Raw genomic sequence first — 72,089 nt, 5'->3', positions numbered from 1 at the left:
ATGTGAATAGAAGTCTGTAGGAAGCTTGTCTAGTTTGAGTAGAAATACTAGGTCTTCCTCCCTGCGTGAGGCCAGCCCTTAGAGATATTGCAAGAACACTGGGCCCTGTGTTGTATATTCCTGGTGATGGTGCGGGTGGTTAACAAGCAAACAGTGTGTGTGTCTCATGGAACACAAAGGTAGAGACTCCTAAATCCATTGAAATTGATATGGGGGAATCAGGTAAGTTGGAGTTAGGATTGAAATTTGGTCCGTTCCCAGGTGCTTGTTTCAAATGTGGGGGATTTGGTCATATTGCTAGAAACTGCATACATGCAGGACCTAAAATTACGAAAGGCAAAGAAAAACCAATAGGTGAGGTAGGGGTATTGAAATGAGTGATGCTAGAGTGCCAAGTCACCTAGCCAAGTTATCTCACATGAGCTATCATAGCTTTGAACATTGTACCCTCCTCATATAAAAGAGGACTATTTCAAGCAATACAAAATGCAGCAAGCTCTCAAGCCTTTCTATGAGTACAAGCCTCAATCTTGTAACCTAATTGAGCTTGAGTCTTAAGCTAAATTAACTTAGTTTATTCATTATATTTGTTATTAGTATCACCCACCCTAGCTTAGCTTAGCACACTAAACACATGTTAATTAGATTAGGATTAGGATCTAATTAGATAGTTGATTGTCATTAGGGAGCTTGATCCATGAATTTCATCATGGTATCAAAGTTTGGTTTAAGCTCCCCATTAGCTTAGCTTTAACTCATATTAGTCTAATCTCTTCATTACTCACCTAATTATCTACCAACCCTAATCTTATCTAAATCTTCTATGTGTGGCCCAAAATTCAAATGCTCACCATTGCTCATTCCCTCTTCCATTAGTCAAGAAACTTTGCAAGACTCTTTCTCAACACTAGGACAAAGCACAGCCAAAGCACAGCCAAAGCTCTTCGTCAATTATGCCCTAAATCGCTTGATTTTAGCATTGAATTACAGACTGGTTTTTTCGTCCATTCGTCATTTGTGCATACAATTAGGCCAACCCCTTATATCCCAAGCTAATACATGGTACAAGACCTCTACATTCCAAATTCCACTTCAAATTCTTCAGTGTACAACCTGAGAAGTCAAAAAAACCAATCGTTTGAAGGACAGCGTGAAATCTGCGATTTGCGCCCCAAATTGACTTGATTATTTGGTTGGGCCTTTGATTACCCACTCGTGGTAAGACCCTCTCATCAAATCATTTTAATAGAATCAATAGTTTTTAAGTATAAATTTATACGAGATTAGACACTGCTAACAAAGCAAAACAAAATCTTGTTAGTAAGACCTTCTCAATATGGAACGTGTTGAAGTTGTTTCAAGGTTTAATGGTGATGGGTTTTACACATGGCAATGGTCTTCGTTCAATCAATCAAAATCCGAGTCACCACTTAATTTCACATGCCAGCGCGGTGACTGAATCGACTCTACCAAATGATCATGACAGGTAATTAATGGCACTCTAATCTTAATGAAATCGATCAAAATCCAGACCACATGCCTTGTAATTAAGTCTCGGATGCCACGGCAGTGGCACTTAAGCCCATTGGTCTTCCTTCAATCACTCAAAATCCGAGCCGCCACTTCATTTCACATGCCAACGCAGTGACTGAATTGACTCTATGGTGCCCCCCTCCAAATGATAGCCGCCACTTAATTTCATATGCCAGTGCGGTGACTGAATCGACTCTATGGTGCCCTCCAAATGATCATGACTGGTATTAGGTAATTAATGGAACTCTAATCTTAATTAAATCCAAATACTCATGTAGTCGACTGCGCCCGACTGCACCTTTGATCCAAATCCTGTTGGAATCTCGGTGGTGGTCTGAATAATCTGAGCGACTGGTCATTTACTACACTGAACTTAATCGCATGCAAGCCTGGTGGTGGTCTTCCTTCAATCAATCAAAATCTGAGCTGCCACTTAATTTCACATGCCAAATCCGAGCCGCCACTCAATCGCATGCAAGCCTGGTGGCTGGTAATTAGAAGCTCGGTGGTAGATGTCTAAATAATCATGAGCCACCTTCAATTAAGGTGAATTATATTCAATGGGCCTATCCTCAATATGCCACCGCGGTGATAAGGCCTAATTACCTTTCCCACTCTACTTAAGCATTTACTGCACTTAATCGCATGCAAGCCCGATGGTGGTCTTTCTTCAATCAATCAAAATCCAAGCCGCCACTTAATTTCACATGCCAAATCCGAGCCGCCACTCAATCACATGCAAGCTCAGTGTGGCTGGTAATTAGACGCTCAGTGGTAAATGTCCAAATAATCATGAGCCACCTTCAATCAAGGTGAATTATATTCAATGGGCCTGTCCTCAATATGCCACCTTCAATCAAGGTGAATTATATTCAATGGGTCTGTCCTCAATATGCCACCGTGGTGGCTGGCTAAAGCCTAATTACCTTCCCCACTCTACTCAAGCCTCCACTCTTCCATTTCCTTGCTCCGCACTCTTCTTGCAACTATCCCCTCTCACACTCCCTTGCACTCTTCTTGCAACTTTCTATAAGCCATCTCTCACGTTAGAAAGTAGTGTCTCTTGTGCGTGCATCTCCTGAGGTGTTGGCAGGGTTGTCACTATGAATTTTAGGGTGCAAGGTAAAGCTTCTAATGACACGAGACTTGTACTCATCTGAATGACTTGATGTTGCTACCATGAATTCTCGCACCAATCGATTGGCCACAGCTTGTGTTCTTCGCTCTGATGGCAATGTTCGAATGCGTCCATCTGCAACCGCTTCCTGCTCTACTCTGCAAGGAGTCTTATGTCTTCTCATTGTTTCTCCCTCTGCATACGTTGCAAAAGTGTCTTGCATTGCCGCTTTGAGCTTGTTTCCTCGTCCATGCCATTTCTTTCCTTGTCCTGCAATTTGCTCCTTGTGCCTTGACCAAGCTTTTTAGTGTTCCTATCTTGCCGCCTTTATCTTGCAAGCCATGAAGAGCTCCATATTGCCATTGCTATGGAGATGATCAGATAGAGATCATCTAGCTTAAGAGGCGAGCAAAGCAATGAAGATAAATACCACTAAGCTAGTGAGGCCAGCAAAGCAAAGCGATCAGATAGAGACCACCAAGCTCGTCAGGTGAGCAAAGCAAAGAAGACAACTTACCAGGGTAAAGAAGACACACACCAAATCGTGCAGCTTGTAGGGCGGGGGACGAGATGCATCTTGCCATTTCCATGGAGAAGATCAGATAAAGACCAGCTAACTGGTGAGGCGAGTAAAGAAAAGAAGTCTTACAGAGCAAAGAAAAGAAGACAAAGAAAATGAACACAATACCTTGCAACGTAGGAGGCGGAAGGTTCTGACACAGCCTAGTAGATTATGTACTTTATTCAAAACATTCGCCAAAGCGGGAGGCCTGAAAATTCAAAAGTCCACGGGGTATTGAAATTTTCACCCGCCGTGGTTTCCCCCCTCCGGCGATACACGTAAGCGAAATCTTACCCCCAAAAGCAAGTGGAATGTGGCCTAAAATACTTCAAAACACCAATAGGCCAAAGGGCATGCTATCGGATTTGATGGTGTGCAATGTGAAATGCAATGACCCTTAACATGCTTATGAGTTATATAGCAAGGAACTGCAAGGAAAAAGAAGCAATGAAAAATTGTAAATAGTGTTGGATTTATTAAAAGATTTTTGCACATGCAAAAATTGAACATTTTCAATTTCTTCCATTCCAGGGTGAGTCAAGATACCGATATCACCAACTATCAGTGTTTTAAGACCACCATGCACTAGTTCCGCTAGCGTGGATTCCATTTTTTCAATCCATTCAGGTTTTCAACAAACCAAAAAAAAGTTATGGAGCGTGCACTCCTTGAATGGGTATGCAAAATTTTAGCACAACATTGGAGGTCCCTTAAACCATACCAGATGTTCTCAATTGGATGTGTCCTATGGCTGAGGAGAAGCTCACGTAGTGTACTTTAGAATGATTACTTAGTTGCATGTATGTGCAAAACAAATTTTTGATCTTTTTGCATAAAGTGTTATAACATATGCTATTTAGAACACATGCCTCACATGCCACATCAAACTTGTAACAATTTAATGATCAGATTATAAATTTTACTTTTGTGTTTTTCTAGTCTCATATTGAAGATTGGAATGTGTACTACTGCTTGGATACCAAGTTTGTCAAATTCCATTAAGCAATGCATAAGTTATGGGTTAGGCAAGTTACCTATATACAAAAAATGCCCTGAACCTCACAAAAAATGGCTATACCCAAGCATGCATTGACCCATATACATATACCTATATATATATATATGTATGTATATATATATGTATGTATGTATGTATGTATGTATGTATGTATGTAGGTATGTACACCACCACTACTATATATATATATATATATATATATATATATATATATATATATATATATATATATGTATGTATATGTATGTATGTATGTATGTATGTATATGTATCTATAGTATATATACACACACACACACATATATATATATATATATATGTATAGATATTGTTGAGGGATGTAATCGCGGTGTTGTGTATATGTTGGAAAGCACCCTAGAGGTGCAAGATATTGTGGCAAGATAAGAATGCCACATGTAATATTGAATGGTGTGTGAGTGTTGACCAAAAGAGTGAAAAAGGGAGTGCCACATGGATGATGACATGTAAAGTGGGATAAGGCTAGAAAGCCTATATCATTGTATGGTTCGTGAATGCAATAGTGTAATAGAACTTGTGTTGAGTGTGCAATCTCTCTCTCACTTATGGAGTTCTTAGTGTGGTTTAATCTACCTTAATTATGTTGCTTAATCTATGTCTCTCACCAATCCCATTTTACGATTGTTTGACATGGTATCAGAGCTTGGGTGGACTCTTGGTCATGGTGAATATTTATGTATAGTTTTTCTTGGTTATGAGTTCTTTGATTAAGCATTATTTTTAGTTATTATGGAAACAAAATTATACACACTCATATTATCATTTGGATTTGCATTTGTGAGGATTTGAGAGAGATTTGGAGATGCCATTCTCAAGTTTGAGAGGAGATTTGCAACAAGAAGGTTGCATAGAAGCTACCCAAGAGAGTTGCAAATGGGAGTTTTGCAACATGGAAAGCCTACTCATCATTAAAGAAGCTGAAAATGGAGATTTCAACAAGTATGACGAATATGGAGTCTTCGGTGTCAAGGAAGCTGCCAAGAAGTTTGTGGAGGTAATTTGTGAATTTTTGTCTCAATGTTTTTGGTTATTGAGCATGGGAGAATGCTCTTGTGGAGATGCATGCTTGTCCCAAGATGATGGCAAGTGAGATGGTGGACTCAATCGAGTTCACATGTGTGTGCTTCAAGAAGAGGATGCACTTGTGAAATTGCTCAAACAAGGTTGAGCATGTGAATTCTTTCACTTGGAACAAAGTATGGTTGAGTGCTTCAAGAAGGGAAGCACAATGGTAGTGCACAAAAGGGTACGCAATTGGAAGCTTGGACAACAAACTTGTGAAAAGAGAGTGGACTCTCTCTAATCACTTACGGTAGTGAAGGCCATAGTGACCTTAAGCGCTTTGACACAAAGGCTATTGGAGCTTGATTCTCAACTAAGGAGAAGATCAAGAAGTTTGTAGAAAAATGAAAGGCTTTGAGAAGCCTTGGGAGCTTTTAGAGCTAAGTCCTAAATGGAGGACTTTGACGAAGGCAACCGGTTGGTTTGTAAAGGTCTCAGAAGACCTTAGAAGCTCATGGAAGAGCTTGTTTCCTAGTTGAAGGACATGGAGTACAACTAATGGCAGAGAGAGATAGCTACAAAGAAGGGCCACAAGAGAACAACATCCGGTAGAAGCTAGCAGTAGAGAGAGACAATAGCTATGGAGAGCTGTTGATGAGAAAGAAGCAAGTAGCAAAACCTGACTCAAAGTAACAAATCTGGCCGCAACAAAAGGCTTCTCAATGCCATCAGGCAGTCCAAGCATTCAGGCGCTTCATCTCCATCAGCAAGGAGGTGATTCTAGCAGGCATAGCAATCTCAAGCAATAAGCGCAACAAGCCTTCAGGAAAGGAGATGATTCTAGCATGCATAGCAACCTCAAGCAACAAGCATAGCAAGCCTCCAGACAGACATCATGTAGCCATCAACAATCAGCGAGTGCATCTTATAGCCAGCAAGTGTCAAAGCCCTATCTAGGCATGCTTAACACTATGATGGCTAAGGCTAGGGATAAAGAGAGGTGGTGAACTCGACTGCAGTAACAAGGTAGCCAGGTAGCTCAGAGAAAGAAGAAGGAAACTAGTTACACAACATAAGTAGGGAAGAGCACCAAGGAGAAGTAAAAGGAGGAGACAACTACAAGCACAACCCCAAGAAGACTACGACCTCCATCACTACAGCAGAACTAAGGTGACAACAACAGGCAGCCTTCTCACCACCATCGCCAGACGTCTCCAAGTAGATGCTACGCACTACGATAGTAAAATTTAATAGCACAAATGAGAGGATAGCATTATTGTGGTTAGGGTTTAAAACCCTAAGGTTCATTCTAGACCTTTTCTTTAAATTGGTGTAAAGTTCCCCATATAAGGGTTGATTCACACGCCTACTTCACATGGCTTGGAAGATTTTTTTTATTTCTACCACACACATACTGTTAAGAGGTCGATCACATGTCAAAATGGAATGCTATTGTGAGGATGCATTCACATGTGGGTCCCCTGCCCGGTTGCGACCAAAATGGTTTGTATAGTTTTTATTTTTCACCCACAATTGATGATGGGCAATCGTCCCCAAGCCTGTGTGCTTAAAATAAGGGAGTGCCACATGGATGATGACATGTAAAGTGGGATAAGGCTAGAAAGCCTAGATCATTGTATGGTTCATTTTGTGAATGTAATAGTGCAATAGAACTTGTGTTGAGTGTGCAATCTCTCTCTCACTTATGAAGTTCTTAGTGTGGTTTAATCCACCTTAATTATGTTGCTTAATCTATGTCTTTCACCATGATCAATCCCATTTTAAGATTGTTAACAGATATGTGTATGTATGTTCATACATACATATATATATATATATGGTATAAAGAGTATTTAAAAAGTAGTAGTATAGTGAAAAAGAAGAGACGAAAGGAGGAAGCAGCCATGTGGCATTTCTCAAATAAGATATAGAAGAAAGAAGAAGAAGAAGATAAAGAGTATTAAAAGAGTACTAATGGTATAGTGTAGAAGAAGAGAAGAAAGGAGGAGTTGCCACGTGGCACTTAGGAGCTGCTACGTGGTGGCATACATGTGTGTGTGTGTGTGTGTGTGAGAGAGAGAGAGAGAGAGAGAGATGTGTGAACCTACACACATGCATGTGCAAACACATATACACATGTGTTTATGGTAGTGTTCATCCCAACAAAACATATGCACATCTCACATGTACACATATGTATTTATAGCAGTGTTCATCCCAACATCACACACTGAGTACATTCATGCATATAGTCACTCACATTTGAATATAAGGGGGTGGTTGCAAGATGAGGTTATCTAGTTTCGTTTAGTGGGCACCCTTGGGTTTAGCCTAAAAACAAGCATTTTTTCAAGAAGAATAGCCAATCTCTCCTAGTTAGCCAAGGAGTTTCACTTCAAGGTCTTTTAATGAAACATCATATACAAAGTTGGGCACCTAAAACTATAATCTGATTGAATATCCAATAATTGCAAATACCCTTTTCTTTGGGAACCAAAATTGTATATAGGCCCTATCGGAGGTTTGGATAGGTACACTAAATGTGAGTAAATTGCCTATAACTTTTACATTATTACTCATATGATGTTCCCACTTTGCATATCACAAATTCAAATAACATAGAGCTTAACATGATTTATCGAGTAATTTTTTATGTGTTCTACTATATTCTATATGATTTAAAAGACATTAGAATTGTTAAAAAATATATTATTTTATCCACCCACCACATCTACCATTTAAAATGCTCAATATGTATGAATCTAGTGATGATTAGATTGGGTAAGCTTAGTAGAATGTGGGTCTAAGGTAAATTACAAATCTAACGGTTGGATTTTTGTAGATTTACTTTGGAAAATTTGTTATGACTGTTAGACGCCCATTAAATCAATTGTAATTTAATTCTAGAAAATCAAATATTGAATCTTTCAATATAAAAACTCTAGGGATGAATAAAATTGTTGCCATGAATTTATTTAAAAAAATTTGGCTTAATTTGAGTATGGGAAAGTCCATTTTCAATCCTCCCAAGTGAAAATTCCCATATTGTGTCCACTCTCCCCTTTTCAAGTCTAAAACTAATCCTAGTTAGGTTTGGAAATCTAGGCTTGGTAAACTTCAAAGCCTAGATATCATGCCATGTGTGAGGCTTAGATAGGCACAAATCTTATATAGGTAATGGTTATATTTCAAATTTGTTTCGTGTTTGAGCTATATTACTTATTTGATTTTTGGTGTCCTAATCATCTCTCTTGCTTACCTCACCAAGTTGCTATTATGGTCCACATTAGCTATCAACACACAGAGGCCCATGTAGATGGGATAGCGAGTACCTGCGAGGCCCGTGTCATTATTTGTTGAGAGTATCATTTCTATATAAGTGAGGATCGTTCACATGATGCACATTTTGTGCAACACTATTTTCGTCTCCATGATGCTTTTTTACGAGATTGTGGGATCACATGTGGCCAGCGATGGGTTTGGTCAGATGTTTGTGGTGCACAATTCAAGTCATCCACGATAGTTCTATTGCTCTACAGGTAGCACTTATGGTTCTCTTAGATTCGCAATTAAACTAAATTCACTAGAATATCTTAAAGAAAACAATAGCTAAGACTTTGTTTTAAGGGTTTATAGGTGGCATGTGCAGTCTAGTATCCTAGTGATTTGGTCATTCTTTGAGATCATCATCAACTGCGGTGGCAGGATGCTGAGTGGTTCAGAGATGCGGGGCCACATGGTCGAGTAGTGCTCCCAACATTTGTGTGGGAGTGCACCATCATCGTATCCCAAACGTGATGCTCGGATTGGCAAGAGATGTTTTTGGGATGTGGATGGTCGCATGATTGACCGTAGAGCCTCCCATGATTGTGACATAGTACCTGGCACCTTGGGCTTACATTCCATCAGGAGCACGTGCATGACGGTCCCCATGATTTACACACGATGGTTTGCATGCTTCTGTGGAGCATGTATGGATGGTGATTGGTCACATTGTGCCTAGACAGGATGGGCAGATGCATGGATACAGACAGTCCTCTCCCATTAGGAGAACTATGGACTCTCCATTTTCCCCCCCTTAAGGGGTTTCTCTCACTCCTCTCTCTCTAGAAAAAGATTCTAAAATAATGTTATAATATTAGCTCTTGTAGAATCCAGGAGATCTCTTTATATTGTTTTTAAAAGAGATTCACCTATTAATTTATTGTAGGATCACCTGTCCTCAAAATTCTCAAATATGAAATAATAATATTCTATTTGATCTAAAAGCATGAAGCATCTAAGATGTGACACTCTTAAATGCCCACTTGACTTTTCAGCTTCTAGATCAGCTTCTAAATCCTTCCAAATAGATTGCATTTATGTATTTCAAAATGGGAGAAGGATAAAAACGGAATAACTTGATGTAGACATCACATTTTCGAATTTCTTTTTACCCATGCCTTCCTCTATGCTCTAAGAGTGTGACTGTTAATTTTCGTCATTTTTCATTAAGTATACAAGGGTTTATGAATTTTTTCTTCATTTAGAGACTTTTCTAGATTTTTTATAATAAGAAAAGTAGGGTTTTTCAGTTTAGGATGATTTTAGTTTGCTCTTTGATGAGATATTGCTTTAGGTTTTTCACTTTTCCTCCTTTGTACAGAGAAAATTCAAATCTGTGTTTTTTTTCTTTACTAGCTATTCTCAAGAGCTTTCTTTCCCTCTCCTAAACCACATTAATGAGTTTAGATCTCAATCATGGGGTTTCTTCTCTTCTGTATAATAGAGAAATTGAAGGGTAGGTTGATTATTTGGTGCCATTTAGTTGGAACCACATATTCATCTTCCCCTTCAATCATCTTTCTGTTCATTAATCTCTGCAAAACAATCAAAGAACAAGAGAGCAATGGAGGTATGTCCATCTTGTTATTTGTTATGTTGTTTTGTTATGGTTTAATTTTGTCTGAGTTATTATGTTTCCTTTTCTATTTTGACCATCTTATTGTTCTCTAAATGTGATTTAGTCATGTGTGAAATAGAAGATAATAGTTGAGTTTAATGATGTTATTTCTATGCTATTTGAATTTTTTACTGATTTTATGAGTGCAACAAGTGTGTGAAATATAATTGTTGATTAATAGTATTAATTTAGTTTTGGAAACAAGAGCGTAAAAGAATGAAAGAACAAGAGAGTGCAATGGAGGTATGTCCATCTTGTTATCTGTAATGTTATTTTATTATGGTTTAATATTGTCTGAGTTGTTTTGTTTTCTTTTCTATTTTAACCATCTTATTATTCTAAATGTGATTTAGTCATGTGTGAAATAGAAGATAATAGTTGAGTTTAATGATGTTATTTCTGTGCTATTTGGATTGTTTATTACTAATTTTTTGAGTGCAACAAGTGTGTGAAATATAATTGTTAATTAATAGTATTGATTTAGTTTTGGAAATAAGAGAGTAAAAGAATTAAAGAACAAGAGAGCAATGGAGGTATGTCCATCTTGTTATTTGTTATGTTGTTTTGTTGTGGTTTAATATTGTCTGAGTTATTTTGTTTTCTTTTCTATTTTGACCATCTTATTGTTCTAAATGTGATTTAGTCATATAAAATAGAAGATAATAGTTCAGTTTAAGGATGCTATTTTGGTGTTATTTATATTGTTTATTAGTGATTTTATGAGTGAAACAAGTGTGTGAAATATAATTGTTGATTAATAGTTATGATTTAGCTTTAGGATATATTGAAGTCTATATGTTATGTTCAATAATATTATTTCTCATTTATGATGTTATTGCTGTGTTATTTGGGTGAAACAAGTGTGTTATTTTGATTACAAGCTATGATTTAGTTCTATATAATATTGAAGTTACATCTGGTTAAAGTTGTGTTCAATAATGTTATTTCTAGTTAAATTTTTGAGTTGTACAAATGTATACAAGCTACTTTTTTGTTAATAGTTGTATTTTGTCCAAAGCTAATTTTTGGTTAATAGCTGTGTTTTGTCCAAATGCTAATTTTAGGATGCAGGCCGGAATAAGAAGAGAGGCATTCACTTCCAATTGGAGGCCGGGTATGCACCGCTAGATAAAAGAACGACAACAAGTAAAAAGCAACCAGAGATAATTCAACAAGAAATTTGTTCTATGCATAGATCATAATGGGATGAAATTTGTTCTATGCATAGATCATGTGGCTTACATCATGAGCATGCAAGTGCATGTGCAAGCAAGTCCATGTTCATGTGCAAGTGCTATTTTATACGATAATATTTTTTTTCATAGAAAAAAATGATGCATGGTGTGCAGTGATCAGAATGGATTGAAATTTATTATGTGCATAGATCATATAGTTTACATGTCTGAGATAAAATATCAGCCCTATCAAAGGCCTGTAGGGCCCTTGTCCAAAGGCTCTCATGTAGAGGCCTTCTTTTTTTAATACCAGGTCTATACAGGTGAGCCTTCGAACAAGGGCCCTACAGACCTCTGATGGGGTTGATAATTTATCTAGGAGGTGTTCAATGATACTTATATGTACACATAAAATTAGAGTTCATTGTGATAAGGAAAACTATTTTTAAAAATTAAAAATTATCAAATTTATGTATTGAGCTAATTTAGAAAATATATAAATTTTCATCTATAAGTATGGAAGTAACCCTCATTTCGCCTCATTTATTATCTTTCATTTCTCTCTCTCACCATGCAGTTGGTGGCGACACATGCAACACTAGAGAGATCCTCTGGGCCAAGATCTTTAGTTTTATTTTTATATATCTCGCATGATTGTAATTCTCAAAAGCTATGTAAAGCTCGATGTATATCTTAAAAGAAAATTTCTCCAGACTCTAAAACCGAGCTGACATCGATGGAAGATTGATGTCAGCATCGATCATGCAATGCATGGGAGAGGATGCTTTTTTTTAATAGAATGGCCCCAAATTTGATATTTAGGGCCTCTAGGGCATGTAGACCCCACATGTATGACCCCATGCCCATCAAAGTATGGGAAGTGCACTGTCTGAAGGCTCGCGTGGGAAGCCCTAATTTTTATAGATTTTGGGCTTCCCACAACACGAGCCTTCGGATAGTACACTTCCCAGCCTCTTATGGACATAAGATCATACATGTGGGTTCTACATGCCCTAGAGGCCCTAAATATCAAATCTAGGGAGCAACTGGTAAAAGGAGATACCTTTTCTGCTTCGTCAAGCTCCTTCTACAAGGGTGCCTCAAGATCTGCTCCTGGAATGGGTCTACGAGCGCCTGACTGGACCACAAGTGTCGCATGCTGTGGTCGAGGTCCAAAGAGTTCATTCTGCAAGCGCTCGAACTCTTCATCTGTGATCTCATATTGAGGAGTTGCATCCTCAATCTACTTCTAGATGGCAATGATAGCAGAGATATCATCTACACTACTTGCATCATATCGCCCTACCTCATCAACCTGTGGTAGGGCTTCCTGGTAATCAAAGTCGAAGAAATCATCAATGGCATCTCGCACACAAGTATACTATATAGTTTCTCCTCCCTCAAGTCCAAGAGCTCCAACACATCCTGCATGAGGACCTAGGTACTCCACCCCTTCAATGGGTGGTGATGGCACTCAATAAAGCTAGTGTGGTGGGTCATGACTTTGGGTTTCATCAAGCTGGATGGATGCAAGCGCCATGAGAGAGCTCTCTACGGCCTCAACGACATGGTCTAGAGTGGTCTCCTCTAGCTCTGTGTCTATGTATTCCACGAGAGGTAGATCCTGGATGTCAACATCCTCTGGCTCTTGAACATTAGAGTTCAAGATGTAAATAGCAAAAGCAATATCCTGCTTAATAAGATCGAGTGGGATGTGCTCTTCATATAGGAGGTTGGGATAGCGATAGTGTGAAAATCTTGTCCGACATGAGCTAGAGCTCTGTTCACCGCCTTCTTGTGATTGGATGTCATCATAGTTGCTTTTTGACGGGTGTCACACCCATTATTGTGCAGTTTGGTCGTAAAATACTTGCAAAATTTTAAAATGCTCATAAAAAATTACAGTAAAACAAAAAAAAAATTGCTATATTTAAGGGTGCCCGTCAAAAATCAAGCCTGCGTGGAGGATTTAAAAATTCTAAAAATAAGAATAGTATCACAACAAACATTTGTGAGGATTTAGAAATTTAAAAAAGTAAGACCCATGTTCATGGATGATGGAGTGTGTTGTTTATGTCAACCTTGATTAAAGTGGTCCGAGGAAAGGTGAAGTGCAAAGCCAACTTACTAACTTAGCCAAGGATGGGAGACAAAAAAAAAAAAAAAGCAAAGCGATGCTTTAGCTTGTCCTAGTTCCGGTTGAACATTCAATTCAAGGGATAGATTCGGTTTTAAATTATTAGAAAAAACAAAAACAAAAACAAATTATTGGGTTTGTTTCCCCTTTTTTTCTAGAATTTGTGGGCATGAAAACAAAAGGCGCATGTTTCTTCTCAGAAAGTTTCTTGAGGGCTGCAAACAAGCTGCTTGGGAGATGGACAGTACACAATCAAAATGCGTGATCTTGAACTATCATTTCTGCATTGTTCCCAAAAGAAAAAAGGGGGGACAGAAAGACACCCACAAACTACATGCAGCGGCGCTCCACTCATCTTAGCTGTGGAACCGTACTCCTGAAGATCTGTGACGTTGGATACGAGCTACGGTTTGATGCGCTCAGGTTCATCACTCAAGATGAACATGGCCACCATCGGCGCTGCTCACACGCAGTGTGATCATACCGTCTCTTTCACGTGTACACAAGCGCAACCCTTTAAAAAAAAAAGAAAAGAATAATTGCCACCCTTTCCCCCCATTATTTAGTCGCTAATCATAAAAATTACGTTTAAAACCACTGAGCTTCCCACTAATTACTTGCCCGCTAATTGTAAATTAAACCCATCAAAACAACTCAGACAGTCAAAAGCTCACCAAACTGCAGACTACTTATGAGTTTTCATTAGGAATATACACAGGTTCTTCCAAAATTTTACAAGGCGCCTTTCCTATCTATATGGAATACTCGGGAAAACATTTACACGGGAGCTTAGCCTTAGACATGCATGAGCTTGTTTTCATCTTCTGATTTTTCGCTCCTATCTTGACAATCTCAGCAAAATCAGGCTTATTTTTGCCTTCAATATATCCTATGCTTAATTTGGCTTCGATAGCTGCTAGTCTAAATATGACTCAAAATTAAGTGATTTAAGATCCATGAATATCCTCTGGTATGTGCTCCAAAGAAGGCCTCCATGTTGGGCTCAAAGCTCCATAGCTGTCAGATTTATTGATTGAACTCTTTGGTGATAACAGAGGGGCTATCAGTTTCTCCATCAAAGCATCAGCTTGCTTTTCAGTTGTTGTCGGTGACATCAACTCAGTGAGCTGCTTCTTGGAAATCACCACCTTCAGTCTCACTACCCCATTTTGCTTATGGGATAACCCTTCATTTTGTACTGGAAGAGAGCTGTAATCCTCCTTGTTGCTATTTGGGTTCATAACCAGATCAGAAGAAGAGATTAACACAACCTCATCAGCAAATCTCACCTTCTTCGACACCTTCACTTCTTTGATTGATTCTTTGGGTCCTTGAGCAGTAGTTCTCTCTTGATCATTGACTGAAATCAAGTCCCCTGCAAGATTTAATGCAGAGTCGGAGCCCATGAGCTTGCCCAGTTCATCATCAGTACTAAGCTGATTAATTGAGGACTCTTTCCAAGGCTTAAGGTAATAAACTTCGCTCAATTTAAGCTGTGTCTCAGGGTGCAGTGGCTGCTTGACACTGGTGTAATTATGGAAAACTGCAAAGCCTTCAAAGCCATACATGAGATCCTTCACAGAGACAGGCCCTGGGTACTCAAAAAGCTCACCATCAGTAGTTCTCACTACCTTAATACTTTCGTCTTCGTCACTGGAATGGTGGATGGATTTACTAGATAAGCAAGCAGGGCAATTACCCATTTTAATTGCTTAATTAGCTTGTGAGAAAAAGAGAAAGACGGAGAGAGAGAGAGAGACAGAGAGAGAGCGAGAGGAGGTGATGAATCATGAAAGACAAGGGTCCAGCATAGTATGTATATATACACACACATGAAGGAGGTGGTGGGGGCAAAGCAGTAACTACACAGTTGGAAAGTAAGGAAACCTGACTGTGATACTTGGTAACGGTGGTGGACCACCGTGGTGCGTGGTAGAGAGAACACGGCTCATTAATTAACGCGCCAAATTGCCTCGGTTAGGTGCTAGTATTATGCACCTGGTTTACGTTAACCTACCATTAGCAAGGTGCCGGCCACGTCATCTGCCACGAAGGCAGTCCACCTCGCCACATCATCTTCAAAAAATTCCACCATCGGCCACCTGGCCTCATGTGACAGCCACATCAGCTGCCTCGTCAGCCAGCTGCGCATTTCAGGAATCAGGAAGCCCTCAAACTTGCAGACGTGTACACGTGGCATCTCCCATCGGCTCAGACGTGCTTACGGAGCTAACACGGCAGATGACCCAAGGAGTCTAAGATTCAAGTGTATACATAGAAGAAAAAATATATATTTGTGGATAGTGAAGAAGAGGATGCCTCCTCTACCTTCTCGGGGAAAGGCACATCAACTAGTGAGGGTGTTGCAATGATTATGAGGAACCATAACTATGCCATAAGCTATATGTTTAGAAAATAGCTTCTTTTTACGGTTGTATCATTTTTTAAATGGATTGAAGATGGAAATAATAAACATTGTCTCTATTTTGGCATGTTTTTCGAAAACTTATTGTTAGATTTTCAATTATAATCTCAAAAGGTAAGCAAAACGAAGTCCTTTTTTTCATGTCAATTTTTGTAAGAAACGTGTAAAGTGCCCAAAATATTATCATTTTTTGGCAGTGTTGTACGCATGCGTAGACCACTTTTTAAAAAAGAGGTTAAAAACTGAACTTTTTTTATGGAATCTTTGAAAGATGCCAAATGTTTCTCGTTTTCAGGAAATATTGCCTATTTTATCCATATAATAGTGTTACCAAGAGACTTGAAAAATCCACATTGGGTGCTAATTGCTAATCCAAACATGCTCTGATGTGACCAAACTTTGTGAGCATATGGGGGCGGGTCCCCCCACATGCTTGCAAATTTTAGTCACCATCGGAGCATGTTTGGGTACGATGGTATGGAGAAGAGCGGGATTTTCCATGGCCTTTCAAGTACCAAGAGACTTGGAAAATCCGTACTAGGCGCTAATTGCTAATCCAAACATGCTCTGATGGTGACCAAAATTTGCGAGCATGTGGGGGCAGTCCCCCCCCACATGCTTGCAAAGTTTGGTCACCCCATCGGAGCATGTTTGGGTATGACATCTGGCATGAAGACCAGGATTTTCCATGGGCTCTTAAGCACCAAGAGACTTGAACAATCCACACTAGGCGCTAATTGCTAATCCAAACATGCGTCAATGGTGGAGCATGTCTGAGAACGGTGGCATGGAGAAGAGCCGGATTTCCATGGCCTCTCAAGCACCAAGAGACTTGAAAAATCTGTGTTGGGTGCTAATTGCTAATCCAAACATGCTCCGATGGTGACCAAACTTTGCGAGCATGTGGGAGTGGGTCCCCCCCCACATGCTTGCAAAGTTTGGTCTCACCAATCGAAGCATGTTTGGGTATGATGGTATGGAGAACAACAGGATTTTCCATGGCCTCTCAATCACCAAGAGACTTGAAAAATCCACACTAGGCGCTAATTGCTAATCGAAATAAGCTCCGACGGTGACTAGACTTTGCGAGATGCTTGCAGTGTTTGGTCACCATCGGAGCATGTTTGGGTACGATGATATGGAGAAGAGCGGGATTTTCCATGGCCTGTCAAGCACCAAGAGACTTGGAAAATCCGCACTGGGCACTAATTACTAATCCAAACATGCTTCTATGGTGACCAAACTTTGCGAGCATGTGGGGGTGTGTCCCCCCCACATGCTTGCAAAGTTTGGTCACCATCAAATCCTGTTTGGGTACGATGGTATGGAGAAGCGCGGGATTTTCTATGGCCTCTGAAGCACTAAGAGACTTGAAAAATCCGCATTGGGCACTAATTGCTAATCCAATGCTTCGATGGTGACCAAACTTTTCGAGCATGTGTGGGTGGGTCCCGCTCTCATTCTTGCAAAGTTTGGTCACCATCATAGCATGTTTGGGTACGATGGTATGGAGAAAATGATTTTCCATGGCCTCTCAAGCACCAAGAGACTTGAAAAATCCACACTGGGCACTAATTGCTAGTCTAAACGTGCTACAATGGTGACCAAACTTTGCGAGCATCTGGGGGTGGGTCCCACCCACATGCTCGCAAAGTTTGATCACCATCGAAGCATGTTTGGGTATGATGGTATAGAGAACAATGGGATTTTCCATGGCCTCTCAAGCACCAAGAGACTTAAAAATCCACACTGGGCGCTAATTGCTAATCCAAACATACTCTGATGGGGGGTGACCAAACTTTGCGAGCATGGGGGGTGTGTGGGTTCCCCCCACACAATGGGCACTAATTGCTAATCGAAACAAGCTTCAATGCTGACCAAACTTTGCGCGCATGTGGAGGTGGGTCCCCCCCGCATTCTTGGAAAGTTTGGTCACCATCGGAGCATGTTTGGGTATGATGGCATGGAGAACAGCGGGATTTTCCATGGCCTCTCAAGCACCAAGAGACTTGAAAAGTCCACACTGGGCGCTAATTGCTACTTCAAACATACTCTCATTGGTGACCAAACTTTGCGAGCATGTGGATGTGGATCCCCCCACATGCTTGCAAAGTTTTCTCGTCGTCCAAGAATGTTTGGGTACGATGGTATGGAGAATAGGGGGATTTTTCATGGCCTCTCAAGCACCAAGAGACTTGAAAAATCCACACTGGGTGCTAATTGCTAATCTAAACATGCTCTGATGGTGACCAAACTTTGCAAGTATGTGGGGGTGGGTCCCCCCACATGCTCACAAAGTTTGGTCACCATCGGAGCATGTTTAGGTACGATGGTTTGGAGAACAGTGGGATTTTCCATGGCCTTTCAAGCACGAAGAGACTTGAAAAATCCACACTGGGTGCTAATTGCTAATCCAAACATCGATGGTGGCCAAACTTTCCAAGCATGTGGGGGTGAGTCTTGCCCACATGCTCGCTAAGTTTGGTATCCATCGGAGCATGTTTGGATATGATGGTATAGAGAACAACGAGATTTTCCATGGCCTCTCAAGCACCAAGAGACTTGAAAAATCCGCACTGGGCACTAATTGCTAATCCAAAAATGCTCGGATGGTGACCAAACTTTGTGATCATGTGGGGGTGGGTCCCACCCACATGCTTGCAAAGTTTGGTCACCGTCGGAGCATGTTTGGTTACGATGGTATGGAGAAGAGCGGGATTTTCCATGGCCTCTGAAAGCACCAAGAGACTTGAAAAATCTGCACTAGGTGTTAATTGCTAATCCAAAAATGCTCCGATGGTGACCAAACTTTCTGAGCATCTGGGGGAGGGTTCCTCCCACATGGTCGCAATTTTTGTTCACCATCGGAGCATGTTTGGGTATGATGGCATGGGGATTTTCAGCAAACAATATGATAGCCAAAGTGTTAAAAAAAATCCAAAAACCATGAACATCAACTAAAATGCAATGGTCCTCAATAATGACAAAACTTATAATGATATAAACATCAAATTTGTACATCAAAATGTAAGCTAAGCCAACTACTTTGGGGTCAGCCACTAACTCAATAGATCAAGGCATAATGAAATTGAGCTACCCCGGCTAGTCTGAGGTTAGTCACTGCCAATAAATCTAAGTACAATGTAAGCTAACCCAGCTAGTTTGAGTTCAGGCACTCTCAACAACGGGAACCCAATCAATATTATCATCTTTGACTGGTGGTTGACATGCATGTCGAGGCTGCTATGCACGTCGAGGAGGCTGCGCCCGGTTGTGGGGGTCGTCGAATATCTGTGGGGAGGTCTGCCTCAAAGGTAGGATCATAAGCTAGTGTTGATGTACTCCGAAGCTCACGAGACCCATAAGCTGCTACATCCCTCTTCCTCTTTCTACATCCTGCTACTGCAAGACGTCTCTGTCTATAAACCCAAAATCTGTAAATTGGCAATGGTACGTGCATTCCCCTCTGCGCGTGTAAGCTCCTCTGCTATGAGAACATGCTGCTCATGGGAAGCAGCACTGCTACCAGCACCATCACGCAAGGTGCCACTATAGGACCAGCACCACTCACACGCTCGTGTTGTGCACTCCACTCAATCTTTGGAGACACCTCACGCTCCTGATCTCTGTCATCAGCGACGTCGAGTCCTAAGTCAATAGCTGAGGTAAAATCAATTGTCTTACCAGTCCTAGCATCTACTCGAGCAAAGCTTGGGTGAAGATTGTCAATGCCGAGAACTCTATATGTCCCTAGGTCGATGCTTGCTCAGCAAGAGGGACATGCCAAGAAGCATACTAGCTCCTGGGTGATGCAAGACAAATGGAAAAAATGTCCACATCCCAGAGCATATCCACTAGTACTATCAATGTCCTCAAGGCATAGAGCGCAGCAGGCATCGCAAAGGAATGGTGGTGCATCCTGAGGGAGAAGTCGTCGAAAAACCTCTATAATAGGCCGTGGATATAGAGGCAAGTAAGGCACTGTCACATCTGAAGATCTACGGAACTCCCAAACATGCAGCATCAACTGCTTTGCCCTCTGCTATGCAATCCACTCCATAATCATGTGCTGCTCCGCCTCAGCTCTAGAACTCTATACCACAGTCCGGGCCTACTCAAAAAGTAAAGCATATAAATAATTGATTAGTCTCTCTCATTAGGTATTACTTAAAGAAATTTATAACTTTAGACCTTAATTATAACTCTTTTACGTACAAGAGAAACCTACCTGCTGGATGTTAGACTCTCTCACAACAACGGGTGCCTCTGCAGTGGTTGCCTCTGCCGTCCAGGGAGTTCACTGACGTAAACGAAAACATGTGAACATGTTAATAACATATGTTAATAACACAAAAAATCTTGTGATCACATGTTATATTCACAAAGCTTTCACAAGGGCCTAAAAAAATTATCTTTGTCGGGCATAAAAAATCTTCTTAGGTGGCCACTGACCTGCTATTATGTGAAGATGGTAACATGAGAACATGTTAATAGCTTATTCCCATGTGTAGCCAAGCTTTTAAGGGGTTCCCAAATGGCAAGTGACCTATTATTTTGTGAACGGTAACATGAGAACATGTGAATAACTTGTTCACATGTGTTATTATCAGAAAAAATCTTGTGATCACGTGAATATTAAATCCCTGCTGCCGTCTACAATGCTACTCTAAGGCATTCAATCTCCACTCTCGCCTCTATCAACTCCTGAGTGAGTCTCTCACTAGTAGGTGTGGGACCTTACGTGACACCCTTAAGAAGTAATAAATATGTGTAAATACCTCAATGTCTATCGATATCGATCGTGAAAACAAGCGCACCATATGCTGGATGCTCTCCATGGTACTCCATACGCCGATACCCACCTAGGTGCCACAAGTGCCTCGACCATCGACAAAGGCACAAACTTAGGATATGGGTTGGTGGAGGCCGCCTACCCTGGTCCTGGAGATGACCTTGACCAACCCCACCACCGAGCCGATGGCTAGTGTAATACACTTGCTTCCCTAAGATGAACTCCACATATAATTGCTTTGCGAAGTATATGGGAATCTAGCCGTTGTTTGGCATCCTCCCATATGCGGCAACATATCGACTATAGATATGTACTGCCATACGAGGATACAAGGATGCAAACACCACAAAATAGTAAGGGGCTTCCCCGCCCCAGGCCGCATCCCACGGCTATCAAGGAAAAGGTCTAAGTAGGCTCCATCCCTAATCGGACCAAGCTCACAGGCCTGACGATATGTCAGGCCATGTGACACAGGAGCTGTGCGATGGTGAGCTATCCACTCATCTACATAAACAATACGTAATGTAGACGGTGTGTCTCTAGTAGTCCTACTACGGATAGCCGTCGCTAACCCGCGGTCTATCTCCGCGATGAGGTCCACAATAGACGAGCGACCCTCCTCGAGCGTGTCACTCCATGCTAGAGCCTAAGCCTAACACAAATGGGCAAGTCAATGTGAAAGGTCCAATGCTTAGTGCTAAGTAGCACTAATGAAGATATAAAATAATACTAATGAGCCCAATAATTGCTAATCCAAATCAAGAGAGCAAGGACAGTGAAAACGACGTGTGACAATGAGGCAAAAACAAAACTTTCTGGTTTTATAACCTCGGTCAACGTTCGGTGCATGCATTTTAGGGTTTGCAAGATTAACGCCCCTCATGTAGCCGCAGTTTTAGGGTTAGTGAGACAAACAGTCAAGATATGTGTTTGATTTTAGGGTTGGTGTGGTGATTGATGACTGTAATTTGAAACACATATCTCCTTTGAGATACATGAACGGCTTAGATCTTGAGTGAGTACCATGAACAAGGTTTGTTTAATGGTCGTGATTCACTTCATACCTCAATTGAGATATGTGAACGGTTGGGATCGCATCTTGAATGGGCGCAAATGGACGGGTCGAATAATTATGTAGATGTATCTCAATCAAGGTCTTTCAACGGCTTTGATTACATCTTGTTATCTTGAACGAGATATGTGAGACAGATGAGATCACATCTGCATACCTCAAACGAGATTTCACTGTGGCATTGACATGGATCTGAGTGGCCTACATATCTAGATCGAGATAACATGGTGGCGGTGACATGTACTGGTGACATAGATGGTGACTTAAAACCTGGACGTGCTGGCATGGCATTGGCTGGTATCTCGTTCGAGATATGGGGCTTTAGGCTTGGGAGGCACGTGTCGTGTTTTAATTGATGGTGATATCACAATCGAGGTACTCCGCCCGAGTTGTGTCGATGTCCGAATTTTAGAGCCTAGAGTGTAAAACAATGAGTACCCTCATCTTGCAACCACCCAAGCTCATGTTATGGCTCACCGTAACCCCCCTTGAAACACATATAGCAAGAGATTACCTGGTGAGCCGCAATTGTCGTGAGCCGCAATTGCAGTGGCCGAGCTCGTAACCCTTGAGGTTTCCAAGCTCTACAACTCCTTGAGAAGCAATTCCAGAGCACCTCCCGCGATTGTTGTCACACCGCCACGTTATACTACGTGTACTTGTCCCTCCTCTCACCTCACATCACTCACACAAACTCACTAGCATGCATTAGAGAGAGAGATTAGCAAGAGAATTAGCAAGAGTATTGTACAATGGGAGAGTATATTGTATTATGAGAGATATTCACTTATATACATGGCCATAAGTGTTCACACTCACTCAAACTATGGTCGACCGGGCACTTTAGGCTCATAAGAGGCCTAATGCTATTACAATGACTGCTCTCATAATATATCCATGAAGTACGTCACTTAGGACTTTATCCTAACTTGCTGCTACCACACGCTCTTGAAGCGGGAATCACCTTAAGTATTCCATCGGACCATTATGGGTGCCGGTCCAAGTTGTAGATTTGGACACCATTGCTTCATATCTTGAATGTATGACCTTTTGTTGTATCTACCTTAACTCCTTGATGTAAGATAATGGTGGTAGCTCTTGCTAACCCTAGGGAATGGGTTAACGGCTCACAACTTGGTACATAGCGTAATTGAAATATGAGTTCTAGGTGATTGTTGAGTTTTGTTTCTTTGTGTGGATCCATGACTTGCATGTTATCTCTTGCTACATGCTCTCTCTTTTGCCACGTGGCAGGAGGAGAGCACAGCCTGGGGGTGCTTGTTAGCAACAGAGGGGGAGAGCTACCATGTGGAAGCACTATCTGTCTGCGGCGGCCGGCAAATGCTTGAGTACTATATGCGGGAGAATCTAATCCCATAGGTAGGTTTGAGAGCTCTTCTCTAGCCACGTGCCACACAAAAGTAATGTAGTACCGAGAGGGCAATGCGCATGCTGTAGTAGCACACGGGTCACGTACTAGTTTTTAGCAACACAACTTGAGATAGGTGCTAGTAACTTGAGGAGTTAAACCCTGAGAAGGTGTGCCAAAATTTAGGAAAGTATTTTTAACTAACCACCAACAACGATTCCTCTCCTCTGGTTCAATTCAGCCAGTAACTTGACCAAAGAAACCATATAAATTAAAAAATAACACTATTTATATAATTTAATATATACAAGAAAATTTCCTTCCTCACCTGACCCCAGAGCGGTGGTTTTTGAATTGCAATTGGCTCAAGGTAAGGGAGGCACCTCTTTCCCAATAGGTGGAAGGTGCATGCATGCGATCATAGTTGCTTTTCGACGGGTGTCACACCCATTATTGTGCAGTTTGGTCGTAAAATACTTGCAAAATTTTAAAATGCTCATAAAAGATTACAGTAAAACAAAAAAAAATTGCTATATTTAAGGGTGCCCGTCAAAAATCAAGCCTGCGTGGAGGATTTAAAAATTCTAAAAATAAGAATAGTATCACAACAAACATTTGTGAGGATTTAGAAATTTAAAAAAGTAAGACCCATGTTCATGGATGATGGAGTGTGTTGTTTATGTCAACCTTGATTAAAGTGGTCGGAGGAAAGGTGAAGTGCAAAGCCAACTTAGCCAAGGATGGGAGACCAAAAAAAAAAAAAGGCAAGCGATGCTTTAGCTTGTCCTAGTTCCGGTTGAACATTCAATTCAAGGGATAGATTCGGTTTTAAATTATTAGAAAAAACAAAAACAAAAACAAATTATTGGTTATCTCACAAAAAAGTCTGGTTTGTTTCCCCTTTTTTCTGGGCATGAAAACAAAAGGCGCATGTTTCTTCTCAGAAAGTTTCTTGAGGGCTGCAAACAAGCTGCTTGGGAGATGGACAGTACACAATCAAAATGCGTGATCTTGAACTATCATTTCTGCATTGTTCCCAAAAGAAAAAAGGGGGGAAAGAAAGACACCCACAAACTACATGCAGCGGCGCTCCACTCATCTTAGCTGTGGAACCGTACTCCTGAAGATCTGTGACGTTGGATACGAGCTACGGTTTGATGCGCCCAGGTTCATCACTCAAGATGAACATGGCCACCATCGGCGCTGCTCACACGCACTGTGATCATACCGTCTCTTTCACGTGTACACAAGCGCAACCCTTTAAAAAAAAAAAAAAAGAATAATTGCCACCCTTTCCCCCCATTATTTAGTCGCTAATCATAAAAATTACGTTTAAAACCACTGAGCTTCCCACTAATTACTTGCCCGCTAATTGTAAATTAAACCCATCAAAACAACTCAGACAGTCAAAAGCTCACCAAACTGCAGACTACTTATGAGTTTTCATTAGGAATATACACAGGTTCTTCCAAAATTTTACAAGGCGCCTTTCCTATCTATATGGAATACTCGGGAAAACATTTACACGGGAGCTTAGCCTTAGACATGCATGAGCTTGTTTTCATCTTCTGATTTTTCGCTCCTATCTTGACAATCTCAGCAAAATCAGGCTCATTTTTGCCTTCAATATATCCTATGCTTAGTTTGGCTTCGATAGCTGCTAGTCTAAATAAGACTCAAAATTAAGTGATTTAAGATCCATGAATATCCTCTGGTATGTGCTCCAACGAAGGCCTCCATGTTGGGCTCAAAGCTCCATAGCTGTCAGATTTATTGATTGAACTCTTTGGTGATAACAGAGGGGCTATCAGTTTCTCCATCAAAGCATCAGCTTGCTTATCAGTTGTTGTCGGTGACATCAACTCAGTGAGCTGCTTCTTGGAAATCACCACCTTCAATCTCACTACCCCATTCTGCTTATGGGATAACCCTTCATTTTGTACTGGAAGAGAGCTGTAATCCTCCTTGTTGCTATTTGGGTTCATAACCAGATCAGAAGAAGAGATTAACACAACCTCATCAGCAAATCTCACCTTCTTCGACACCTTCACTTCTTTCATTGATTCTTTGGGTTCTTGAGCAGTAGTTCTCTCTTGATCATTGACTGAAATCAAGTCCCCTGCAAGATTTAATGCAGAATCGGAGCCCATGAGCTTGCCCAGTTCATCATCAGTACTAAGCTGATTAATTGAGGACTCTTTCCAAGGCTTAAGGTAATAAACTTCGCTCAATTTAAGCTGTGTCTCAGGGTGCAGTGGCTGCTTGACACTGGTGTAATTATGGAAAACTGCAAAGCCTTCAAAGCCATACATGAGATCCTTCACAGAGACAGGCCCTGGGTACTCAAAAAGCTCACCATCAGTAGTTCTCACTACCTTAATACTTTCGTCTTCGTCACTGGAATGGTGGATGGATTTACTAGATAAGCAAGCAGGGCAATTACCCATTTTAATTGCTTAATTAGCTTGTGAGAAAAAGAGGGGGAGAGAGAGAGAGAGAGAGAGAGAGAGCGAGAGGAGGTGATGAAAGACAAGGATCCAAGGATAGAAGCGTAGTATGCATGTATATATACACACACATGAAGGAGGTGGTGGGGTTTTTTTTTGGGGGGGGCGGGGGGGCAAAGCAGTAACTATACAGTTGGAAAGTAAGGAAACCTGACTGTGATACTTGGTAACGGTGGTGGACCACCGTGGTGCGTGGTAGAGAGAACACGGCTCAGTAATTAACGCGCCAAATTGCCTCGGTTAGGTGCTAGTATTATGCACCTGGTTTACGTTAACCTACCATTAGCAAGGTGGCGGCCACGTCATCTGCCACGAAGGCAGTCCACCTCGCCACATCATCTTCAAAAAATTCCACCATCGGCCACCTGGCCTCATGTGCCAGCCACATCAGCTGCCTCGTCAGCCAGCTGCGCATTTCAGGAATCAGGAAGCCCTCAAACTTGCAGACGTGTACACGTGGCATCTCCCGTCGGCTCAGACGTGCTTACGGAGCTAACACGGCAGATGACCCAAGGAGTCTAAGATTCAAGTGTATACATAGAAGAAAAAATATATATTTGTGGATAGTGAAGAAGAGGATGCCTCCTCTACCTTCTCAGGGAAAGGCACATCAACTAGTGAGGGTGTAGCAATGATTATGAGGAACCATAACTATGCCATAAGCTATATGTTTAGAAAATAGCTTCTTTTTACGGTTGTATCATTTTTTAAATGGATTGAAGATGGAAATAATAAACATTGTCTCTATTTTGGCATGTTTTTTGAAAACTTATTGTTAGATTTTCAATTATAATCTCAAAAGGTAAGCAAAACGAAGTCCTTTTTTTCATGTCAATTTTTGTAAGAAACGTGTAAAGTGCCCAAAATATTATCATTTTTTGGCAGTGTTGTACGCATGCGTAGACCACTTTTTAAAAAAGAGGTTAAAAATTGAACTTTTTTTTATGGAATCTTTGAAAGATGCCAAATGTTTCTCGTTTTCAGGAAATATTGCCTATTTTATCTATAATAGTGTTACCAAGAGACTTGAAAAATCCACATTGGGTGCTAATTGCTAATCCAAACATGCTCTGATGTGACCAAACTTTGTGAGCATATGGGGGCGGGTCCCCCCACATGCTTGCAAATTTTAGTCACCATCGGAGCATGTTTGGGTACGATGGTATGGAGAAGAGCGGGATTTTCCATGGCCTTTCAAGTACCAAGAGACTTGGAAAATCCGTACTAGGCGCTAATTGCTAATCCAAACATGCTCTGATGGTGACCAAAATTTGCGAGCATGTGGGGGCAGTCCTCCCCCACATGCTTGCAAAGTTTGGTCACCCCATCGGAGCATGTTTGGGTATGGCATCTGGCATGAAGAAGACCAGGATTTTCCATGGGCTCTTAAGCACCAAGAGACTTGAACAATCCACACTAGGCGCTAATTGCTCATCCAAACATGCGTCGATGGTGGAGCATGTCTGAGAACGGTGGCATGGAGAAGAGCGGGATTTCGATGGCCTCTCAAGCACCAAGAGACTTGAAAAATCCATGTTGGGTGCTAATTGCTAATCCAAACATGCTCCGATGGTGACCAAACTTTGCGAGCATGTGGGGGTGGGTCCCCCCCCACATGCTTGCAAAGTTTGGTCTCACCAATCGAAGCATGTTTGGGTATGATGGTATGGAGAACAACAGGATTTTCCATGGCCTCTCAATCACCAAGAGACTTGAAAAATCCACACTAGGCGCTAATTGCTAATCGAAATAAGCTCCGGCAGACTTTGCGAGATGCTTGCAGTGTTTGGTCACCATCGGAGCATGTTTGGGTACGATGGTATGGAGAAGAGCGGGATTTTCCATGGCCTCTCAAGCACCAAGAGACTTGGAAAATCCGCACTGGGCACTAATTACTAATACAAACATGCTTCTATGGTGACCAAACTTTGCGAGCATGTGGGGGTGTGTCCCCCCCACATGCTTGCAAAGTTTGGTCACCATCAAAGCCTGTTTGGGTACGATGGTATGGAGAAGCGCGGGATTTTCCATGGCCTCTGAAGCACTAAGAGACTTGAAAAATCCGCATTGGGCACTAATTGCTAATCCAAACATGCTTTGATGGTGACCAAACTTTTCGAGCATGTGTGGGTGGGTCCCGCCCTCATTCTTGCAAAGTTTGGTCACCATCATAGCATGTTTGGGTACGGTGGTATGGAGAAAATGATTTTCCATGGCCTCTCAAGCACTAAGAGACTTGAAAAATCCACACTGGGCACTAATTGCTAGTCTAATCGTGCTACAATGGTGACCAAACTTTGCGAGCATCTGGGGGTGGGTCCCACCCACATGCTCGCAAAGTTTGATCACCATCGGAGCATGTTTGGGTATGATGGTATAGAGAACAATGGGAGTTTCCATGGCCTCTCAAGCACCAAGAGACTTAAAAATCCACACTGGGCGCTAATTGCTAATCCAAACATACTCTGATGGGGGGTGACCAAACTTTGCGAGCATGGGGGGTGGGTTCCCCCCACACAATGGGCACTAATTGCTAATCGAAACAAGCTCCAATGGTGACCAAACTTTGCGCGCATGTGGGGGTGGGTCCTCCCCGCATTCTTGGAAAGTTTGGTCACCATCGGAGCATGTTTGGGTATGATGGCATGGAGAACAGCGGGATTTCCCATGGCCTCTCAAGCACCAAGAGACTTGAAAAGTCCACACTGGGCGCTAATTGCTACTTCAAACATACTCTCATTGGTGACCAAACTTTGCGAGCATGTGGACGTGGGTCCCCCCACATGCTTGCAAAGTTTTCTCGTCGTCCAAGAATGTTTGGGTACGATGGTATGGAGAACAGGGGGATTTTTCATGGCCTCTCAAGCACCAAGAGACTGGAAAAATCCACACTGGGTGCTAATTACTAATCTAAACATGCTCCGATGGTGACCAAACTTTGCAAGTATGTGGGAGTGGGTCCCCCCCACATGCTCACAAAGTTTGGTCACCATCGGAGCATGTTGGGTATGATGGTTTGGAGAACAGTGGGATTTTCCATGGCCTTTCAAGCACGAAGAGACTTGAAAAATCCACACTGGGTGCTAATTGCTAATCCAAACATCGATGGTGGCCAAACTTTCCAAGCATGTGGGGGTGAGTCTTGCTGCCCACATGCTCGCTAAGTTTGGTATCCATCGGAGCATGTTTGGATATGATGGTATAGAGAACAACGAGATTTTCCATGGCCTCTCAAGCACCAAGAGACTTGAAAAATCCGCACTGGGCACTAATTGCTAATCCAAAAATGCTCGGATGGTGACCAAACTTTGTGATCATGTGGGGGTGGGTCCCACCCACATGCTTGCAAAGTTTGGTCACCATCGGAGCATGTTTGGTTACGATGGTATGGAGAAGAGCGGGATTTTCCATGGCCTCTGAAAGCACCAAGAGACTTGAAAAATCTGCACTAGGTGTTAATTGCTAATCCAAAAATGCTTCGATGGTGACCAAACTTTGCGAGCATGTGGGGGAGGGTCCCTCCCACATGGTCGCAATTTTTGGTCACCATCGGAGCATGTTTGGGTATGATGGCATGGGGATTTTCAGCAAACAATATGATAGCCAAAGTGTTAAAAAAATCCAAAAACCATGAACATCAACTAAAATGCAATGGTCCTCAATAATGACAAAACTTATAATGATATAAACATCAACTTTGTACATCAAAATGTAAGCTAAGCCAACTACTTTGGGGTCAGCCACTAACCCAATAGATCAAGGCATAATGAAATTGAGCTACCCCGGCTAGTCTGAGGTTAGTCACTGCCAATTAATCTAAGTACAATGTAAGCTAACCCAACTAGTTTGAGTTCAGTCACTCTCAACAACGAGAACCCAATCAATATTATCATCTTTGACTGGTGGTTGACATGCATGTCGAGGCTGCTGTGCACGTCGAGGAGGCTGTGCCGGTTGTGGGGGTCGTCGAATATCTGTGGGGAGGTCTGCCTCAAAGGTAGGATCATAAGCTAGTGTTGATGTACTCCGAAGCTCACGAGTCCCATAAGCTGCTACATCCCTCTTCCTCTTTCTACATCCTGCTATACTGCAAGACATCTCTGTCTGTAAACCCAAAATCTGTAATTGGCAATGGTACATGCCTTCCCCTCTGCGCGTGTAAGCTCCTCTGCTATGAGAACATGCTGCTCATGGGAAGCAGCACTGCTACCAGCACCATCACCCAAGGTGCCACTATAGGACCAGCACCACTCACATGCTCGTGTTGTGCACTCCACTCAATCTTTGGAGGCACCTCACGCTCCTGATCTCTGTCATCAGCGACGTCGAGTCCTAAGTCAATAGCTGAGGTAAAATCAATTGTCCTGCCAGTCCTTGCATCTACTCGAGCAAAGCTTGGGTGAAGATTGTCAATGCCGAGAACTCTATATGTCCCTAGGTCCATGCTTGCTCAGCAAGAGGGACATGCCAAGAACCATACTAGCTCCTGGGTGATGCAAGACAAATGGAAAAAATGTCCACATCCCAGAGCATATCCACTAGTACTGTCAATGTCCTCAAGGCATAGAGCGCAGCAGGCATCGCAAAGGAATGGTGGTGCATCTTGAGGGAGAAGTCGTCGAAAAACCTCTGTAATAGGCCGTGGATATAGAGGCAAGTAAGGCACTATCACGTCTAAAGATCTACGGAACTCCCAAACATGCAGCATCAACTGCTTTGCCCTATGCTATGCAATCCACTCCATAATCATGTGCTGCTCCGCCTCAGCTCTAGAACTCTCTACCTCAGTCGTGGCCTACTCAAAAAGTAAAGCATATAAATAATTGATTAGTCTCTCTCATTAGGTATTACTTAAAGAAATTTATAACTTTAGACCTTAATTATAACTCTTTTACGTACAAGAGAAACCTACCTGCTGGATGTTAGACTCTCTCACAACAACGGGTGCCTCTGTAGTGGTTGCCTCTGTCGTGACCCGTCTACAATGCTACTCTAAGGCATTCAATCTCCACTCTCGCCTCTATCAACTCCTGAGTGAGTCTCTCACTAGTAGGTGTGGAACCTTACGTGACACCCTTAAGAAGTAATAAATATGTGTAAATACCTCAATGTCTGTCAATCTCGATCGTGAAAACAAGCGCACCATATGCTGGATGCTCTCCATGGTACTCCATATGCCGATACCCACCTAGGTGCCACAAGTGCCTCGACCATCGACAAAGGCACAAACTTAGGATCTGTAGCAGCTACACGAAGGGTTGGTGGAGGCCGCCTACCCTGGTCCTGGAGATGACCTCGACCAACCCCACCACCGAGCCGATGGCTAGTGTAATACACTTGCTTCCCTAAGATGAACTCCACATATAATTGCTTTGCGAAGTATATGGGAATCTAGCCGTTGTTTCGCATCCTCCCATATGCGGCAACATATCGACTATAGATATGTACTGCCATACGAGGATACGAGGATGCAAACACCGCAAAATAGTAAGGGGCTTCCCCGCCCCAGGCCGCATCCCACGGCTATCAAGGAAAAGGTCTAAGTAGGCTCCATCCCTAATCGGACCAAGCTCACAGGCCTGACGATATGTGAGGCCATGTGACATAGGAGCTGTGCGATGGTGAGCTATCCACTCATCTACATAAACAATATGTAATGTAGACGGTGTGTCTCTAGTAGTCCTACTATGGATAGCCGCCGCTAACCCGCGGTCTATCTCCGCGATGAGGTCCACAATAGACGAGCGGCCCTCCTCGAGCATGTCACTCCATGCTAGAGCCTAAGCCTAACACAAATGGGCAACTCAATGTGAAAGGTCCAATGCTTAGTGCTAAGTAGCACTAATGAAGATATAAAACAATACTAATGAGCCCAATAATTGCTAATCCAAATCAACAGAGCAAGGAGAGTGAAAACGACGTGTGACAATGAGGCAAAAATAAAACTTTCTGGTTTTATAACCTCGGTCAACGTTCGGTGCATGCATTTTAGGGTTTGCAAGATTAACGCCCCTCATGTAGCCGCAGTTTTAGGGTTAGTGAGACAAACAGCCAAGATATGTGTTTGATTTTAGGGTTGGTGTGGTGATTGATGACTGTAATTTGAAACACATATCTCCTTTGAGATACATGAACGGCTTAGATCTTGAGTGAGTACCATGAACAAGGTTTGTTTAATGGTCGTGATTCACTTCATACCTCAATTGAGATATGTGAACGGTTGGGATCGCATCTTGAATGGGCGCAAATGGACGGGTCGAATAATTATGTAGATGTATCTCAATCAAGGTCTTTCAACGGCTTTGATTACATCTTGTTATCTTGAACGAGATATGTGAGACAGATGAGATCACATCTGCATACCTCAAACGAGATTTTTCAATGGTCTAGATGATATTTCGTTATCTTGTTCGAGATACGTGGACAGTGGAGATGGTGTCACTATGGCATTCGAGTGGGTAAGTCGAGGGGGATCCACTGTGGCATTGACATGGATCTGAGTGGCCTACATATCTAGATCGAGATAACGTGGTGGCGGTGACATGTACTGGTGACACAGATGGTGACTTAAAACCTGGACCTGCTGGCATGGCATTGGCTGGTATCTCGTTCGAGATATGGGGCTTTAGGCTTGGGAGGCACGTGTCGTGTTTTAATTGATGGTGATATCACAATCGAGGTACTCCGCCCGAGTTGTGTCGATGTCCGAATTTTAGAGCCTAGAGTGTACAACAATGAGTACCCTCATCTTGCAACCACCCAAGCTCATGTTATGGCTCACCGTAACCCCCCTTGAAACACATATAGCAAGAGATTACCTGGTGAGCCGCAATTGTCGTGAGCCGCAATTGCAGTGGCCGAGCTCGTAACCCTTGAGGTCTCCAAGCTCTACAACTCCTTGAGAAGCAAATTCAGAGCACCTCCCGCGATTGTTGTCACACCGCCACGTTATACTACGTGTACTCGTCTCTCCTCTCACCTCACATCACTCACACAAACTCACTAGCATGCATTAGAGAGAGAGATTAGCAAGAGAATTAGCAAGAGTATTGCACAATGGGAGAGTATATTGTATTATGAGAGATATTCACTTATATACATGGCCATAAGTGTTCACACTCACTCAAACTATGGTCGACCGGGCACTTTAGGCTCATAAGAGGCCTAATGCTATTACAATGACTGCTCTCATAATATATCCATGAAGTACGTCACTTAGGACTTTATCCTAACTTGCTACCACACGCTCTTGAAGCGGGAATCACCTTAAGTATTCCATCGGACCATTACGGGTGCCCGTCCAAGTTGTAGATTTGGACACCATTGCTTCATATCTTAAATGTATGACCTTTTGTTGTATCTACCTTAACTCCTTGATGTAAGATAATGGTGGTAGCTCTTGCTAACCCTAGGGAATGGGTTAACGGCTCACAACTTGGTACATAGCGTAATTGAAATATGAGTTCTAGGTGATTGTTGAGTTTTGTTTCTACGTGTGGATCCATGACTTGCGTGCTATCTCTTGCTACATGCTCTCTCTTTTGCCACGTGGCAGGAGGAGAGCACAGCCTGGGGGTGCTTGTTAGCAACAGAGGGGGAGAGCTACCATGTGGAAGCACTATCTGTCTGCGGCGGCCGGGAAATGCTTGAGTACTGTATGCGGGAGAATCTAATCCCATAGGTAGGTTTAAGAGCTCTTCTCTAGCCACGTGCCACACAAAAGTAATGTAGTACCAAGAGGGCAATGCGCATGCTGTAGTAGCACACGGGTCACGTACTAGTTTTTAGCAACACAACTTGAGATAGGTGCTAGTAACTTGAGGAGTTAAACCCTGAGAAGGTGTGCCAAAATTTAGGAAAGTATTTTTAACTAACCACCAACAACGATTCCTCTCCTCTGGTTCAATTCAGCCAGTAACTTGACCAAAGAAACCATATAAATTAAAAAATAACACTATTTATATAATTTAATATACAAGAAAATTTCCTTCCTCACCTGACCCCAGAGCGGTGGTTTTTGAATTGCAGTTGGCTCAAGGTAAGGGAGGCACCTCTTTCCCAATAGGTGGAAGGTGCATGCATGCGATCATAGTTGCTTTTTGACGGGTGTCACACCCATTATTGTGCAGTTTGGTCGTAAAATACTTGCAAAATTTTAAAATGCTCATAAAAAATTACAGTAAAACAAAAAAAAAATTTGCTATATTTAAGGGTGCCCGTCAAAAATCAAGCCTGCGTGGAGGATTTAAAAATTCTAAAAATAAGAATAGTATCACAACAAACATTTGTGAGGATTTAGAAATTTAAAAAAGTAAGACCCATGTTCATGGATGATGGAGTGTGTTGTTTATGTCAACCTTGATTAAAGTGGTCCGAGGAAAGGTGAAGTGCAAAGCCAACTTAGCCAAGGATGGGAGACCAAAAAAAAAAAAAAGCAAGCGATGCTTTAGCTTGTCCTAGTTCCGGTTGAACATTCAATTCAAGGGATAGATTCGGTTTTAAATTATTAGAAAAAACAAAAACAAAAACAAATTATTGGGAATCTCACAAAAAAAGTCTGGTTTGTTTCCCCTTTTTTCTAGAATTTGTGGGCATGAAAACAAAAGGCGCATGTTTCTTCTCAGAAAGTTTCTTGAGGGCTGCAAACAAGCTGCTTGGGAGATGGACAGTACACAATCAAAATGCGTGATCTTGAACTATCATTTCTGCATTGTTCCCAAAAGAAAAAAGGGGGGACAGAAAGACACCCACAAACTACATGCAGCGGCGCTCCACTCATCTTAGCTGTGGAACCGTACTCCTGAAGATCTGTGACGTTGGATACGAGCTACGGTTTGATGCGCCCAGGTTCATCACTCAAGATGAACATGGCCACCATCGGCACTGCTCACACGCACTGTGATCATACCGTCTCTTTCACGTGTACACAAGCGCAACCCTTTAAAAAAAAAAAAAAAGAATAATTGCCACCCTTTCCCCCCATTATTTAGTCGCTAATCATAAAAATTACGTTTAAAACCACTGAGCTTCCCACTAATTACTTGCCCGCTAATTGTAAATTAAACCCATCAAAACAACTCAGACAGTCAAAAGCTCACCAAACTGCAGACTACTTATGAGTTTTCATTAGGAATATACACAGGTTCTTCCAAAATTTTACAAGGCGCCTTTCCTATCTATATGGAATACTCGGGAAAACATTTACACGGGAGCTTAGCCTTAGACATGCATGAGCTTGTTTTCATCTTCTGATTTTTCGCTCCTATCTTGACAATCTCAGCAAAATCAGGCTCATTTTTGCCTTCAATATATCCTATGCTTAGTTTGGCTTCGATAGCTGCTAGTCTAAATAAGACTCAAAATTAAGTGATTTAAGATCCATGAATATCCTCTGGTATGTGCTCCAAAGTTGAGCTACCCCGGCTAGTTTGAGGTTAGTCACTGTTAATAAATCTAAGTACAATGTAAGCTAACCCAGCTAGTTTGAGTTCAGTCACTCTCAACAACGGGAACCCAATCAATATTATCATCTTTGACTGGTGGTTGACATGCATGTCGAGGAGGCTGTGCTGGTTGTGGGGGTCGTCGAATATCTGTGGGGAGGTCTGCCTCAAAGGTAGGATCATAAGCTAGTGTTGATGTACTCCGAAGCTCACGAGTCCCATAAGCTGCTACATCCCTCTTCCTCTTTCTACATCCTGCTACTGCAAGACATCTCTGTCTGTAAACCCAAAATCTGTAATTGGCAATGGTACGTGCCTTCCCCTCTGCGCGTGTAAGCTCCTCTGCTATGAGAACATGCTGCTCATGGGAAGCAGCACTGCTACCAGCACCATCACCCAAGGTGCCACTATAGGACCAGCACCACTCACATGCTCGTGTTGTGCACTCCACTCAATCTTTGGAGGCACCTCACGCTCCTGATCTCTGTCATCAGCGACGTCAAGTCCTAAGTCAATAGCTGAGGTAAAATCAATTGTCTTACCAGCCCTAGCATCTACTCGAGCAAAGCTTGGGTGAAGATTGTCAATGCCGAGAACTCTATATGTCCCTAGGTCGATGCTTGCTCAGTAAGAGGGACATGCCAAGAAGCATACTAGCTCCTGGGTGATGCAAGACAAATGGAAAAAATGTCCACATCCCAGAGCATATCCACTAGTACTGTCAATGTCCTCAAGGCATAGAGCGCAGCAGGCATCGCAAAGGAATGGTGGTGCATCCTGAGGGAGAAGTCGTCGAAAAACCTCTGTAATAGGCCGTGGATATAGAGGCAAGTAAGGCACTGTCACGTCTGAAGATCTACGGAACTCCCAAACATGCAGCATCAACTGCTTTGCCCTATGCTATGCAATCCACTCCATAATCATGTGCTGCTCCGCCTCAGCTCTAGAACTCTCTACCTCAGTCCGGGCCTACTCAAAAAGTAAAGCATATAAATAATTGATTAGTCTCTCTCATTAGGTATTACTTAAAGAAATTTATAACTTTAGACCTTAATTATAACTCTTTTACGTACAAGAGAAACCTACCTGCTGGATGTTAGACTCTCTCACAACAACGGGTGCCTCTGCAGTGGTTGCCTCTGCCGTCCAGGAGTTCACTGACGTAAACGAAAACATGTGAACATGTTAATAACATATGTTAATAACACAAAAAATCTTGTGATCACATGTTATATTCACAAAGCTTTCACAAGGGCCTAAAAAAATTATCTTTGTCGGGCATAAAAAATCTTCTTAGGTGGCCACTGACCTGCTATTATGTGAAGATGGTAACATGAGAATATGTTAATAGCTTATTCCCATGTGTAGCCAAGCTTTTAAGGGGTTCCCAAATAGCAAGTGACCTATTATTTTGTGAACGGTAACATGAGAACATGTGAATAACTTGTTCACATGTGTTATTATCAGAAAAAATCTTGTGATCACGTGAATATTAAATCCCTGCTGCCGTCTACAATGCTACTCTAAGGCATTCAATCTCCACTCTCGCCTCTATCAACTCCTGAGTGAGTCTCTCACTAGTAGGTGTGGGACCTTACGTGACAACCTTAAGAAGTAATAAATATGTGTAAATACCTCAATGTCTGTCGATATCGATCGTGAAAACAAGCGCACCATATGCTGGATGCTCTCCATGGTACTCCAGACGCAGATACCCACCTAGGTGCCACAAGTGCCTCGACCATCGACAAAGGCACAAACTTAGGATCTGTAGCAGCTACACGAAGGGTTGGTGGAGGCCGCCTACCCTGGTCCTGGAGATGACCTCGACCAACCCCACCACCGAGCCGATGGCTAGTGTAATACACTTGCTTCCCTAAGATGAACTCCACATATAATTGCTTTGCGAAGTATATGGGAATCTAGCCGTTGTTTGGCATCCTCCCATATGCGACAACATATCGACTATAGATATGTACTGCCATACGAGGATACGAGGATGCAAACACCGCAAAATAGTAAGGGGCTTCCCCGCCCCAGGCCGCATCCCACGGCTATCAAGGAAAAGGTCTAAGTAGGCTCCATCCCTAATCGGACCAAGCTCACAGGCCTGACGATATGTCAGGCCATGTGACAGGAGCTGTGCGATGGTGAGCTATCCACTCATCTACATAAACAATATCTAATGTAGACGGTGTGTCTCTAGTAGTCCTACTACGGATAGCCGCCGCTAACCCATGGTCTATCTCCGCGAGATGAGGTCCACAATAGACGAGCGGCCCTCCTCGAGCGTGTCACTCCATGCTAGAGCCTAAGCCTAACACAAATGGGCAAGTCAATGTAAAAGGTCCAATGCTTAGTGCTAAGTAGCACTAATGAAGATATAAAACAATACTAATGAGCCCAATAATTGCTAATCCAAATCAAGAGAGCAAGGAGAGTGAAAACGACGTGTGACAATGAGGCAAAAACAAAACTTTCTGGTTTTATAACCTCGGTCAACGTTCGGTGCATGCATTTTAGGGTTTGCAAGATTAACGCCCCTCATGTAGCCGTAGTTTTAGGGTTAGTGAGACAAACAGCCAAGATATGTGTTTGATTTTAGGGTTGGTGTGGTGATTGATGACTGTGGTGTGATTCACTTCATACCTCAATTGAGATATGTGAACGGTTGGGATCGCATCTTGAATGGGCGCCAATGGACGGGTCGAATAATTATGTAGATGTATCTCAATCAAGGTCTTTCAACGGCTTTGATTACATCTTGTTATCTTGAACGAGATATGTGAGACAGATGAGATCACATCTGCATACCTCAAACGAGATTTTTCAATGGTCTAGATGATATTTCGTTATCTTGTTCGAGATACGTGGACAGTGGAGACGGTGTCACTATGGCATTCGAGTGGGCAAGTCGAGGGGGATCCACTGTGGCATTGACATGGATCTGAGTGGCCTACATATCTAGATCGAGATAACGTGGTGGCGGTGACATGTACTGGTGACACAGATGGTGACTTAAAACCTGGACCTGCTGGCATGGCATTGGCTGGTATCTCGTTCGAGATATGGGGCTTTAGGCTTGGGAGGCACGTGTCGTGTTTTAATTGATGGTGATATCACAATCGAGGTACTCCGCCCGAGTTGTGTCGATGTCCGAATTTTAGAGCCTAGAGTGTACAACAATGAGTACCCTCATCTTGCAACCACCCAAGCTCATGTTATGGCTCACCGTAACCCCCCTTGAAACACATATAGCAAGAGATTACCTGGTGAGCCGCAATTGTCGTGAGCCACAATTGCAGTGGCCGACCTCGTAATCCTTGAGGTCTCCAAGCTCTACAACTCCTTGAGAAGCAATTCCAGAGCACCTCCCGTGATTGTTGTCACACCGCCACGTTATACTACGTGTACTCGTCCCTCCTCTCACCTCACATCACTCACACAAACTCACTAGCATGCATTAGAGAGAGAGATTAGCAAGAGAATTAGCAAGAGTATTGCACAATGGGAGAGTATATTGTATTATGAGAGATATTCACTTATATACATGGCCATAAGTGTTCACACTCACTCAAACTATGGTCAACCGGGCACTTTAGGCTCATAAGAGGCCTAATGCTATTACAATGACTGCTCTCATAATATATCCATGAAGTACGTCACTTAGGACTTTATCCTAACTTGCTACCACACGCTCTTGAAGCGGGAATCACCTTAAGTATTCCATTGGACCATTACGGGTGCCCGTCCAAGCTGTAGATTTGGACACCATTGCTTCATATCTTGAATGTATGACCTTTTGTTGTATCTACCTTAACTCCTTGATGTAAGATAATGGTGGTAGCTCTTGCTAACCCTAGGGAATGGGTTAACGGCTCACAACTTGGTACATAGCGTAATTGAAATATGAGTTCTAGGTGATTGTTGAGTTTTGTTTCTACGTGTGTATCCATGACTTGCGTGCTATCTCTTGCTACATGCTCTCTCTTTTGCCACGTGGCAGGAGGAGAGCACAGCCTAGGGGTGCTTGTTAGCAACAGAGGGGGAGAGCTACCATGTGGAAGCACTATCTGTCTGCGGCGGCCGACAAATGCTTGAGTACTGTATGCGGGAGAATCTAATCCCATAGGTAGGTTTGAGAGCTCTTCTCTAGCCACGTGCCACACAAAAGTAATGTAGTACCAAGAGGGCAATGCGCATGTTGTAGTAGCACACGGGTCACGTACTAGTTTTTAGCAACACAACTTGAGATAGGTGCTAGTAACTTGAGGAGTTAAACCCTGAGAAGGTGTGCCAAAATTTAGGAAAGTATTTTTAACTAACCACCAACAACGATTCCTCTCCTCTGGTTCAATTCAGCCAGTAACTTGACCAAAGAAACCATATAAATTAAAAAATAACACTATTTATATAATTTAATATATACAAGAAAATTTCCTTCCTCACCTGACCCCAGAGCGGTGGTTTTTGAATTGCAATTGGCTCAAGGTAAGGGAGGCACCTCTTTCCCAATAGGTGGAAGGTGCATGCATGCGATCATAGTTGCTTTTCGACGGGTGTCACACCCATTATTGTGCAGTTTGGTCGTAAAATACTTGCAAAATTTTAAAATGCTCATAAAAGATTACAGTAAAACAAAAAAAAATTGCTATATTTAAGGGTGCCCGTCAAAAATCAAGCCTGCGTGGAGGATTTAAAAATTCTAAAAATAAGAATAGTATCACAACAAACATTTGTGAGGATTTAGAAATTTAAAAAAGTAAGACCCATGTTCATGGATGATGGAGTGTGTTGTTTATGTCAACCTTGATTAAAGTGGTCGGAGGAAAGGTGAAGTGCAAAGCCAACTTAGCCAAGGATGGGAGACCAAAAAAAAAAAAAGGCAAGCGATGCTTTAGCTTGTCCTAGTTCCGGTTGAACATTCAATTCAAGGGATAGATTCGGTTTTAAATTATTAGAAAAAACAAAAACAAAAACAAATTATTGGTTATCTCACAAAAAAGTCTGGTTTGTTTCCCCTTTTTTCTGGGCATGAAAACAAAAGGCGCATGTTTCTTCTCAGAAAGTTTCTTGAGGGCTGCAAACAAGCTGCTTGGGAGATGGACAGTACACAATCAAAATGCGTGATCTTGAACTATCATTTCTGCATTGTTCCCAAAAGAAAAAAGGGGGGAAAGAAAGACACCCACAAACTACATGCAGCGGCGCTCCACTCATCTTAGCTGTGGAACCGTACTCCTGAAGATCTGTGACGTTGGATACGAGCTACGGTTTGATGCGCCCAGGTTCATCACTCAAGATGAACATGGCCACCATCGGCGCTGCTCACACGCACTGTGATCATACCGTCTCTTTCACGTGTACACAAGCGCAACCCTTTAAAAAAAAAAAAAGAATAATTGCCACCCTTTCCCCCCATTATTTAGTCGCTAATCATAAAAATTACGTTTAAAACCACTGAGCTTCCCACTAATTACTTGCCCGCTAATTGTAAATTAAACCCATCAAAACAACTCAGACAGTCAAAAGCTCACCAAACTGCAGACTACTTATGAGTTTTCATTAGGAATATACACAGGTTCTTCCAAAATTTTACAAGGCGCCTTTCCTATCTATATGGAATACTCGGGAAAACATTTACACGGGAGCTTAGCCTTAGACATGCATGAGCTTGTTTTCATCTTCTGATTTTTCGCTCCTATCTTGACAATCTCAGCAAAATCAGGCTCATTTTTGCCTTCAATATATCCTATGCTTAATTTGGCTTCGATAGCTGCTAGTCTAAATAAGACTCAAAATTAAGTGATTTAAGATCCATGAATATCCTCTGGTATGTGCTCCAAAGAAGGCCTCCATGTTGGGCTCAAAGCTCCATAGCTGTCAGATTTATTGATTGAACTCTTTGGTGATAACAGAGGGGCTATCAGTTTCTCCATCAAAGCATCAGCTTGCTTATCAGTTGTTGTCGGTGACATCAACTCAGTGAGCTGCTTCTTGGAAATCACCACCTTCAATCTCACTACCCCATTCTGCTTATGGGATAACCCTTCATTTTGTACTGGAAGAGAGCTGTAATCCTCCTTGTTGCTATTTGGGTTCATAACCAGATCAGAAGAAGAGATTAACACAACCTCATCAGCAAATCTCACCTTCTTCGACACCTTCACTTCTTTGATTGATTCTTTGGGTTCTTGAGCAGTAGTTCTCTCTTGATCATTGACTGAAATCAAGTCCCCTGAAAGATTTAATGCAGAATCGGAGCCCATGAGCTTGCCCAGTTCATCATCAGTACTAAGCTGATTAATTGAGGACTTTTTCCAAGGCTTAAGGTAATAAACTTCGCTCAATTTAAGCTGTGTCTCAGGGTGCAGTGGCTGCTTGACACTGGTGTAATTATGGAAAACTGCAAAGCCTTCAAAGCCATACATGAGATCCTTCACAGAGACAGGCCCTGGGTACTCAAAAAGCTCACCATCAGTAGTTCTCACTACCTTAATACTTTCGTCTTCGTCACTGGAATGGTGGATGGATTTACTAGATAAGCAAGCAGGGCAATTACCCATTTTAATTGCTTAATTAGCTTGTGAGAAAAAGAGGGAGAGAGAGGGAGAGAGAGAGAGAGAGAGAGAGAGCAAGAGGAGGTGATGAAAGGCAAGGATCCAAGCATAGTATGTATATATACACACACATGAAGGAGGTGGTGGGGTTTTGTTTTGGGGGGGGCGGGGGGGCAAAGCAGTAACTATACAGTTGGAAAGTACTTGGTAACGGTGGTGGACCACCGTGGTGCGTGGTAGAGAGAACACGGTTCATTAATTAACGCGCCAAATTGCCTCGGTTAGGTGCTAGTATTATGCACCTGGTTTAGGTTAACCTACCATTAGCAAGGTGGCGGCCACGTCATCTGCCACGAAGGCAGTCCACCTCGCCACATCATCTTCAAAAAATTCCACCATCGGCCACCTGGCCTCATGTGCCAGCCACATCAGCTGCCTCGTCAGCCAGCTGCGCATATCAGGAATCAGGAAGCCCTCAAACTTGCAGACGTGTACACGTGGCATGTCCCGTCGGCTCAGACGTGCTTACGGAGCTGATGTGCCAGCCACGTAATTGATGTGCCAGTAGCAAGACGTCCACGCGGCACGTCGAAGATGATGTGCATCTTGAAGCTGGTGCCAGCTCAGTTCTTTCCGCGTGGCGGATGTGCCAGCGCATATACCGATCTACCACGTAGGCACACATAGCTCAGTTCTTTCCGCGTGGCGGATGTGCCAGCGCATATACCGATCTACCACGTAGGCACACACAGCAGGTCGCGAGTTGCCACGTCTGCTTCCTAGCTCAACGTTCCCGTTATAATCTTTGCAAATAAACAGTTATTTTGTGACATCACATGATCCTGACGAGACCCTACTGAGTCGCATTCTAACGTCAGGCTTTCATACTTAATATATGATAATGAATAGGCATATAATTTTATATATACTAAAGAAATATATGTAAAAATTTGTTTTCCTTGCAAATGAAGTTTGAACCCTGTTCCAAATTCCTTCATTTTTTTTTCGTATTTAAAAAATCAAGATCAAATAGCGCGTGCAATGAGTACCCTTGTTTGCGTGTGCTTGTCCCCATCGACCAATCGGAAGAAAGCCGGCAAAAATTCGAAGTGAGGAATTCTTTGGATTATGACAATCCCTTCAATTAAATCATCACACCTCAAAAAAGCCACCATAAGGTCTAGGCTTTGAATCACATGGTCTTTTCTGATAATCACAAGCCCTTCGACCTTAATAGATACTTGGCGTGCTTAACGAAAAGGCTTTCAAAGTTCCAACCCATCAAACACGAAATTAGGAACGTGCACAACCATGGTCAACGAGTATTAGCCTAATATGAATGGGTTCTCCTTAAGGCTCAATCACATCGTGATTCCATGCCCAATCCATGTGAACCTTCCGGGTCAAGTAACAAGTTGTATTTAGGCTCTAGAACTTGTAGTTTTTCTTGAGTTGATTACATACCCCATGAAGTAAAACCCACAAGGTCCCTTCAACTTATTCCTCTCTATCTCTCTCTCTCTCTCTTTTGGTGTGAGCTTGTGCACTTCCATACGCCTCTATTTGAGGCCTTAGCTTTCCTTTTCTTTAATTTCCACTCACCCGTGCGCCCACTTCCTCCATGTAGCCTCCCTTTTGGAGACTCTTCTCACCGCCCCACCACCGTCCTCTGCCCACTCCACTCCCAAACCTTGCTTTGATTTTCAACTTGGATGTATTTTCCTCCATGCTCCTCAATCATTTATGTCTCCTTCACTTTACGGCCACTTTTTCCTTTCTTCTTTAAACAACTATCAACTTGATCTCTTTTAACTTTGGGTCTCTCTTCCCAAAGAAGTTGCCTTTTTTTTCTAACACGTCGAAATCATCCAAGAACATGCTAGCCCATATGAGTATGCCCATATTTTTAAAAAAAAGGGAGCCATGCCTAGTCTTGATTCCCATGAGTAACAACCTTTATTGGTCACATGCCATCTAATGCCACATGGTGAAAAAAACAACTAACTTGTAAAATTCTTGCAAACAATATTAAGGCTCCAAGTTTGCAAACAAACAACTTATTAAGGCACCAACTTTGCAACACTATGTAAATTCATATTCTTATACTATAGCTATTTTGAGATAGTCTTAAAATTGGAATAACAACACTATAAAAAACAAGGTTAGGGTGTGTTTTTTTTAACATTTATACAATCCTAGTACAAGATGAGTACATGATATCATGGATTTGAAACAAGGTTAGGATGTTTTTTTAAAAACATTTATTCAATCCGAGTACAAGGTCAGTACATGATATTTACTCTTGTCGCCACAATGTGAACAAAACTAACTACAACTTAATTGAAAGCGAATAACCACGGAATGAAATCTCTCTGAGTGTTGCAATGTCAACTTCTTGTTGTCTATTGCAGTATTATTCCATTGTCATTCCATTCAAGTTAGGAGTCTTAACTGTAATGTTATTATTTAGATATATATTTATGCTCTACATAATAATGATGTTTGTTGACACGTCAAAGAGTATGAGTCTCTCAATATGGAAGCTTAGTTGATGTGCTTATTAGCAGTATGTAAGACACAATTAAGAGGAGTGATAAACATTCAAAAACATTACTTAGCATGATGGTACATGATACTTCCACATGGCTTGAATAGTTGATAAGAAAACAAAGGTTACATCAAATCTTATAATAAGGATATTTATGCTACCTCAAAACAAGACAATTGAAGTTACTAAACAAATTAAAAGGTCACATCATTTCTAATTAATCAAATGAGCATTGAGATCTTATTTTCGTATCTTAGATAGGATCTTCCTATACTTGGCATGTCTCAAAAGTGAATACAAAGTGCTTTGATAATACCTCGATAATACAGGCAAAAAAAAAAACATTTCGACATAGAATAAAAATGTTCTTTTGTATTTAAAATAAGGAAAGTTCTTTTGCTTTAGGTGAAACAATAATATATTTATCCTTTTTTAGATTAAGGTCCATAAAATTCAATGTGCACTTGCATCCAAGGTACTTGTAGTAACAAGCTACTGCCTAGTGGTGGTAAAAGACTCAAGTACATCTCTTAGAATTTTTTTATTATGAAATGAGATCTAGTTGATTCTATCTAGCTTACTATTTTGATAAATGAAGTTTTTTATAGACTTAATAATGTCAAATGGGTCATGTACTCAAAGGGTTCACTTAAAAACATGGAATCCTACTACTTTTAAGCATTATGATAGTTTGAACGGAATGTCATGGGAAAATAAAATTTAAAATAGTTTTCTTTATTTTTCCACCTAAGGTCTTAAAAAAGAATATAACTGGTGGGGCGAAAGCATGATAAGGTGGTACACTTTCTACCAGTTGCATTGGTTGCTACCACACTTGAAGACAACCAATATTAGTGGATTTGATATCATCATAATATTTATTTAGCAATTTATCTAGTGACTTTTAGATATAATAAATGCAAAACAAGATTAGACAACCATGTTTTAATTCTCTAACTCTGCATAAAAGTGTTTCACAACTAGTTGTAAACCATTGTCTAGGACACAGGTTTTCAGTCCACCTTATCATGCTTTCACCTAGGTTTAAAAAATGAATAGGGTTCCATATCTTCATATTGTTATTAATTAAAAAAGGAAGATGTCAATTTAATATTTTTTTAAAGATACTTTGATTGATCCAAACCTTGAGTTGAGTCCACATACAAGACATGCACACCATACATGTTCCTTGAATCGTGTTTGTTTAATACCTCAAGTCAAGTTCTACCTGATTGTGACCATTGATTATTAACCTCGAGTTGAGGCCAACATGACATGCACACCATACACATATATTCAATCATGTTCTAATTCAAGGTCATAATTGATCCTATCCATTGATCTTCAACCTCCACTCAAGGTCCAGTTATAGAAATTAGGACCATTTCTAGTGGTCTTCATTGTTTCATTTTTCTCAACTTGAGGTCTTGAAGTGAAGCTTCTCCTCAAAAGTCTCCATCGCTAGCCAAAAGCTATTGCCACACTTTCCTCTAGATATTAGGTATTCTCTTTTTATTTATGCTCCCCCCACCCTCCTCCTCGCCTTGCCTAACTCCTCTAACTTTGTCCGCAATTATTTCTCTTCTTGCATAGATATTGAAACTCTCTACATAGTCATGAATCCTTTTTCTTTTTCTTATTTTCTAATATAAAATCCACCCTTTTAAATAAAGAGAAACTCTCTGCACACTAGGTAGGTGAAAAAGTGCTTCAATATCCAAGGGCATCTCAGTGCAGCATTGCACTACCCTTGCTTCTTGCAAATGCTCTAGCATGATCCCAAAGAAAAGTAGGCCTTATTATATTTCAACATTAAATCTTAAGAATATGGTTTTATTTAGTACACCACATGTTGTTGTTTTTTATTGTTTAATTAAAAACAAACCTTAGTATATTAATTTTTATTGTAGGTGTCTAAGGCTACAGTGTATTCCCTCACATGTAGGGCCAATTTCCCTCACATGTAGGGCCAATTTCATACAAGAGGGGCTTTATATAGCCATCCAACCATGTGACTCTTGGGATACGTGGTTAACGCGTCATCAATCACTCGCACTAAAATCATGACACGGGATTACGAATCACAATTAAGAATCACACCGTGTGTTTCTTACTGATTTCCCTCATAGAGCGGAAAGGTAAGTCATCAGTTTGTGGTACACAGACCAGTCAGACAATGCCGTGGGAGACGTGTAGTCACCCACCGGAGTTTTCGGATATAAACACCAACCCCCATATGGTCAAGGGGTCATGCCAACATGAATCTATTGAGCAACCCTTCACTCTCACTCTCTTAGGTCTCTCTCTCTCTCTCTCTCTCTCTCTCTCTCTCTCTACAACCCTCCACTAACATCTCACTCACTTTCTCATGAGATGATCATGGGCATGTAGAGGCTTTTCTCAGGCTTTTTGTCTGACCTCTGGGACTTGTTGATCTTTGGCATGGTGATGTTTTCTGCTACAAATGGGTGCGAGAGATGTGAGCAATAGAGCAGATTGTGAATGTGTGTTTTTTGGCTCCTTGTGTTCTTTTTTTTCTTTTTGCTTTCGTTTTTGGGGCATTGTGGTTTTCAGCTTCCCTCTTTTCAATGTGGTGTGACCCTTGATCCACATTATGGCTACCGTCTTGGCTTAATGGTATTAGAGCATTCTTGCCGTCTTCCCATTTTATTGTTTTGCTAGTGGGGTGTTAATGATGTTGTGGCACTTGTCCTCCATGCAATTTCTCATGCCAACATCTCAGGGGGATCACTATATGTAAACCCTCTATGTCATGTGCGTTCAAGGCCTACTTTAAAAAACCCTTATGTGTTAAATTTTCATGAATAAAACACACCTTTTTTCTATTCTAACTGTAAATACCCCCTTTAAATGGTACCCTTTTGTGTGTAAAAAATGTGTAAAAAGGGGACTAAAAAAACCCCTTCTATTGAACCCACATGCTACGCTTACATATTTATGAGTGACCCCCCCCCCCGGCCGAGGCTGACATTGTGGCCTTTTGAGTTGCTGACGTGGATCGGGCTAGTGCACCCTTGGTCACTCGCTTTTTTATTGTCCTAGCTTTGATGGTTGCGGAGATCTGAGGTTTTGCGGCCTGCTACCCTTGTGAACTTGCCATCCTTCCATAGCTTTGTGGTCTTTTAAATTTTCTGCATCCACTTCTACTAGCGAGATCATACCACAACAAATGCTTCGGACCGGCTCCTGGTCTTCCACTTCTACTTCTTCCGGTGTACTCACTTCTGGGTGGCCTTTGTATTTTCTCATCCTGAAGCTATTCCACTGTTTTTAGAAAGATTGTACCATCCAAGTTTTCTAAGGTAAAGGCATTCTGGCTGATTAAGTGCTTCACTACAAATGGTCCAATCCATCGGATTTTGAATTTTCTAGGGTGAGGTCCTAGCTTGGAATTGTAGACTAATACAAGATCTCCTTTCTCAAAAATCCTATGCTTGAGATGCCTATCAATCCAAACCTTTCTTCTTCTCTGCACTATCTCCACCTTTAACAAGTTGATTTGCCTCTCTTCTTCTAAGGCTAAGAGTTCTTATATTCTGATCTCCCGGGATTCTTGCATTGGTAGCTTCTCTTGAATAGCCACTCTCAGACTGGGTACCATGAATTCCATAGGCATAACTGCTTCCAACCTATAGATGAGCTTGAATGGTGTTTGCCCAGTTGAGACTTTGTAGGATGTGCGAAATTCCCATATAGGGATGCATCCAGCTTCTGGTCCTAATCATTTTTGTTAACATTTACAATTTTGGTTGATTCTGCCTGGCCGTTGCACTGTGGGTAGTAGGGTGAGGACTTTTTATGGTTGATCACGTATCTCTCCATCAACCCTTTCATTACTTTGTTCATGAAATGCGTCCCTTGGTTACTAACTATTTCTACTGGCAACTCATGCCTAAGCGATGATGTCTTTGAAGAGGAACTTCACCACTTCTTCTGCGGAGTTGTTTTTTATAGCTCTAGCTTCCCGCCACTTGGTAAAATAATTGGTGGCCATAATGATGTACTCACATCTGCTGCTTCTTTTCTTTGTGGTTTGATTGTGGTCTAACAAAATCCAATCCCCACTTCATAAATGGAGATGGAGGCAGTATAGGCGAGATGGGCAATCTATCAAAATCTCTGGGTTGACCCATTCGCTCTGCTGATAGAGTGTTATGGCTCACCCTAACCCTCCTTGAAACACATCCAAAAAGAGATTACCAGGTGAACCGCAACTGTCATGAGAATCTTTCCAATGGCCGAGCTCGTAACCCTTGAGGTCTCCAAGCTCTACAACTCCTTGAGAAGCAATTCCACCGCGTCTCCCCCCGCGAACATTGTCACACCGCCACGTTGCACTACGGGTACTCGTCCCTCCTCTAAGCTCACTTTACTCACACACACTCACTAGCATGCATTAGTGAGAGATTAGCAAGCGGATTAGCAAGAGCAAGACTCAATTGCACAATGGGAGAGTAATATGTTGTATTATGAGAGAAATTCACTTATATACATGGCCATAAGTGTTCACACTCACTTAAACTCTGGCCGACCGGGCACCTTAGGCTCATAAGAGGCGTAATGCTATTACAATTGACTACTCTCATAATATATCCATGAAGTACATCACTTAGGACTTCATCCTATCTTGCTACCACACGCTCTTGAAGCGGGAATCGCCATAAATACTCTATCACACCATTACGGGCACCCATCCAAGTTGTAGCTTTGGATACTATTGCTTTATATCTTGAATGTATGACCCTTTGGTGTATCTACCATGACTCCTTGATATAAGATAATGGCGGTAGATCTTGTTAATCATAGAATTGGATTAACATTCCCCCCTTCCTGATGGCAATCGCGTCCACGTGATCGCGGTTGAAGATCTTTGTGTGGGGACAATGAACAAGCTTGTCGTCGATGGCTTTGATGTTGAATGGCGTTCAATGGTCTTTGTTCCTCCGGAAGGAATAAGAAAAGATAGTTAATGAATGAAGATGTTAGTGGTGTATTGGGAATTCCTAACGTGGTGGGGGGTTTTGCGAATGATTGCATTTTTTATATTTTGTGAGCTTTTTTATTTTTTTCTTTTTTGGGCTCACTTTGTTTTTGGCAATCATCGGCAAGGTTAGAATTTTTGTTAGTGGGGACACTAAGAGATGTTAATAATGGGAGAGAAGAGAGAGAAGGACCCAGAGGAATGTAGATGAAATCATCAGAATGATCTGATGATTCTCAGCTCCTCATTTGATTCATTGAAGCGACATTCATCATTTGAAGTAATTGGCTTGTGATGATGTCCCTTTGTGTGGCAAGATTCTTGTCAAATGTTGTTGATTAGGACCTGATCTTGTCTTTTTCTTGCCATATGCTTTTTATGTTTTTATGCATAATTAAGTGCTCTTAGAAGTAGTTTTTCATGAAGTACAAGAATTGAGTCATATAGACTCTTATTGAACTGCTCTGTGTTGAAGTAACCACTTGTTGGTGAGGAAAGAATTACGTCGACTTACAAGGCTAATGTAGAGATCTTCACTAGGGATTGAAAATCATTGAGTTGTGAAGATTGTGGTGTTGTTTGGAGAGGTTTGTAATTTGAAGGAAAATTCCAAGCGATGGGTTGTACCATTGACCAGGCTTTTGCCCACCATGACCCCCCATCTAGAGATGTACCTGCTGGAAGTTGTTGATGGGTGAGGCTTTGGTGCAAATGTTCTCCAGTGCATGAGTATGGATTCGTACTCATGGAGCAGCTGCTACATTAATTTAGCCAAAAGAATAGTAAGCAATAAGCTTAACAAATATATAGTGGCTATTGTGTGATACGGCTTAATCCGTTATGAGGCTTAAATTGTGAAAGTGCAGGTTCTTAAGCTGTGAGATGGAACTCTTGGAATTGTAATTCCGTGAGATGGAATTCCGTGAATTTGTAGATTTTGACCCTCTTTTTTTTTAAATGGGTCATCTAGGTCATGATTTGCAAGCAACAACTTCTTATGCGCTCATTTCTTACTTCCAGAGGGGTGACAAGAGCATTGTTATTTTGTTCTTGATGTGCTCCTGATTCTCTATATTTGATCTTGAATTTGTTGCTAAAATGATGTCGAGGTAGTAGGGAATACTGCTGATTGTTTGCTTCTTGAACAGACAAGCTCTTGTGTTGGTGCTGGATGCACGAGAGTAGTCGAGGGATTTGCTTGCTATTGTTTGGGCCTCCATTATTGTCGAACTATAGGTGAAGTTGTTGGGGTTGAAGTCGGTGGTGAGATTTTCTTCACATTGTTCGATTTTAGCAACCATATGATGGAATTACCATCATAGTATCCTTGTTGTTGAAGTACATGCACAGGCACCCATCTTGATGAACACTATAATTTGGTTGCCAATGTGCTTGGTGTGTTGAGGTTTTCTTCTTTGTGCAAGCTTAGGGGACTTTGTGATGCGCTTGGGGACCCAAGCTTTGGTATTTCTTTGGTAGTATCCTTATGCTTGCAGCAATGTTTTTGGTACCCACACTTGTTGCATTGGTGGAGTTCTTTGAGGAACTCCCATAGGCTCTTATGGACGGTTTTGTGTGTGGAGTACTCTTCTTCTTCCTTGGCTTTCGAGTGCTTCATTAACGAAGAGTTTTTTACTATTGAGGCACCCAAATTTGATCGGCACCTTCATAGTAGCCTTGAGCTACAAGTAGTTGCTTCTCCACCCACATTTTGATACTATTAAGATATCGTGATTGTGGGAATCTTGGTGGAGTTTTCTTTTGGGTTGGTGTGGAAGGTTTGGGGCCCTCCATGACTTGGGTTGGCACTGAGACTGCAGGTTTGAGACTCATTGGCATTATTGATGATGAGGTTAGAGTCTCTTGTGGAGTGGATGTCGATGATGAGGCCTTTGAGCATGTGGTTGTCTCCTTTGGTGAGGTTTGTTGATGAAGATGCATAGGAGCCGGGGCCTTTCCTTTAAGTTCCCTGTTAGAGTTAGATGGTTGGGCTCTGGGAACTTCTTTAGGAATAACTGTGCTGATTGCGTGGTTTTGGCATCAAACTTCGTAGGTGAGGATGGGGTTGAAGGAGTAGAGGCTTTATCAGAGTTGGTTGTTGACACAGATTGAATGTCATTGTGTAGAGGGGATTTTGTGGAAGAGGCTTGTATCCTTTTGCATTCAGCATCATAGGTATCCATTAAAGTTTGATCCTCTTCTTGGCAGTATGGTATTGTCAACTTTTTGTCGTTGACCATCTAGCAAAGCATAGTGGTGCTTTGGCAACAAAAGTCCATTTATGCCCCAAGATCAAATCTGCTTCAAATACATACTCAACAATAAAAAACTTGCAAGTGAGGGGGTTAGATTCAATATACATTGTATGTTCAAAGTACCCCAAACATGGTATGTTAAAGTCTTGTGTAAAGGTAATCCTTTCAGGATGTGCCGTGAGTGTTGGTTGACCTAACAAATCCCATAGCTCGAGAGTCATGAGATTATGTTCTCGTGTTGGATAAAATTGTGCTTGAGCTGTGGTGATTTTATTTGCAATTTCCAATCCAACCAAAAATCCTAGGGATCTTTTGAGTAAGATATGTTGGAAGTTCCAGCTCATGTAAGGTTTCTTCCTCCCGTTAATAACAATTGTACATTACTGGTAGGAGTGTTCAATATGACTGTTTGCATGGATTCATCTACGGAATACAATGATTCGCTTATCCAAGGTCCACCAAGATGATATCATACTCAAGGAAATCTGGTAACATGAAATGTAAATTTCATATCGCCATCAATTGTTTGAGTAGTGTATCTAAAGTAACCTGAAACTTCAATGTTTTGTTCTTTGGATCCTTTTGCAAGACTATTGCTTGTCGGGGTGAGTTTAGGTTGTCCCAATGACACCCAAGTGTCTATTGTCATAATGTTATGACTTGCTCGAGGGCTAATTAATGCACGTTTCAACAATGAATATCATTGCCTGTAGGGAAATCCAACCATACCATGATAGAATCTTCCAAAGGAACCATGGGTGTTTCGGTTATTATTTCAACTTTAGATCCTGTGTTTGTTTCATATTCCCATTCACTTTCATCCTCTATTTGGGTCTTAACTTTTTCAAGAGTACCCAATGCGTACAATGGTACACTTGGCCCTTTGACAATTATTAATGAGGGCTGTTTAGAAACTTGCAAATCCTGACATTCCTGTTTTATGTAGTTTGTTATGTCCTTGTATAACTCAAGTTGAGCCATTAAAGGTGTAAGTGTTGATGTGATGTTGGCTTTATCATGAGAGAAGAGCATTCCTCCAAATGAGGTTTTGAGAGACTGTTTTAATCTTGTAAGGGAATTATCGAATTCCTCACGTGCTTTCTCAAGCCTATAGTTCGTACAGTCTGTTTCAAATGACTCTTCCATTTGGAATTTTTTTGGACCCAAAAAGGGTCTCCTAAGGATTCCTAATTTTAAGGGATTAGAGCTTTAAAAGCTAGGCTTAAGGGAGACAAAGGCTATGATGACCCTTATTTTTTACCTTGCCACATCAGCCATACCCCCCTAGTTTCACTTTTTAAAGGGAATATTCTCATACTCTCTCTCTTACTTTTTGACTTTTCTCATACTTTCTCTCTTACTTTTTGAATTTTTTATCTTCACTCTCTACTATAAATTGAATATTTCTTGTCAGTTTGAAATCTCCTTTCTCATTAACTCCCACCATATCTCCCTTCCACACATCAGCAAAATATTCTCGTAATTACGTGGGTCCTAAAAAGTGAAAATTTTTTATTTTTTATTTTTTTACATTTTGAGGTGGAAAAAACACCACCCAACCAATATGTATGATGAAAATATTTTTTTCCTCCCAAAAGCTTGTAATTCAAGGGTCACGTCAGAAGCCTGTCAGGAGCCAGTACATCTATAACTAACTGTCAGGTCCCCACAACCCCATAAACATAACTAACTGTCAGATCCCGAAATTGTGGGGATCCCAAAAATTATTATTTTTTAATTTTTCTCATAAATGTAATTTATTGATGAAAAACTCCATGTTAGTATATTTGTATATCAAAAATATCATTTTCTACTTAGAAAAACAGATTTGTGTTAAACCTGCAAAACAGCAAAGTTTTTACAATCTCTCTCACTCACTCACTCCCTCTCCCTCCCTCTCTCTCTCTCTCTCTCTCTCTCTCTCTCTCTCTCTCTGCTTTAGCTTCTTCCTCTGCTTAGCTATGGAGCCTTTGCAAGCTGTGTGTATAGTCCCTTGTGAAGCTAGAAAACGGAAGGTTGATTTACACATTCGTATTCCTGAAGATTATGGCAGCTCTAAAAAAACCCATCCTACTGAGGCACAATCTGTCCAAGCTCATAGGATCACTAAGGAGAAAAATGTAGATGTTTAGGTTGATGGGCATCTCTATCCAGTTGACCCTCCATTAAGAGCAAACCCTCCTTTCCACAATTTATCATCTTTTATGCAATTTGTTGGTGAAGGAGAGCTTGGCTTGTTAGGATACTGCAGAAGATTGACTATAAGCGGAGCTTGGCAAACCCATATTCTCCAATCTCAATTGCAAGCATCACAATTCAGCTTTTTACAATGTCAAGAAGGACTTAAAACATCATCAGATAAAATGAAAGAGATCCTCGTAGAGAATGTGGAGAAGGATGCAAAGATTCAAAGGCTAGAGGAACTTATCAACAAACGACTCAAAGCAACGCCAAATGGTGCTCGTGAACACAAAAAGACATTGGCTAGTATAGAATCTCTTGCGTTTAAAGGTGGAGCACGGAAGAAAAGGATTCGTACAACAAAGTAAGTAACATAAACTTTCGTTATGCACTCAGTGATTTAAACAAAATAGTGGAGCATGATTTGTGTTCTGCCTAGAATTTTTCTCTTGTAAATATGCGCAAACAGCTTTGGATAAATTTCAATAACATGGTTCGCATTATGAATCAAAGTAGCACAACTGCCTAGGAACAAGCATCATTCCAACAACATATCATAGAATTCACCAAAAGTGTGCTAGGTGCTAGGTGCTTGGGGAGAGAGTAAAGTAACACACTATATGGTAAGTTGTACAGTAAAAAAATAAACTGGTGTTTTAACCTTGACTTTTTCTAATTAAATTCTATTGTCATGTATACATCACATAGTTTATACGCATGGTGCGTATTTCATGAACAAGTATGGATTGCTCGACATGTGGAGTACCCAAGGGATGGAGAAATCACATTATAAAGCAAGAGGGGTTTATTTCAAAAATACAAGACATGGAGGTGGAGCTTTTGTAGGAGAAACACGTACAAACTATCTACAAGAGATGTTCAATTGGTTTTATCACACAACCTTTGGAAGGGTATTGGTTAGGGAGCGGGCCCAACAATCTAAGCTTGCGCAAGAGGCATGCAAGGCTGCAAAAAGTCATGCTCGGCTTGAATGGTTACAGACCAATGCTCCCCATAGGCATGGTGCTTGGCGTGCGACGAATGAGGAGACAAGGGAGGCGTTGGGTTGTGCATGCACCAGCATAAATCTAGATGTAATAAGGCTAAGAAAATAAGTTTAGTTAGGTTTTTTTTTGCCCTTAAAAAAACTATTAATAGTTCCTTCTCTCACTTCATTTTCATTTCACTTTTTTTAGAGAGCTTGAGCTCAAGATCTACGTAGACACCCACGTAAGGACACCAGCACATCACCACGTTAGCATAGTCGTACATGGATATGGCACGTACCAAGAACACCGCACGTGTTACCCAATGACCACACCCTGTCCTGGTAGTAGGGTCTTGCCACCTATGGTGCTACGCAATGTAGGAATGTTTTCACCAACCCAGTCGAACTGCTCATCATTGGCCTCTCTGTCATCTTGATCTCTGGGGTGGCTGCATTGTGGGGTCTTCTTCACACGCTTGCTCCCACTAAAAGGGCCTGCATGTGTGTGCGCTGGTGTTGCTGTGGGAGGAGGGTTGGACTCTAGTGATCCCATTGGGTGTGTCTAAGAATCCAAGGGGTCACTCTCTTCCGTGGTATCACTTAAATCTATGGTTTTCTTGATTTTTATGTTTTGCAGTAAATTGAATTAAATTCAAATACTATGCCTTGATGAAAAGGCCACCCCCTTCTCTTCTTTACATTTCAGCCTTTCTTAATCCTAGAAAGATTAACTAAAGGATTAATTAAACTCTTCTTTTTGTTTACTCTCTTGAATTTAGAAAATTGTGTAGATTAGAGTTCTATGAATCTAATTTGGGCTAATTTAAGCCCATTAAAGAATGATAAAAATGAGAAATGGTCAGCCATACAAAGGAGGTTATGGCAAAATTCTCCATAATTTTGTGGAAAAGAAAGTTTGTTTTTATGTTATTCCAAAAGAGTAATTCCCACCATTTTTGCATCTAAAAGAAATATTCTGATTACTCCATGTACATATTCACCTATGAAATGTACATATTCACCTATGAATATGCATGGATATCACTGATATTAATTATTAAAATTGATTTTTATGCATAGAAAGATGCATAAAGGAATTATTTTTATTTCAAAAGTGTTATTCTCATTAAAATTGATTTTTATGCATAGAAAGATGCATAAAGGAATTATTTTTATTTCAAAAGTGTTATTTCATTAAAATTGATTTTTATGCATAGAAAGATGCATAAAGGAATTATTTTTATTTCAAAAGTGTTATTCTCATTAAAATTGATTTTTATGCATAGAAATATGCATAAAGGGATTTGATGAGATGTGATGTGAATCAGATAAATGTGAATGAATGGATGGATGGATGTGATGTGAATAGAGGTGATGAGAATGTGAGGTGAATGGATGTGAATGAATGGATGGATGGATGTGATGTGAATAGAGGCGATGAGAATGTGAGGTGAATAGATGTGATGAGATGTGATGTGAATCAGATAGATGTGAATGAATGGATGGATGGATGTGATGTGAATAGAGGTGAATAGATGTGAGGTGAATAGATGTGATGTGAATCAGATAGATGTGAATGAATGGATGGATGGATGTGATGTGAATAGAGGTGATGAGATGTGAGGTGAATAGATGTGAGGTGAATAGATGTGATGTGAATCAGATAGATGTGAATGAATGGATGGATGGATGTGATGTGAATAGAGGTGATGAGAATGTCCCGGGGGGTGCACCTAAAAAAATGTAAGTGTAGCACGTGAGTTCATCAGGAGGGTTTTTTTAATTGACAAAACCTACAGGATTACATCTACAAGAGGGGGTTTTTTATTACACTTTTGAAAAAAACCCGTAGGTTCCTTAAGAAAGAGGGGTAATTTTATTAGTTGATAGCATGTAGGTAGAGGGGGTTTTTTATTACCCCTTGAACGCACGTGATACATATGATTTCTTAGTGGTGGACCCCCCGAGGAGAATGTGAGGTGAATAGATGTGATGAGATGTGATGTAAATCAAATAGATGTGAATGAATGGATGGATGGATGTGATGTGAATAGAGGTGATGAGATGTGAGGTGAATAGATGTGAGTGATGAGATGTGATGTGAATCAGATAGATGTGAATGAATGGATGGATGTGATGTGAATAGAGGTGATGAGATGTGAGGTGAATAGATGTGATGAGATGTGATGTGAATCAGATAGATGTGAATGAATGGATGGATGTGATGTGAATCGAGGTGATGAGATGTGAGGTGAATAGATGTGATGAGATGTGATGTGAATCAGATAGATGTGAATGAATGGATGGATGGATGTGATGTGAATAAAGGTGAATAGATGTGATGTGAATCAGATAGATGTGAATGAATTGATGGATGGATGTGATGTGAATCAGATAGATGTGAATGAATTGATGGATGGATGTGATGCGAATAGAGGTGATGAGATGTGAGGTGAATAGATTGTGATGAGATGTGATGTGAGGTGAATAGATTGTGATGAGATGTGATGTGAATAGATTGTGATGAGATGCGATGTGAATCAGATGGATGTGAATGAATGGATGGATGGATGTGATGTGAATAGAGGTGATGAGATGTGAGATGAATGAATTGATGGATGGATGTGATGTGAATAGAGGTGATGAGATGTGAGGTGAATAGATTGTGATGAGATGTGATGTGAATCAGATTGATGAATGAATGGATGGAATATAAATGTATGGATAGATGTGAGTAGTTGTACATGTGAACGATCCAAGGATGGATGTGGATGAATGAGATGAGATGTGTATGAATGAGATATGATGTGGATAGAAGTGATGTGATATAATGTGGATAGAATGTATGTGATGGGATCGTTATGAGAATGTATGTAGTGGATATGAATGAATGAATGTGATGGATATGAATGAATGTGATGTGATGTAAATGGAGATAGATGTGATATGTGATGTGAACGAATATGATGTGATGAGATGTGGATATGGGTAGATGCGAGTGGATGAGATCTGATGCAGATAAATGAAAAAAGATGTGATGAGATGGAAAATGATGTGATGAGAATGGGAATACATATGAAATAAATGAGGATTGATGTGGAACAATATGGAAAGATGAGAGTTCCTTATAAAAACTGTATTTATGACATGTTTTTAAATGACTGTTTTATGTCAAGAATGTTGGGGAGGCATTTTGACCGTCTTGTGAATAAGGTCATGGAGACCTAATCTGATAAAGTTGCAATAGCTGATGAAGAGTCAATGGAGGACGTCTTGCATAGCAAGGTCGGACCGAAGACATCTCGTGCTTAACCATACGGTGCTCAGGCTCTGGGTTGCCGAAGATACCCACACATGCGTCGGGGAAGATATTGGAACAAGGAGTAAGAGTTGTTTTCTGAATTGGGACATGGATCTGGTTGATTGACCTTGCTGGTCCTCAACGGATGAGTCCATGGCTCTTTTATATGGATCTGTTGGTTGATCTTGCTAATCTTCAACGGAGATTCCATTCTGATTTTTATAAGTGAAAATATTGCCGGTTACTATTATGAGCTAGGAGCTATCAAAAAGGCCCCTAAGTGGACAGGTGGTGAGCATTCTGGTTACCAATGATGCCATAGGTACACGGATGAAGGAGAAATTGGAAATTAGGATTCAATCGGATATTTTGGAGGATTATGATCAGTGACACTATGGTTTCATTAAATGATTATTTTAAAGACAGCTAATTCTATGAAAAAGGCAATTTCATATTGGGTGTGTAAGTGGTCTAACTAGTTTTAAGTTTGCATGAATATCCGGCTAGGGGGCCTGGGAACTCTTTTCCGTGGTCCCGGGACAAAACCTAACCAAATTCTTAAATGATCCCATCACTACAATGGTTGGGCGGTTGGCTAACCCACGAGAATGGATGGGATTAGGCTGGACTGATGGGTCCCTAAAATGAGACTCAATTCTATTATGATGGGTCCCTAAAATGAGACTCAATTCTATTATGGTACGATAGATGAAGTAAATTTTGGATAAAAATTGTTTTATGGAAAAGAATCAATGACTATGCCTCTCAATGAGGAAAAAAGCATTGGTCTCTATGATCCAAGTGCAATCTTTTCCTTGATTTGGCTATGGGACTTATGGGTTTGGTCAGATCAGTTCAGTTAGTTAAGGCTTTTGACTACGTTAGAGTAAAATTATCCTGGAGGAATCGCTCGTGCTTTTCGGGCGAGGGAAGTTTTTTCGGGTTTGGTTTTGGAAGAACCGAGGGATTAGTATCTTGTCCGGATATCCGTGGGCGAGGCCCCGAGTGAGGGACCTTGCCCCCCGCAAGAAGTGCTACTTCCACTGCTAGCACCCCTGAATTCGTTGCGCGGTGGGAACAGGGATCTTTCAGAAGAACCAACATTGCTCCCAGTGCAAGTCATCGTAGCAGCGCCATTGGATACAGGTAAAAGGCCCATGGCTGAAGATACATCCAGTCTATGAAAAAGGAGGCATCTGGAGGACGAAGAGGTGATACCAGAGCCATCATTCCTACATAATCTGGACTATGAAAATTTCTTTCAAGAAACTGTGGAAGGACTGGATGAGCTACTAAATCTATCGCATGCAAGACTGGAAGGGACCACAAGCTCTTCACTGTGGAAGCAGGAAGAACAAGTATGGCGGTGTCATCCCCTCTCACAACACATATACTTCATGATCGCAATGCCACACTCTGGAAGCAAGTTCAAGAGGCAAACAACCAAGTATAGACCTTGCAACAAGAACACTTAACAGCAGCGGAGGCCACCCATAGGGATGTCATACTATTGAAGAGTTTAAAGGTAACTGAGGAGCAAGAGGCCACGTACCAAACCAGTGCTGGAAAACAATAATTTGGTTCTCACCCAAACTATTTTGTAAATAATTAAAGAGAATACGGATTTGAAAGCATAGCTGGAGCAGGCTGAAGAGAAACTTCAGAAGGAAGTCACCCACACCTCCCTAGCCAAAGAAGAAGAGCTATAAGGCCAGATCCAAATGCTATCCTTAAGTCTGAAGGAAGCAGAAAGCAAAGTGATCCACTTGCAACAAGAAAGAGAACAGAACAACAAGACAAATGCAAAGAAGGTTAGAGTGCTTAATGACACAATCAGCACCAATCAAGCTGAGATGCATAGAATGATCATTGCACACCAAGAAGCAATGGCACAAGTCACCTAACATCTACAAGACAGTCAAAGATTGGCTGCTCTACCGAAAGACTTCAAAGAATCACAAAGGCTATTCTAAATATACCAAGAATTCCTCTTTTTCCATTTAAATGATTGAATTCCAAATATGATGGGAATTCCTCTTTCATCATTTAAATTTATTCATCCATAAAATAATTTTAACTAAAATTCCTCTTAAAAATTAAATAAAAATATCCATTAATCCTAATATGACAAGAATCCCACTTTTTCCATTTAAATGATTGAATTCCAAATATTATAAAAATTCCTCTTTTATCATTTAAATTTTTTTTATGCATAAAAATAAATTTAACTAAAACTCCTCTTAAAATTAATTAAAAATATCCATTAATTCCATTATACTAAGAATTCTACTTTTCTCATCTAAATTATTGAATTCCAAATACCCTTTCATCATTTAAATTTATTCATGCATAAAAATAAATTTAACTAAAATTGCTCTTTAATTTTAAATAAAATATCCATTATTTTAATATTCTAAATTTTTTCTTTCTCCATTGAAATGCATGGATCTCCATTATCATGGGAATTCCTGTTTTATTATAAAAATGAAATTATTGAAAAATCCTCTTTTTCTCTAATAACTATTTATGCATAAACATTAAAATTTAAATTTCCATGGATATGATAAGAATTATTCATTTAACATAGGATGACTAATCCTAGAATATGGTAGGAAGCCCTCTTTTCACATTATGCATAAAAATGATTTATGAGTTAATTTCTAGAATTATTGCCATAGCTCCGCTCTGCTATTACTACTGATAATTTTTAATAATTTTGAAAAGCATAAGACTTAGTAATACACTTATGATAGATTAACTATCAATAGATCTAAATCCAATTTATGGATCAAAATCATAATTTATGTAACATAAAAGCATTAAAAAGCCATTTCTTTAGCCTCTAGCTTGACTAGCATAGAGTTTGATTTTAGAATTAAGAATTGCTCCATGAGAAGCATCATTTGAATAGAGAATTGGTCATAGGAATGACCATTCTTTGGGGGAGAGAGAGAGATACAAAACATCCTAAATTAAGCATAAATGTAAAGTTTTTATGATTAATCATTAGAATTCATTAGAGAGCTTCATTTGCATTGAAAAACCATTCATTTGAATACTTCTCAAGCTTGAGAGGGATTGAGAAGTGAAAAACATTTAGAATAGTAGAGAAAAAACCATAAAGTCACTTCTTACCTCTTGTTTTGCTTGCTTCTCTATTCTTAGAAGAAGCCCTTAACCAATCAATTGGTTAGTATGTTGAGAGGAAAGCTCTGAAGAGAGAGAGAGAGAGAGAAGCTCCAATCTATCCAATTTGTAGAGGATTTTTAGGGGATAATAGAAAATAAGCTTATTCTAATGTAATATTGGCATGGTCTAGTTCACACATGAGAATACAAAAGAATGAGGGTCTATTTATAGGTGAAGGAGGCCACTAAACTGAGTCCAAGTTCTAGAATTTTTCAGCTCAGTTTGGCTAAATTTGGACAAGATTTGGACCAGTTTAGCTCCCTTTTTGATCCAATTTGATCCAGAAGAGAGGAGAGATAAAAATATCTTAATATTTTGGAATCAAAAACTCATTCACATGTGTGAAATAGGTGCCTCCTTGAAGTCTCCCCCTTACCAAGGTGTCAAAATTGTATGATTACTCCAAAATATCTCTTTTTTTAGTAATATCTCATAGTTTTTAACTAATAAATCTTGTACTCAGTCAACTCTTCATCTTATGTGGGCATTTACTCATTTTTGGGTATTTTCTTTTATTCATTGGATTTATCTCATCCCAACACTTGGGTTAATCTTATTGGCCCCATAGGAACCTTAATTGGACCATAATCCAAAACTTTCAAAAAATCTTGACCCTTAGGCTAAGGTCCTTTAAATCATTTTTAATTGATTCCTAATGCACCTTAGAAAATTTATTTTGATTTTTTGTTTCAAGAAAATATATTTTTGATATTTTTAGAGTTTATATATCCAAAAATATCTCAATATTGAATTACAACTTTCTAGAATTTTTCATCTCTCTAGGCAAAAACAAGGAAAATAATATTTTCTTGTATTCAGAAACAGGCAATGATTACAGGGGATTGAAGTAAAGGCTTATTCATTATTCACGTTGAGGAGGAATCTTACAGGATACTCTAGTGAAGAATGCTAAGCCAATTTCAAATGGCCAAGCTGTGCGGATGGCAAAGGATTTCGCCAAGGCCTTTGTTGTCAAGGTCTCACCGAACCCAGCTCCCTCATCCTTCAAAAGATTCCAAACTCCAGGAAGCACTTCCAACTTTCCACCTCTCCTAAGAGACATCAAGGTCCTAATCAGAACCAGGAGATGGGAAGTTTCAAAATGGAAGGAAGGCCTTTTGCTTGGAGCACATTTTCTGGAACTCCGACTCTTTTGAGGATGCAAAAGGATGAACTTCGAAGTGAAAACAAGTGTTTTGGACACCAGCTCAAGGATTTTCCAACTCCTTCTATGTCAATGGGCCAGGGAAGCCAAGGTTCTAGAATGCTAAGACCAACTTTTTCCTATCAATCTAATCAAGGGCCCTCTTGCCAAAATCAAGGCAACCCTAGAAGAGTGCCAGCTCAGCCTGCAGCCTCAATGCAAAGTAGACTCAGATCCCCCTCCTAGAATTGGGGAAGCTAGAGAGAGAGAATTCCACCCCAGAACAGCAGCAGCCAGAGCTGTCACAATAGCTGATGCAGTGGAGGAAGAAAGAGGACAGATTTATGCCACCATTAAACATCAAGGGCAGAATCGTCAGTTCTTAGTCCAAACTCCAGAAGAGTACAAGGGTAAGCACTTTAATTTTTTGATTGATTCAGGCAATACATGTTCTTTTATTTCCCCTTGATGCTTGCGTAAGTTAGTCCTAGATCAGAAAACAAGGAAACCTATGCAAGTATAATTGGCCAGTGGGAAGATTCTTTTCACACACCATCATGAGATAGACCGCATTCAATTTAATCTAGATGGGAATGCGACAAACTACCAGTTCAAATTTGTACCCTTGGGAATCTATGATGAAATTCTTGGAATGGATTGGCTCCATAAGAATCAGGCTGAGATTCACTGTCACAATGGAACCATCTCGTTCCTTGACCTTCACGGGAATCAAGTTCAAGGAACTAGAATTTTCGGCACCAGTTCTGCAATTAGTAAAAGCTTCTAAATTTCCAGAAAAAGAAATATGGAACATTAAGACTCTGTATTGATTATAGAGGATTAAATCAGTTTGATAGTAAAAAATAAATATCCTATTCCTAGGATTGATGAACTTTTGGATCGGTTAAGTGGAACCCAAATGTTCACAAAGATAGATCTCAAATCTAGATATTACCAGATCAGAACTAAAGATCAAGATATCCCGAAGACAGCCATCAATACTTGATATAAGTCAATATTAGATAAAGTGGGAAAAATCCCATTCCCATGAAAAAAGTGGGGGTATGGTAAACTCATCTAAAAGTTTGTCAAAACATATTCATGTGACATAATGCAAAAATAAAAAAATAAAAAAAATCATGATTAGGGTTGGAAAAAACACCAAAGCCGATGGTCATTTTTGAGCTTCAATCTCTTGTTAGCATCAACCGTTCACCCTTATCTTGCGAAGATCCATAGTATAATTTCCCTCCCAAATGCTTAATGCTAACAGAGAGTTGGTTTAGGGTTTGCAAATGCCTCCATTGATAGGTGACAATGGCTAGCAGATCCCATTCACACAGATTTTTCTTCGTTATCCTCTGGGTTGTGCCTTCTATAACCTGCTAAGTCTCCCAATGCTTATTTAGCCACCATGTTACTTCATGGTTGCTCCAAGTCTCCATCTCCACCAATCTTCCATTGGTTAACATGGACTCTAAATGTTTGTAGATATTAGGATATAGTTTTAGAATACCAAAATGGTGATATAAGGAAGATTCACATAAGTTTAAGTGTTGGTGAGTATTGTATACTTCCAACCACCCATGGCTTATAATCCATTGATAACTCTGGGCTACAACCTCGTAGTTAGTTGGTCGGTGTTTTGGGAATATCATGTGGAACAAATAGGTCTAATTTTTTGATATTGTTGTGTCCAAGATTTCAGACTTCTAGAGAACCCCACACCAACTACGAAGGTTTAGCACAATTGGGTGAAAGGGATAAAAGTTAATATCTTGTGGATTAGTTAATACTACATCCCCCCGGAAAATTCCCATAATGATAGTGGGATCAGCATCACGTTTAGTATTTTGCTTAAGGAGTGTTAGTTCTCCTAGGCTTAGGTCCTCAGACAGATTTATATCATATTGAATGAGAGGGTTAGTGTAGACAAAAAAAGAGTAAGAGTTTGAGGAGGGGCCCGAGGAGTTATTGGCAACTGACCTATCTCTGAGGCTTGCTCAAGGAGTAGGCACATTTCATTTGTAGGTTCTTGTCTTTGGCTTAGGTCTTGTATGGCTAGTTGACGTTCCAGTTCTTGGATACGGGAGTCCTTTGTGCTAAGGAGGTTTGATATATCTGTTTCTCTGACCATTCTGGCAGCATCCACCAGCCCCTTGAAGTGCCTTGTTGCTTCTTCTTGCGCACATCTGGCGTGGTAGCCTCCCTTTTTGTTTAATTTAAAGAGAAATTTTAGATAGATTTATTTTATGATAAAAGAGGAATTCCCATGACATTTGGATTGCACTCATTAAATGAGAAAAAGAGGAATTTCAAGCTTATTTAAAAAAATAGATATTGGTAAAAAGGTAAAAGAAAATTTTTATGATATTTAAGTAAAGAAAGAATTGAAATTAATTTTTGGTGTCAAAAGATGAAATTTCACCATAATTCTACCTAGGGAATTAAGGTTGAGAAATTAAGCCCGCCCTGCACGAGAGACTGACGCTGCTTTCGCCGCCAGCGCCCTCGGAGGGGGCACCATGGAGGGGGCAGGGGTCTCACATATCCAAAGGTTCGTTCATTCCCCAAATGAACCTGGTCATCAGCTGTTCTTCATCCAGCGGTGTGACGAGTATTTGAGAAGAAGAGTGAATGCCTAGTGATATTCCTCCGTGGTACGGCTTCCCTAGGTTAGTTCTAGGAACTCATTTATCTTTGTTTCTAAGAAGCTGGGAGGAAAAAATCTCTTCTTGAGGTATGCTTTAAGATCTTCCCACGCCTGGGTGTTCTGATCCAAGCGGTTTGTCTTGCAGTGGTTTCTCCATGCCCTGGATGTTTCCACAATCTTCAGCCTAGCAAGAGCCACTTTACTTTTTTCATTGTAGCCAGTGACATTGAAGTATTCTTTTCTACAGCCTCACCTAAGTGTTCCCCTTCCCCCTTGAAGGGACCTGGCTGAGACCTGCGAATGTCACGGTCAAGCTCATCCTCATCCGTTTGAGGATTTGGCTGTCTACCACGATTCGCACGTCTCATGATTCTACCAAAAAGATACATTGTTAATTTTTCTATTCAGATTTGTTTCGAGATTCTAAGACTTAAGAAGTTTAAAATTAATTCATTCAACAAGGTGATCATTCTACTATAGATCCATGACATATGTCCTGAGAAACCAGAACTTATTTCTTTAAACTCAATGTCTGGTGCTCATAATCACTTAGACAACTGGAATCTTTGCAAAACATTCTTTATTTACATAAGATTTTGTAATATATACATAGAGCAACATGGCTCCAAAAAGTCAATGCCTCAATTGCATACGCATGTAGTGGCAATATTGTGCTGTGGGCAAGCCACGATATGTGCGTGTCCTCACTGCCAGCGGTGCTACAATCCTACTCCTCATGATAAAATGGCTGAGAAGCTTGTAAATATGGCAAGTGACCCTGAAATCTAGAGGTGTGGGTTGATAAAGTATAATACCACAAACCACTCCTAGTCTCATCAAAACCATGGCTAGAGAGATGTTCTGTCTCAGGCTTTGGACCTGATTGCAACAGGCATGGATATATCCTCTTGAGAACCACATGTGTAGTCATGTCTCCACTAGATCCGAAAAATATAGCTCCTCAAAATGATTAGCAAGACTTTCCCTGCTCATTCGAGTCCTGGCGGAGGAGAGGATATGATCAAAAGCAAAGGCAGTCATATCCTGATTTTGGGTGAGGTCGGGGATACCAGATAAATACGAGTGTCTATCTATAAAATCCAATTTATTAATTATAAGTCTTCATCAATGAAGCTTAATCTTAATGAAAATACAGCATATGAATACATCTTTCTAAAATTTTATTATAAATTTTTGACAAAATTTATCTTCGATTCTTGAGCTTTCAACAAATCTTTGATACCACTTGTGCGACCCCTGCCCCCTCTACACTTCGAACTCTTGAGTGCTAGCAGCAGCAGAGCAAAAGTAGCCACCTCTCGCGTAGGGCAGGGTTTCCCACTTGGGGCCTTGCCCACGGATGTTCGGGCAAGGGACTAGTCCGACGGTCCTTCCGAAATTGAGACCAAAAAAACTCTCCTCACCTAGAAGGCACGGGCGATTCCTCTAGGAAAATCTTCTAACAGGGTCAAGAGCCTTAACTTTCCTATCTATTCTGACCAAACCCGTAGGTCACATGGCCGAATCAAGGAAGGGACTTGCACTTGGTTCATAGAAATCATCGTTTTTTTCCGCTCAAGTGAGGCACAACCATTGATTCTTCCCATAGAACAAGAATCTCTTTGGGACTTACTTCAACTATCCTAACTTAAACCTAACTGAATTTTGTTATAGGAATCCACCAATCTAGCCTAACCCGAACCAACCCATGGGTTAGCCAACTGCCAAACCACTGTATTAGTGGGATCCCTATTTATAAAAATTAGGTTGTGTTTGTTCCGGGGGTACCAGGTAAAAGAGTTCCCAGGCCCCCTAGCCGGCACTCATGAAATTATATTAAATAGACACACCACTTACACACCCAATATGAATTTACCTTTTTCTCAGATTCAACTATCTTCAAGATAGAATTAGAATAAAACCATAGTGTTTCCATCATAATCCTCAATAGTCCAGTTTCATTGTTTTACAAACATGTCTCATCGGACTCTCCGTTGAAGACCAGCTAGTCAACCAACGAGATCCAATTTCATAGTTTTCTAGTTCACTTAAAAAATTCCTCAAATCCATGAATATCTTCCTCGACATACGCATGGGTGTCCTAGTAGCTGCGAGCCCTAGTCAGAACCCTCTAGGATCCTCCTTAGGTGTCCTAGCACTTCACTCAGGGACCGCTTCATCCGTACTTGCCCATCGTACCGAAAGTGCACCATTTTCAACCATACCGAGGCTGGTCAAGAGTAGACTTTGCCGCCGCGAGAGATATCATTCGATAACCCCCCGCCAGCTGTTGTAACATTAACTCTCCTTACTTTAACAATAAGCCAAATGCTTCCTCCAGCATTATGGCGTAAGACAGTCCTTTACAAAAACAGAGTTTCTATGCAAATAAGAATTTCCCATTGAGTTGATTTCACAAGACCCCTTTTTTCCAATCCTAAACTTTCTAAATGAAAATCTTGAATCTCGTATCTTGGTGATCCATCTATCAATTACAATGAATTTCTAACTTATTTCTAGACGATTTCGGGTCTTCAGGAAAACTTCTCTAAATCAGCCAGTTATCCATTCTTCGTACTGAAGAAATGGGATTGGTCACAAGACTTGGCATAATATCTTATTCAAGAGATGGGCAGTCATCTTACTAACCCACCTTCTCACGTGGTCATGGTCTAGCACTGAATCACTCGAATTTATTCCTAAAGATATTTCCTAAACATAATTCTCCATTTATCTGATAGACTAATTGTGATTTCTAATCATAAAGGTAAATATCAAAATTATGAAAGTTCATTCCTTCTTGGATATAATAGAACTTTAAATAATTCTATTCGTGAATAATGGGACTTAACAAGGACATTTATTTTTCCAATGATCCTTTTAATGAATATGCATACATCATTTATTTAAAATATTCACATATAATTATACTAAAATATTATTTTCTCCAATTGGACATAGGCATGAACATGCCATAATTTATCTCTATCAAAATGTGGTGAAACTTTCTCTTTTGATACCAAAATTAATTTATGCATTTTCCTAATTAAAAGTACGATGAAATTTCCTCTTTTGATAAATTAAAAATACCCATAAATATACATACCATGAATATACCTATTTTAAATTATGACAAACCTTCCTCTTTTAATATTCAAAATGTTTGTGCATAGAATATGGTGAAAATTCCTCTTTTTGCATCTAGATTTTTATGTATGAATTTCTTTTTATAATAATAAAGATTTTACCATAACTTTCCCATATTATCTATGAAATGAGAATGCTTAAAATTCCACTTTTAGCATAAAAATTAATTATGCATAAAATTCATTTTTCTTTGATAAAAATTCTACCATAGTTTCCCCTCATTTTCTATGAAATGAGAATACTTAAAATTACACTTTTAGAATAAAATTTATTATAAACCTTCATTTTCTAATAATAAAATTTTGCCATAACTTTCCCACATTTTCTATGAATTGAGAATATTCAAAGTCACACTTTTAACATAAAAATTAGTTTATGCATAATTAACATAAACATAATTACATTTAAGCACCTTGTTTATTTAAGAAAAATACCCAAATATGACTTCTATATGAAAATAGTTATAAGAATGTTAGCACAAGCTCTCTTTCAACTTAGAATGAATAATTATGAATTTTCTTAACTTAAAGCAAGCTTAAATGAATTAATCCTCATTTTAAATAGATTAAAAATCATAAAAGAAAGCTTAATCTCCATTTCTAGCTTATTAGGCCTAGAGTTTTGAATAAGAAAATGAGATTAGGACTAAGATCTATCCTTCCAAGAAGGATTAATCCATAAAGGTGAGTATTCTTACAAAAAGAGAGATTTACAAATAAAAAACATTACATTTAAGCATAAAAGATTAGCATTAATCCATTTAAACAATATAAATCAATAAAAGCATGGTTTTAAGAAGAAACCAAGGATTGAAATGCTTCCCAAGCATTAGAGAGGTTTGAACAAACAAGCATCAAGGAGGTGATCATCAACACCAATTGTTGGTTTCCCATTTGACATTCTTGACATATGTTGGCCAGCACATGCTGTGTCCCCTTTCTTACCGTAACTGTAAAGTCAAATTCCAATAGGAATAACAACCAGCGTGTGTGATTCTCCCTGTGGTGCAAGGCTTGTTCACCAAATATAGTAAAGCTTCCATGAAGAACACAAATTTGTTGGCCAATAGGTAATGTCAGTACTTCTTAACTGCATAAACCATGGCCAATCCTTCTCGCTCTATGTGGTAGTGTTATTCACCTCTGCATCATTCAATTGACGACTAGCGAAGCAAACTGGATAGTCCAATTTGAACTCACCGGGCTGTGCTAGTACGCATCCAATAGTAGCAAAGTTTGATGCATCGTTATGCCCATGAAATATAAGGTCCCAATTGGGTGGTCTTAGAATGGGTGCGCTAACCAATGCCTACTTCAATCAATCATATTCTTTTTCGCATTCCTCAGTCCATTCAAAGACAATGAGTAGCTTGTAAAATGCCCAACAATTTCAACATAGAAGATTATGAGCAGCGGTAATACCCAACGTGGCTCAAACAATTTTGCACACCTTTGTAACTAGTGGGTGGTAGCAGTTCCAAGATCAACTTGACCTTGTTGTCATCCGTGGGGACAACCATTCTTAGAGACAATGTGTCCCAATATCACACCATGTTTGACCCAAAATTGGCACTTTAAAGGGTTTAGGGATATACAATATAATCGACATCACTCAAACACCTTCCTTAAAAAAGCCAGATGGTTTGCCCATCGAGAGTGTGCACACAGATCATCAATGAATACCTCCAACCACTTCTGTGCAAGTAGTCTTTGAAGGTTGTGCACATCAATCGTTGGAATGTCGCTCTGGGACATTGGTGAGATTGAGATCGAAAGGCCTATGTCCCCCACATTGTATTGAAAGTTGTCTTATGCTAGTCTTCTGGTGCTATAGAGACCTGATTGTAGCCTAAAAATCCATCCAAGAAACTGTAAGCTTCTTCACTAGCCACTCTCTCCAAAACATGTTCAGGTATAAGGCAATGGTGGATAATGGTCTTTCCTAGTAGCTGTGTTGACCTTTTTAAGATCAACACATACCCTAAGTTTCCCATTCTTTTTTGGCACTATTACGATTGGTGACAACCAATCCGTATGTTCTGTCTCATAGATGAAATTTGCAGTACGAGTTTATCGATTTCCTCCTTTACAATTGTCGCATATTTAGGATTCATCTTAAATGGTTTCTGTATGGTTGGTCTTGATCCTTCCATGATTGGGATCGTATGTTGCACCACCTCAGATGGTATACCCTTCATCTCCTTGTAGTTCCAGGCAAAACGAGCTCATTTTCTTCAACCAAAGTCAAGTCCTTAGCAATATAAACAGGTTTGTCTTCCTCCCTTAGTCCCACAATATCAATTTCCTTGACTTGAGCTGGGCCATCGTATGATGTGGACAACCCATCTTCCTTAACTCTTTTTTCTGTTAGTCAAACCACTTTTCGTTCGTCAACTGTGTAGGTTTTGAAATGCTTTGGTACTGAAAGCAAGTTTGGTTTATCCTTATTCTCACTTTTTATTTTAGCCATGACTTTCCTGGCCTCTTGCTCAGCTTATGCCAAAGCCTTGTTTTGTTTTCGGCACCCAACTTTTGTAAGCTTAGGCATTTCTGGTTCTTGAAGAACGACTTCCTCCTTATGTTTCCCTTCAACTGATATCTTACTCAATTCCTGATTCACATCACATTACATCTCATCCATTCATTCACATCTATCTGATTCACATCGCATCTCATCACATCTATTCACATCACATATCATCACATCTATTCACATCACATCTCATTTCTATGTAGTTTTCAGTTTGATTTTCTTTTGAATACAAGAAGTATTTCTTGAATCAGTATCCCCAAAACTTCTTGATCGGAATTCAGAATTTCATACCAGAATTCCTCGAATTCTATAACCTTGATCCACAGATCAATTTGAAGGGTATCAAATTTAGTTTCAGATTTAGCGGGAGTTTTGAGTGTATTTTTCTAAACTGGTCACACCCTCTTTCCTCAAAATTGACGAAAGAGGTTGGTCTTGGTCATAGTCTGATTCAAGGTTTGAGTCGCATAAAATTTTTTTTTTCTGATCTAACTTTCTTGAAAAGGTTTGATAATTCAACTACTATTTTACTGAATTTCTTTACGCATCTATTTATGCATACAAATCAATTTTTTAGGAATAACACTTTTATAATTCAAAAAATTCCTTTATGCATCTTTCTATGCATAAAAATCAAATTTAATGAATAACACTTTTGAAATAATAATTCCTTTATGCATCTTTCTATGCATAAAAATCAAATTTAATGAGAATAACACTTTTGAAATAAGAATAATTCCTTTATGCATCTTTCGATGCATAAAAATCAAATTTAATAATTAATATCAGTGATATCCATGCATATTCATAGGTGAATATGTACATGGAGTAATTAGAATATTTCTTTTAGATGCAAAAATGGTGGGAATTACTCTTTTAGAATAACATAAAAATAACTTTCTTTTCCACAAAATTCTGGAAAATTTTACCATAACCTCCTTTGTATGGTTGACCATTTCTCATTTTTATCATTCTATTTTTAACTTAAATTAACCCAAATTAGATTCATAGAACTCTAATCTACACAATTTTCTAAATTCAAGAGAGTAAACAATAAGAAGAGTTTAATTAATCCCGTAGTTATATTTTCTAGAATTAAGAAAGGCTGGAATGTAAAGAAGAGAAGAGGGTGGCCTTTTCCTCAAAGGCATAGCATTTGAATTTAATTCAATCAACTGTAAAACATGAAAATCAAGTAAACCATAGATTTAAAATTAAACAAGTAAGAAAATTAACTTACACAAAGCTTGTAAGCTCTCCTTTGGCTTGACGGATTGAGGGTTCTACTCTTGTTTGAAGCAAGAGTGGCCACCAATTCACTTTGGAGAGGATTAGGCCAAAAACAATTGAATTATTAAAAAAATTCAATGGATAGGAGCAGAGTAATAGTGCATAAACACCATTAAGATTTTACAAAGGAGGAGGCTTCTATTTAGAGAAAAAAGTGAGCCTCTAA

The 72,089-nt window shown here is 40.4% G+C and overlaps 1 protein-coding gene across 1 annotated transcript; it reads right to left on the bottom strand.

Annotated features, from left to right (window-relative positions):
- Nucleotides 1–40,666: 40,666 nt before the first annotated feature.
- LOC147630997 (uncharacterized) lies at nucleotides 40,667–41,791 on the bottom strand. The gene has a single exon (XM_086809329.1). The coding sequence runs from the start codon at nucleotides 41,697–41,699 to the stop codon at nucleotides 40,944–40,946; it is 756 nt and encodes a 251-aa protein (XP_086665455.1). The 5' UTR covers nucleotides 41,700–41,791; the 3' UTR covers nucleotides 40,667–40,943.
- Between the last annotated feature and the right edge of the window lie 30,298 nt (nucleotides 41,792–72,089).

This window comes from Cibotium barometz, chromosome 15, assembly GCF_041138505.1.
Source record: "Cibotium barometz isolate CiBa-2024 chromosome 15, ASM4113850v1, whole genome shotgun sequence".
Taxonomy (NCBI): domain Eukaryota; kingdom Viridiplantae; phylum Streptophyta; class Polypodiopsida; order Cyatheales; family Cibotiaceae; genus Cibotium; species Cibotium barometz.
Note: the sequence above shows the minus strand (reverse complement) of the source record. Positions and strands in the feature narration are given on the sequence as shown.

Bases quoted from the DNA above. Each gene is read 5' to 3' on its own strand.
- LOC147630997 (XM_086809329.1), bottom strand. From the start codon at position 41,699: ATGGGTAATTGCCCTGCTTGCTTATCTAGTAAATCCATCCACCATTCC.